The sequence below is a fragment of the Myotis myotis genome, unplaced genomic scaffold (genome assembly GCF_014108235.1).
Source record: "Myotis myotis isolate mMyoMyo1 unplaced genomic scaffold, mMyoMyo1.p scaffold_m19_p_3, whole genome shotgun sequence".
In the NCBI taxonomy this organism is placed as follows: domain Eukaryota; kingdom Metazoa; phylum Chordata; class Mammalia; order Chiroptera; family Vespertilionidae; genus Myotis; species Myotis myotis.
Window position 1 is genome coordinate 69509985 of NW_023416335.1, and position 72089 is coordinate 69582073.

At 39.0% G+C, this 72089-nt stretch overlaps 2 pseudogenes; both read right to left on the reverse strand.

Moving 5' to 3' along the window:
• Positions 1-15834: 15834 nt before the first annotated feature.
• LOC118650440 lies at positions 15835-48561 on the reverse strand (annotated as a pseudogene).
• Positions 48562-55553: 6992 nt separating this feature from the next.
• Positions 55554-57162, reverse strand: LOC118650441 (annotated as a pseudogene).
• Between the last annotated feature and the right edge of the window lie 14927 nt (positions 57163-72089).

Consider the following 72089-nt stretch of genomic DNA (forward strand, 5'->3'; position numbering starts at 1 on the left):
CCTGCCTGGGAGCCCTGAAGACGGCTGGCGCTGGAGCGTCAGGCCCATGCCCTACCATCACTGGCGGTTGGTAAGAGTAGAAGGGGAGCAGTAAAGATGCCTCTGCATCCCTGCAGAACCCCCACACACTCTGGGCCGCAACGAGTAGGAGGGCTACTGAGATGGGCCTTAAAGCCTGGAGCATGGGCTCAGGTGGAGTTGCTACAGGTGAGAGATTCACCTAACTCAGCAGATACTGCAGGCAGGCCTGATGGCAGCTGGATGGCTTGGCTTCCTGGCCCTACGGGGCACATTAAGGTTCAACCATGAAATTCCAGCAAAGGTAGTCAGTTACCATTCTTGTTGTGTTTATGCAAACATCAGGACAGTAAATAAATTAATCTTTATTTGGCTTTTTAATAGCCATGGAGGAATTTTAAGAAGAAAAATCCTATTTCAATAGAAGTTGTTAAAGCTAAAATGGTTTCTTTCCCTTCCACCGGACCATTTGTTAAGTGTATAAAATAGTTCAGTTGATAGTTCTGTGAACTCACTACGGGCCCCTAGCGACAGTGAAATAGAAGTGCAGTCCGTCTCATGATTGAGCCGGAAGTTCCAAGACAAGGGGGGAATGATGGGGCAGAGGCCATTCGCTCAGAAAAGTGCCTTCTTCCCGAGCCCAGGCCCCTGCTGGCCACGCCCAGGATTTAACAAGACCCGACTTGCGCCTGGCCAATCGGCAGGGCCCACAGCCGGCTCCTCTCCCCTCACTATTCTCACGGGGGGGCACTCGGTTTCCGGTTGCTGCGTCGACTGGAGGTCCGGGTCGGGTTAGCTAACTCAATAAAGGACCCTCTGCTTTTGCATCGGACTGACTCCCTGGCATGGTTTCTTGGGGATCTTGAATTCTGGGCATAACAGGGAGAAAGCAAAGGGGAAATCACTGAGTTTGGATAAAAAGTGAAACAAATAGATACATACTTCTTCACATTTATGGGTATAGGATAGATAACAATCAATAATTAACAAGATGACAATAACAATGTGTGGATTTGTGATCTCTGCTCTGGTTCCCTGAGGAGCCCAGAAAAGAAAGGAAATTACCCTGACATTCCAAAGGTAAGTTATCTTAGATGCAAAAAGACAATAGACAGGCTCAGTGAAGGTAAAGATTGACCTTTGTCCTTGACAACCCACCAAGGCCCAACTTTCATTAGGAAGTTTTAATTTCAGACCATCCTATGTGGTTACTTTTAGTCTCTGCATTTGTAAGGCCACCATGTAGGCCTCCCCTGAGCTTGTCATGTTTAAAGTGTAGCCCCTTCTTTTGTACAGAGGGAGAAAGTGCTGGTTGGAACACAGAAGACAAACTTCTTCACGGCCCCTGGCATTTTAGTTCCCCTGACATGACATGAATGACTCGACCTTGGCAACCTCCATTCATATCCTTTACCACCCACTACAGATAGTTTTAAAAGGAACCTGCTGTGACAGCAGACATGTGGATTTCAGGGTCTCAGCACCAGCATCACAAACTAGTTTAAGAAGAGTAGCTTTGGTGATGAAAGAATAGCATAGCAATTGGCAAAGTTCCTAAGTAAACCCTTGGTTATTAATTTACTAAGCACCTGTGCCCACACTTCTACATAATCATTAAAGTCTGTAGTTTCATTAAAAATTATGTACCAATGTTGATTGCCTGGTTTTGACCATTGTACTCTGGTTATATGAGTTGTTAACTTTTTTAAAAAAAATTTGAGGGAAATATATAAAATAAGATTGTTAATGTAAAAAACCATTGAAACCTGTAAAGAATTTTTTTGAGTTTATTTGAGCCAAACTTTCAACATATGCCAGGAAGCAGGACCTTAACAAATTGAGATATTGCTCTGGAGAATGGTGGGTTACATCTGTATTTATACATTGCAATCAAAGGAAAGGGACGTAGGTGTGTTACATGAAATCCATTGGTGATAGACTAGAGAAGCAGGAGAAAGCAAAGCAGGGAAATCCCTGGGACTGGATAAAAAGTAAAATGATGAACACAAACTTAGGTGGGTGCAGGAACAATTAACATGATAATGAAGGAATTTGTGGTATCTGTCCTGGTGCCCAGCACATTAGGTTGTGCTCCAAGGGGTCCAGAAAAAGGGAAATTACAAATTACCCAGACATTTCAAGGGTATGTTATCACAGATGCAAAAAGACAGATAGGCTCAGTTAAGGTAGAGTTTGACCTTGTCAATGAAGATACTGGCCTAGGATTTAACTACCCACCATAACTGCTTTTAGTTAAAGTTTAATTTCATACCGTCCTTTGTGGTTACTTTAGGTCTCTGAGTTTGCAAGACTGCCATGCAGGCCTTCCCTGACATTGTCAGGTTAGCATGTGGCCCCTTTCATCCACAAGATAAATATACAAGTACTGGATAAATTAAAAATAGAAAACATAAATGATGTTTCTTTGAACCAGATTTGTGCTTTGCATCTATCAGGTTGAAGCTTGACATACATTCTTTTCCAGCATGTCAAAGCTACCTTTAAGTTCAATCTATTCAAAAAGCCTCTCCTTCCTTAGAAAACAGTACTCTTTTAATACCTGCGGTGGTGATTTGACACATTACACTTCGCATATATTTTTGTTATTTAAGAAAAAGTATATATTTTCCATTTGTAATATAAATTTTATTTATATTACTTAAATTGTATATGATGTATGAAATGTATATTAATGTCTGCTCAATCTCCAAATAGGAACACTAAAGCAAGAGATTAGGTAAATTACTGGCATCAAATAACTAACTAGCATACATAGGGATTCACCCTAGCCCAGTGTTTGGCAAACCATGGCTCACAAGCCACATGCAGATCTTTGGCCCCTTGAGTGTGGCTCTTCCACAAAATACCACGTGCGTGCGCACACGTACAGTGGGATTGAAACTTCATGGCCCATGCACAGAAGTCAGTTTTCGTCTTGGGCGAGTGTATTTTGAAGAAGTGGAGTTCGAAGAAGTCGGGGATGTCGGTCGGTCAGGCGACTGGAGATGTGGTGCAGGCGGGCCTCGGGATACACAGCGCGGGGGAGGTACATTGTTTTGAGTCACATTCACTGAGGTCGACCCCTTCCAACTCTCCCATCCACACTTGTCTATTGAAACAAGTATACAAGATGAGTGTGGATGGGAGAGTTGGAAGGGGCCAACCTCAGCGAAAGTACCTCAATCAGATTGAGGATGTTTTTAGCAAAGGCCAGATTAGGAGTACTCTAACTAAGTTAATAACAATGTACCTACCTATATAGTTTAAGTTTAAAAAATTTGGCTCTCAAAAGAAATTTCATTCGTAGTACTGTTAATATTTGGCTCTGTTGACTAATGAGTTTGTCGACCACTGGGCTAGCCCATTATTATCTGTTGTTTCCACTCTAATACAGTAACCTCATTTTTTTTAAATAGATGTATCCTTATATAACTCAGATAGGAGTTTAAAACTAATTCTCAGAATATCTTCAATAGCTACCACAATACTTAACATGGATAAATGTCTACAATTATGTCTATACCCTGAACTCTATGAATGTTATTTTTTGATACGATGCAATGGTTTCAAATGTTATCATGGTTTCCAAATAATCTCTAGGCTCTATTTTTTCTGAACTTTTCATGCTCATACACACAGACAAGCAATTCATTAGCAAAATTGCACCTTCAGTTTGAAGTATATTCAGAATCTGACCACATCTCACTAGCTGTGTCCTTCCCCTCAAATCCAAACCATTCAATGGTTTCCTTCCTGGTATATCTCCATCAACCTTGCTCTTATACCAGGTTATTCTCAACAAGTCATCCAGAGTGATTTATTTAAATGACAAATTTGATGACACCACTCCTATACTCAGAAGCACAAATATCTTTACATTTCAGAATAAATCCAAAGTTCTTTCAGGGGCCTACAAAGTACTACATGATCCTTCTCACACTCTCTCTCTGACCTTTTCCTTTCTTAGCAATATTAAAATAAAATATTAATGACCCTCTTTTTGCTTCTTAAAAATTCAAAATATGTTCCAGACAGGATCTTTCCCCTTTACACCTGCCAGATGTCTACACACTTGCTACTTAACTTCATTTATGTTTTGCTCAAATGTCACCATATTAGAGATGAACCACTATAAATAACCTCTTTTTAATTATTATTTAAAGACCATCTACTATATTTTCAGTGTATTGTTAAAATTTATCTGTCTCTCCACAATCCTATCTAATAAAAGAGAAACATGGTAATTGGCGTACGACCGCTACCCTTCCCATTGGCTAATCAGGGTGATATGCAAATTAACTGCCAGCCAAGAGGGCGGCTGGCAGCCAGGCAGCTTGAAACTAACATGAGGCTTGCTTGCTTCAGTGATGGAGGAAGCCAACGTTCCCCGCCTGCCGCTGCAGGCCTCTGAGCTGCAAGCAACTATGTAATAAACATAGAAGCTAAACAAAACCCCAGAAACCTGCTGGGCTTCAGCCAGCAGGATCGCAACATTGTAAGCAAAGGCCAGAAACCTACTTTCAGCAGTGGAGGCCTAAGAGCTAGAGCCAAGCCTCAAAGCTAAAGCTGGCCCAGAATAAAAAAAAAAAAAAGAAAAAAAGGAGCGGTTGGGAGCTTCAGTCACCCCCAGCCTGAAAACAGCCCTCAGCTCTCACCCAGACTGGCCAGGCACCCCAGTGGGGACCCCCACCCTGAAGGGTGTGTGACCAGCTGCAAACAGCCATCATCCCCTCACCCAGGCTGGCCAGGCACCCCAGTGGGGATCCCCACCCTGATCCAGGACGCCCTTCAGGGCAAACGAGCTGGCACCCACCCATGCACCAGGCCTCTACCCTATATAGTAAAAGGGTAATATGCCTCCCAGCACCGGGATCAGTGGAGCCGAGAGGCCTCCCGGCACCGGGATCAGCATGACAAGGGGCAGCGCCCAAACCCCTTGATCGCCCTGTGGCTCAGTGTGTGACAGGGTGTGGCGCCCCAACACCCTGATCGGCCCTGCTCTGTGTGTGACGGGGTAGAGCCATTACCTCCCCATCAGCCCTGCCCTGAGTGTGAGAGTGGCGGCACCCCAACCCCCTGATCGGCCCTGCTCTGTGGGTGATAGAGGGCAGCGCCCCAACCCCCTGATGGGCCCTGCTCTGTGTGTGACAGGGTATAGAGCCCCAACCCCCTGATTGGCCTTCTCTGTGCATGACAGGGGGTGGCGCCGCAACCTCCCCATCGACCCTGCCTTGAGTATGACAGGGGATGGTGCCCCAACCCCCCAACTGGCCCTACCCTGAGTGTGACTGAGGGTGGAATCACAACCTCCCAATCGCCCTGCTCTGGGTATGATAGGGGGCGGCGCCCCAACTCCCCATTCGGCCCTGCTTTGAGCCCGACCAGGGGCTGCACCTAGGGATTGGGCCTGCCTTCTGCCACCCGGGAGCAGGCCTAAACCAGCAGGTCGTTATCTCTCGAGGGGTCCCATACTGCGAGAGGGTACAGGCCGGACTGAGGGACCCCCTGCTCCCCGAGTGCACAAATTTTTGTGCACCGGGCCTCTAGTAGTCTATAACAGGGGTGGGCAAACTGTTTGACTCGAGGGCCACAATGGATTCTTAAACTGGACCGGAGGGCCGGAACAAAAGCATGGATGGAGTGTTTGTGTGAACTAATATAAATTCAAAGTAAACATCATTACATAAAAGGGTACGGTCTTTTTTTTCAATAGTTTTATTCATTCAAATGGGCCGGATCTGGCCCGCGGGCCGTAGTTTGCCCAGGGCTGGTCTATAAGTTGCATTTCAACAGAAGCCTTGTGGTTTTGCTAATCACTGTAACCATGGATCTCAGTGCTTGTCTATAGTTGGCCATAGCTGGTTGCTGGAGGCTAGGAACAGTAGTTAGTATAGTAAATGCAGGAGATCCATCAAAAGGTTATGGGCACCTTCAGCAGGACTGAAAATCGGCATGTTATTACCTGCTGCTGGAACAGCTGAAGGCAGTTCCCCCAACCAGATCATCTTTTTATTGTTTACCAGGCCTTACCTTTGATATGTATATCTGCTTTGCTAGAGGGCAAAATGTGTGAGTAAAAAGCCCTGGGTGTGGAGATTGGAGGAGCTTAGTCATTAGAACTAACTTTCCGTCTGGCTCGCAAAAATGCCTTCCAAATTCATATTTCTTTTTTTATTTTTTTAAATTTTTTTATATATATATATTTTATTGATTTTTTTACAGAGAGGAAGGGAGAGAGATAGAGAGTTAGAAACATCGATGAGAGAGAAACATCAATCAGCTGCCTCCTGCACATCTCCTACTGGGGATGTGCCCACAACCCAGACACATGCCCTTGACCGGAATCGAACCTGGGACCTTTCAGCCCGCAGGCCGACGCTCTATCCACTGAGCCAAACCGGTTTCGGCCCATATTTCTTGTCTAGTCTCTTTAATCCATTTATGCACAGCTCCTTTTCCAGATTCCTGAACCCTTCTCGATGCTGAGAATGATCCTGGCATTTATGGCATCCAAGAGAAGGACATCTGGAGAAGGAGATTATTTGCCTGAGTGGAGAAAAGGAGTTTTCCACCAGTAAAGGTGGGGGTCACCGGTAATAGGTGAGGGGTCACCGGTAAATTTCATAGGGAGATTCACTGTGCGTAAAGCCTGCACCAGCTCTGGAAGTCAGGAATCCAGACTGGGAGGGAACATCTTTTTCTAGCCAGACTATAATGGGGAAGAATTCGGTTTAAAGGCAAAAATATCATTGTAAATTTTTAGCTTCCATGCTAAAGTGAAGTATGGTACCTATTTGCTTTGTTTAATAATAGACAGGTCATTTTGATTTTCTAAATTGTATAAAGCATCCCATTCGATTGAATGACTATCCCATTGATTGTTACCTTACTGGTTTTAGAGAGCACATTCTTCTGTACCTGGGAAACAGGACAGCACAATTATCCTAAATTGTTTTAGTGGCCACAGATAATGTGTTCCAGTTGACTCAGTGGTATCAAGACCAGGACAGCGCAATTACTCTAAATTACCTCGATGGCTCTAGATAATGAGTTCCTGGCAACTCAGTGGTATCAAGACCGGAGGGCTCTAGATAAGGTGTTTCTGTCAATTCCGTGACCCCGAGACCCAAAGTTATAACATGCTTAATTCTGCTTCTGTAAACTGCTTTTTTGCAAACCAGGTTCCTCATTCCAAACCCTGGGATATAATCAATACTTTTGTAATTTTTGCCTATATAAACCTGAAGTTACGACCATCTGATCACTATGAGATTTGGGAATGACCCCTCATAGTCCCGGATTGTAATAAATGTGACTCTTTAATTCGACTTCTTGAAGCATCCTTCTGTGATTCGCGGGGTATTGTTGTAACGTACCCCACGAATCACAGAAGGACGCCTCAAGAAGTCGAATTAAAGAGTCACGTTTATTGCAATCCGGGACTATGAGGGGCCATTCCCAAATCTCATAGCAATAAGATGGTGGCAAAACCAGACTTATATAGGCAAAAATCACAAAGGTATTGATTACATCCCAGGGTTTGGAATGAGGCACCTGGCTCACAAAAAAAGCAGATTACAGAAGCAGAATTAAGCGTGTTAATTACAGTTTTGGATCTCAGGGTCACTGAATTGACAGATATACATTATCTAGAACCCTTGGGTAACCTGGGTTAAACTTAGGCATGTTATCTAAATTACAGTTTTGGGTCTCTGGATCACTGAGTTGATAGAAACACATTATCTAGAGCCCTTGGGTCTCCCGACCACTGAGTTGTCAGGACAATTTAGAGTAATTGTGCTGTCCTATTTCCCAGGTACAGAAGAATGTGCTCTCTAAGACCAGTGTTGTGCCCATATTTCAAGATTCCCAAGGGCCCACCAGGGAGCCAGCCAGTCCAATGCAAAAGCAAAGAGTCCTTCATTTCGAACTAGTTCAGCTCCCCGACCACACTCACCGATGCAACGGTAAGCCCAGTGGCAGAGAGAGAGTGAAGCCTGATGGGATTGTGGGTTTTATAGTAAGGGCAGGGGAGGGGACTGTGGGCCCCACCGATTGGCCAGGTGCAAGTCGGGTCTTGTTACACAGGATGTGGTCATCTCTATGGCGCGCACGTCCCTTTATTGTCATTGGTTAGTTTAAAGAAATCATGGGCATGGACAGCAGGGGCCTGGGATTCCGGGAAGAAGGTACTCTCCTGAGCACATGGCGGCTGCCCCAAAAATGGAGGACCCAGGGCAAGATGGAGGGCGAAGTCCTAGCCCCCCTCAGGGCGAGCTGAGCCCGGGCTCCAGGGGCCAGTCCGGTAGCCGGGGGTCCAGCAGATCGACCAGTTCCAGCCCAGACAGGAAGTCCACGCCCTCCCTCTCTTCCCCGGGGGCGCCGGCGATCGCCTCCTCCTCCATCTCCTCGGGCGAGGGCACGTGCCCTGCCACCGCCGCTGCCACGTGGGTCCGGTCCAGGGGCGTCGGGCAGGTGGCGGCCTGCGCCGGGCTCCCGCCGTGGGCTGGGGAGTCGGTGCCCGAGGCCGCCAGCAGCGTGGTCAGGCTGTGCCTCATGGGGCCCGGCGGCCGGCCCACATAGGCCCCGCGATGACTCGCCCTTTCAACCAGTATTATAACAATCAATGGAATAGTCATTCAATCGATAAGGCATTCAATCAAATGGGATGACTTATACAATTTAGAAAATCAAAGTAACCTGTCCATTGTTAAACAAAGCAAATAGGTACCATACTTCAGTATGTTACAACAAAAGGATAAAGAAATTAAAATGTCGAAAGGTACTCTTTTAAATCAGGCTCAAGGAAAAAGAGTGCCATTGTCATCTTTAACGATGTGGGTTCTTGTTCAAACTGTATTATGCCTAATTCGTATTGGGGATCTAAAGTCCATAATAAGAAAAAAAAACCTGGCTAGATCCTCCGCTTTTGATGTCTAGAGGTTCAAAGGCAGCTAGAGAAATTAAAGCTGTCAGGTCTCTCGCTGAGAGACTCTCTAATGCTTTGTTTAAAAATAACCGTAGGATGCATTGGGACAAGCAAATTTTAGCAAAAATAACTTTAAAAGCTAGTCAATGCCATGGGGAGCAGAATAGGAAAAGATTCAGAATCTGTCATTTTATTTGTTTTAATGTGTTTATTGTTATCTATTAAGCATGCCTTTAATTTAATAAGAAAAGAAACGCAGCCAGGTCAGTTGCTAAAATTCCCAAAGGAAGCAGGATGTGGGGGTGGGGAGACACGTGGTGATCCTGTAAAATGGACGCCCACTCCTGAGTGTGCTAAAAAAAAGTATCATGTTTGCCATGATTTTTATTTCCTGGTTCTTAATTTAAAAGTTTTATAAAATTCAGGTATGCGTCTGGGATTTCTGTACTTGTAAAGAGAGAAAGCTAGCTTAAAAAAAAAGAACACTCCATCCAATGTTGGACAAGGTTTTGAGCTAAGTTTAAATCTCTTTATCAATGCTACTGAATAAAACCCAAAGCTGTTTATTCTCAAAAGAAAGATGGCGGAGATGACCCAAAGATTTCCATAATAAAGGGTAGTTTTTAAATAATAATGGACTGCATTCCAAAGTTAACATTAAGGCCACTAAAAAGTCAGTAAATTATCCCTGTTACAGAATTTGCCAAAGTAAATGCCTTGGATAATAATAATTAGCTTTCAAATCCCAAAATGTTTGAAATATAGATAAATAAATGTAATTAAGATGAAGGACTTGTGGGGGAGCTTTTCAATGATAATTATAGGTAGTCGGGGCCCAGTAGCCCAGTGGTAAACTAGGTTCGCTCTGTAACAGAGAAAAAAGCTGGTCTTATTTCCTGTGGCAGCAACTTAGCAGAAAAAAATATGGTAGTTTTAAATCAAGCGGCTAGGCCAATCCTGTTTTGCCAGCCAAAAACATAGTTTTTCCCCCACAGCAGCAACCCTTATATTGTTATCTCTAAGGAAAGAATGTGGCTATTTTGCTTTTAAATAGCTACAGGCTTCCCTCCAAAATCTTGGCAACTTAAAACTTTGGAGTTTACTGAATTAAATAATAAAAAACTTGTTGAATATATAGGTATTTTGAAAAGACAAAATATTAAAATGTTAATCTGAGTTTGCCTCACATGAAGAATCTAGAGGACAGAATTGAATCTATTAATTAAATATGTCTTGTATTTTTGAAATATATTTTTAAGAAATGTGAAGTTATTACTAATCTTGGAAATGCTACGTATTTAACTTACCAGCTAAAATTTAAACTTTTAAGAGTTTAACGTTCAAATTAAGTTAGGAGAAATTATATAGTTGTGGTAACAAAATGTATAAAGTATAGAAATTTATTTTTGAGAAAATAATTCTTGTATTTTCTCTGGAGAAATTAATAGTTTAAAATATATTGATATACCAAGTGTGGTAAAATGTCAACCTAAAATATAATATTTTATATGGTGTAATTAATAAAGAGGATTAATTCTGTGGTCTCAACTAAATTTTTAATATAAAAACCAGTTTAAATTTAATTGATATATTTTAGAATAATTATAAAAAGTATATAATATAATCTTATATATATATTTGATGATTTTTCCAAGTGAAATTTCAAGACTCTAATTGAGGGATGACTTTTGAAACATTTCATGGGCCCTGGAGTGATTCAAAGAATTTATTCTCTCTTCTTAAAAGAAATACTTTTGAATTAGGCTGATCTAATATACTTGAAATCATGTGGAAAACTTTGTCAAATAAAAATTAATAAATATATTTTATTTATATACATATATTTAAATATTATAAAGTTTTAACCTCTGAGAGCAAGGGAAGGTTGCTAAAATATTTCTTAAGTAAAGCTAAATTTTTCAGCAGCAGAATTAAAAAAAAAAAAAGGCAACGAAATTTTAAGACAAAAAGCTCTGAGACAGACTATACCTCAGAAGGGCTGGGGGTGGAGCAATGCTTGTACCTCATGGATCAGATGTATAAATTTGTTTGCTTTGTTTTTTCAATAAAGATACCTACTTTAATTACTTAATAAATTAGTTTTTTAAATTATAATCAAGGTCTCATATAATTTCAGTTATATGAGAAGCCAATATTTTTATAAGCAATTAGGTTTACCAAAAGCCAAAGTAAAAATTTGCTTTTACCTTACAAGCCAATCCTCAGAAAGTTACTAAGGCTTCCCTTAATCCCTCTGCATATTCAAATGAGCCAAAGGGAATACTGTTTAAAAGTAAATTTTAAGCTTAATAAAAAGGAGAAATTTTAAAATCTCTTCAGCTAATCTTTACAGGGTAAACTAAAGGTTATTATTCAAGCATTAAATCTCATAATAAATAAAGTCAACATAAATTCAAAGAGAGGCACTTAAAATATATAAGCATGGCCATATCAGACAGCATCTGAAAAACAGCCATGTAGGTTGCTTAGTGAAAAAAAGAAAAAGGCTTTTAAAGAAAGCTCTCTAAAAGTGGCCTAGAAATTACTCTGGAAGGATATAAAGAGAGGTTTTCTTCAAGTGTCTGGAAAACTGTAATTAAAAATCAATGTACTAAACCTCAAAAAGTAAAATAAGTAACTTGTGTTTTTGCCTCCTTAAACAAAACTTTTGTCATTATGCTCAAAGACTAATAGTAGAAATTCAATTAGTGTCATTTACTATCCACAGTCAAGAACAAATAAAGTTAGAAAATAAGCCTTATTTCAGACTAATTTAAATTGGCAAATTAAAATAATATTCAGGAGAACCTAGTTGTACTAGGCAGAAAACTATTCCGGGAGCATTAACTAATTTTTTTTACTGATGGTTCATCTCATCATAAAAACTGCTTAACATGCAATGAATCCAGACCAGTCATATTTCTGTGCAAAAAATTGAAATTAAAAGCCATCAAAAAAAAAAGAGCATCTAAAATTTTTTAAAAAAGCTATCAAGACTGCATTACAGGATTTCCAAAAGCCTCTTAATATTATTTAAATCAAAAAGGGGCGGGGGGGAGGTGGTGGAGTAATATCCTGTAAGTAAAGTACATCACATCAAGCCTTAATTACTTAAATTTTTTACATTAAAATTATTTTTCACTTGTAATGCTGATGGCAAAACACACAGGTGTTAGAATAAGCCAAAGGAAAATAGTTTGGGCAAGAATGAAAGAATACCAAGTCTAGTTTATAGAAAGGATTCCTTTATTAACCTTTCGTTGAGATGCTTATATATTTCCAAAAAACTCCTCCAAGCCCATGTCAATTCCTGCAACAACAGATCTGGGAGAGGAACTAACCAGACTACTCCAGCCACAGATAGTGGTGGCCCCAAGCAGCACGCTGATGAGAGAGAAGAAACAGTCCAAAGATGGGGATGGTGAAGACTCCTTGCCATGCTAACAGTCAGCAGCTGTGTGTCGCTGCAGGTTGCCCAGGACAAAGCCAAAGAAGGTTGGACCTGCATTTGCTCACCGTTTGTCCACCATCCAGAACTGGAATGTCATTGCTGTCATGTACCCATAAAAAACTTTTGGACAGTGATTAGGAAGGACTCAAAGAACTGTTGGCCCAGAAAGGAGCTTACTGCAGACTGGTTCCTTTGATGCTTGGCAACAATTTAAAGGGACCTGATAGAACTCTATCCTTTCCATTGAATTTAAAAATCTTAAAAGGACCTGAGTTCTGCAAATGGCATACATTCTTGTTAAATTTATTAAAACAAGAAGGGGGATATGCTGGAGGCTAGGAACAGTAGTTAGCATAATAAGTGCAGGAGGTCCATCAAAATGTTGATGGACACCTTCAGCAGGGCTGCAAATCTGCATGTTATTACCTGCTGCTGCAAAGCTGAAGGCAGTTCCCCCAACCTGATAATCTTTTTATTGTTTACAAGGCCTTACCTTTGATATGTATATGTGCTTTGCTAGAGGGCAAAATGTGTGAATAAAAAGCCCTGGGTGTGGAGATTGGAGGAGCTTAGCCACTACAGCTAAGTTTCTTTCTGGCCCTCCAAAATGCCTTCCAAATTCATATTTCTTGTCGAGTCTCTTTAATCCATTTGTGCACAGCCTCTTTTCCAGATTCCTGAAAGCTTGTAGATGCAGGATAACACAACGGCAGCTGGTTCTTGATAAATATTTGATAAATGACATATTTTTGGGCAAATGCACTATTAATTAAATAAGAACTGAATTAATCTTAAAATATATCACTTTTATAGCACAACAAATAATCTATCCCTAGCTTTTCCTGTATATTGCCCTTAAACTCTATGAGTGTTTTCAAAACTCACAGTTTTTGCTGAAACCGGTTTGGCTCAGTGGATAGAGCATCGGCCTGCGGACTGAAAGGTCCCAGGTTCGATTCAGGTCAAGGGCATGTACCTGGGTTGTGTGAACATCTCCGGTGGGGGATGTGCAGGAGGCGACTGATCGATGGTTCTCTCTCATCGATGTTTCTGACTCTCTATCTCTCTCCCTTCCTCTCTGTAAAAAATCAATAAAATATAAAATAACAAAAAAACCTCACAGTTTTATTTCTATATTAGGTCATATTTTCCCATTTCTGCTACTGTGATTCTATTTTACATTCTGATGACACACGCTCTGTTTAAATTAAGTAGCATCAGTCACCTTTTATATCATTATGATCCTAATTATTTTTCTTATCAGAAAACTACTATATGTATTTATATGTATGTGCATCTCATTCATCTCCATCTATCATCTATTCTATCTATCTATCCATATTCCACTCCCAAATTTACCATTCTCAGTATAATTGTTTTATAACCCTTATGCCATCAGCTGATGTTTTTCATGTTCATAGTTCTTTATTAAATTAACTCTATTTTTAAAATTTTTAAAATATTTTTCTTCTGCGCCCCTCCCCGCTCCACTCAACTCTATCTTTTTAAAAGTATTTTTATGATTTCAGAGAGAGGAAGGGAGAGGGAGAGATTGAAACATCAATGTTGAGAGAGATCATTGATTGGCTGCCTCCTGTATGCCCCCTACTGGGAATTGAGCCCACAACCCAGGCATATGCCCTTGACCAGAATCGAACCCAGGACCCTCAATCCACAGGCTGACGCTCTATCCATTGAGTCAAACCTGACAGGATTAACTCTATTTTTTTTATTGCAACAACTTAACAATAGGAAAAGCACTATAATAAATATATATTATATTTATTTTGCATACTACTTTCAGTAGAGCAACTACTATACAGCTGGCAGCCTCAAAACATCTGCTATTGAAAGAAAGTAGCATATTTTAAAATCTTAATTTGTTTGTACCCAGAGGACAGCTGAAATTAGTCCAATAATAACAGTTAAAACATGATAATTGATCTTTAGTGCTGCAGGGCTCATAATAACATTTGTTATAATGTTGGGTTTAGAACTTAAACCATAAGATAATAGGAAAATAAACCGTGAGTCACAGGGAGCAAAGCCAATTTGTGAGTTAAATAAAAGTCCTAGAGTAATAAGAGATCAATGATAAGATCCAAAAATGCTTAAATTGGTGATAACATCATAATTTCTGGTTCATAGAAGAAAGAATTTTTAATACTTTTGAAGACTTACAAACAAGATTAGTCAGGTTATTATAGAGACTGCTGAATACGATGAGTACAAGAACCTTTCATGTCAATTATACTTGGTTTTGATGCCCACATTCCATGATGGTGACCAGGAAACAGCAGGATAATAAAGCTATGTTGTTTATTTTTATAGTTTTAGTTCTTGAATTCATTGTTAGCTATTGTGAAATATATTATTTGTAAAAATGGCATTACATTATTTAAAACACATATACCTTGAGCATCTATAATACAGTCATATAAGTAAAGGGGAAATACCAGTACACCCGTCATTTTTTTTTTTTAACAATTTGTAACCAAAACTTTAATTCCAGAGATTCTTACAAAACATATTACAAATGACAGCATGGAAAAAAAATTTGGCCCTAACAGGTTTGGCTCAATGAAGAGAGCGTCGGCCTGTGGACTGAAGGGTCCCAGGTTTGATTCTGGTCAAGGGCATGTACCTTGGTTGTGGGCACATCCCCAGTAGGGGCTGTGCAGGAGGCAGCTGTCGATGTTTCTCTCATCAATATTTCTAACTCTATCCCTCTTCCTTCCTCTCTACAAAAAATCAATAAAATATATTTAAAAAATTGGACAGTAACTCAAAGTTCAGCTCTACAATGTACCCTTAAACTGGCAGGACACTGGTATCTTGAAGAGTCTCAATCTTCCAAGTGAAGAATGTTACAAAGAGCTGTGTATTCACATATAGCAATCACAAGAAATTTATGACCTAAAGCAAAGAAAGTAAACTGACTTTCTTAAAACTTCTTAGATGTTATACTAAGTGGGCAATATCAGTTCAGTGTAAAGGCTGGCTGGATTTTTTTTAAAACCCTAATCTAGTTTAAGGGCCCAGCTTTAATTTTTAGCTGCTGGCTTGAGTTCATAGCAGCTTTAGAAGACTGCTTGTTCAGCTACAGCTCCATATTCCATCCCAGCTATGGAAAGGCTTCAATTTTGCCAGTTTTGTTTCCACAATATTCAATATCACACTTTAACTGGACAGAAGTTAAGAAGTTCATTATCAGTCTATGCAAGACTGAAGTTCAAAGCAAATCCAATTTTGCTTAAGGGAACATTATAAAGTAACAATTCTTGATATTACATGCCTCCTATGATCCATTTCAAACCATAGAGAATTATATCTTTATGTGTCACTGTTCCAAGGCAAATGTGAACAGCTAAAACATCTTAAAAATGCACCAAGCTTATGAAGTCTCAAACAAAACTTGAATTTTCTGTGCATCCTTTCAAATGGAGTTGTTTCCTGTACACCATTCGTCTTGCAAACTGGTCTCTTTCCTTTCATTTGACCTAGATTGGCTATGAGACCTAGAGAAGGATCAGGACGGCTTATGATCTCTCTTCTAACTCTAGAAAGGGACCTGCTCCGCTACGGGAGAAGCTTCTCCGTCTTGGAAGCTTCTCCCTCTCCCAAGAGGCGGGTGGGCCTTGATTTCGACTTCTCCTTTCGCCATCTGACAGTTCCACTCTTACTCGGCAGCCACATAGTGTCCTCCCATCCACGGTAGCTCTCAGCTGCATCTCGGGGATCTTCAAATTCAACAAAAACAAAGCCCGGAGGGTTTCTAGCAACCCCTACACTTTGGAGTAGTCCATAATAGCCAAAGGCTCGTTCCAGTTCAGTCTTGTTACCGTTGTTTCCAAGATTGCCTACATAAACCTTACAATCCAACGGACAGGAATCACAATGCACTTCGAGATCTTGAGTTAGGGATGCTGAAGCTGATGTCCACACACACACCCACCTCCGGCTGCACAGGTCCCCTCACCTCCCTGGCGTCCACGAAATGGCCACTATCATTTTTTGACGGAAAAGAGTTGTGACTTGTTTTTGCTCAATGGCTATTCTTCAAATTTGACTTACTAATTTGCATTAAATAAGGCCCTCTACATAGTAAAATACTTTGCATTATACCTAAACAATGTTCAGGATTTTACTAAAAATTAAAAACAAAAGCAGGATACATAAAATGCCATACTAGAGAAGTGACTAGTATAAAAAAAAAATTACAGAAAAAAAAAAAATATCCCAGCCTGTGTGGTTCAGTTGTTCAGTGTCAAACTATGAGCCAGGACAACAGAGTTCCATTGCTGGTCGGAGCACATGCCCAGGTTGCCCGCTGGATCCCCAGTGGGGGACATGCAGGATGCAGCTGATCAATTATTCTCTCTCATCATTGATGTTTCTATCTTCCTCTCCATCTCCCTTTCTCTCTGAAATCAATAAAAGTATATTAAATAATAATAATAACCCTATATATGCAATATACATACTCATCCACAATAAGATATAGTCTATATGTATATATATTCTTATAAAAAATGAGTTATACAATTAGAATTACTAGAATTTTCTCACACAATTATCATGTGAAGTTAAGTATTTCTCCAAAATTTGGTTTTTAAGTAAGTACATTATTCATTTTATTTATTTTTATATTTATTTTTATCATTGGCATTGTTTATGTTAGATTATTCTTTAAGTGAAGGAAGTACAAACATATCAATCTTTTGTGAAAATAGCTAGAATTCTATGACATTTTTGTCCAGAAGCATTTCTAAGAGTCAATATCCAAGTAGTATTGCTTAGAGTGTGTTATTTCTGCTACACTTAACCTTCCTTCTTTCAATATTTCCTTCCTTCCTTCCTTTATTCTTATTTTTTTTAACCCTTTCTCAAGGATATTTTTCCATTGAATTTTAGAGTGGAAGAGAGAGGGAAGGACTGAGAGAAATATTGATGTGAGAGAAATACATCAATTGGTGGCCTCCTACACATGCCCCAACCAGGACCCCGGCAGGGAGGATCCTGCAACCGAGGTATATGCCCTTGACTGGAATCGAACCTCGGACCCTTCAGTCTGCAGGCCAACGCTCTATCCACTGAGCCAAACCAGCTAGGGCTCCTTTATTCTTTCTATCTTTCCTCCCTCCCTCCCTCCCTCCCTCCTTCCCTCCTTTCCTTCCTTCCTTCCTTTCTTCCTTCCTTCCTTCCTTCCTTCCTTCCTTCCTTCCTTCCTTCCTTCCTTCCTTCCTTCCTTCTCCGTTTCTTCCTTTCTTTCTCCTTTCTTTCTTTCTTTCTTTCTTTCTTTCTTTCTTTCTTTCTTTCTTTCTTTCTTTCTTTCTTTCTTTCTTTCTTCTTTCTCTCTCTCTTTCTTTCTTCTTTCTTTCTCTCTCTTTCTTTCTTTTCTTCATTTCTTCTCTGTATTCAATAATCATGTCCATGTATAAGAATCTTTTCTGATAGCACATATGTACATAGCTAAATATAATAAAATTGAGCAATTTTTCAAAATCATGACATAATAATCACAGAATAATTAAATATTTCAGTATAATTTTTTTTTAAATTATATTTTATTGATTTTTCACAGAGAGGAAGGGAGAGAGATAGAGAGAGTTAGAAACATCGATGAGAGAGAAACATTGATCAGCTGCCTCCTGCACATCCCCCACCGGGGATGTGCCCGCAACCCAGGTACATGCCCCTGACCGGAATCGAACCCGGGACCTCGCAGTCCGCAGGCTGACGCTCTATCCACTGAGCCAAACCGGTCTCAGTGATTTCAGTATAATTTTGTTGATGTGTAAAGTGGACCTATGTAATATATTTTTCCCATAAGTTATGGATTGATGCTGGCATTTTCTGTAATTGGCTTAGGTTCTATTGCATTGAAGAAGCAAAATAATTTAAAATAATTTAGGTCATGGAGATTTTTTATAGTGAGATGTGATTTCATTTTTTTGGAGGAAAATAGATTTATCTAAAATAATATTTCTATGAGATACAAAGACCTTTATAATGTGAAAAAGTTATATGAGTTTACTAACTTTATCTATCTATCTATTTATTTAGTTATTTATTTATATTTTAATCCTCACCAGAGGATATGCTTATTGATTTCAGAGAGAGAGAGAGAGAGAGAGAGAGAGAGAGAGAGACATCTATGTAAGAGAGAAACATGAAACATCTATTGGTGGCCTTCCGTACATGCCCTGCCAGCTGGGGATGGAACCCTCAACCTAGTTATGTGTCTTGACTGGGAACTGAACCAGAAATTTTTTTGGTGTACCTGATAACGCTCCAACCAACTGATACACTCAGGCAGGTCAATGAATTCACTAATTTTAGAAGAAAATAGCACATAATCCTATAACAAAATCTATCTTTTGAGTATTGGTGAGTGATGTGAAGACTCGTTGCTGATCATTTATATTGTTCTGTTGTTTATTTAACACCTGAGGGAATTTATAAATGAGAAACTCTTGAAGAAATTAAGTTTTCAGGATGTGCACTTCAAATTAAGTGATGTTTGACAAATACTTGTGCACTTTATTAGATATGGCTGCAGTGAATCAACAAAAGCAATCTGTTGATGATATATGAGAAATATTTTCAGTACTTTTTATGAAAAGTACCTTCTCTAAAAATTACATATTTAAGTTAAGCTGTCCTGCTGTGCTATCCTTTTGAAGAATTGAATTGATACAATAACCTGAAGACTAATGTTAGAAACTCTACAATTATTTGTACAGGGAATTAAAGAATGTAAAATAAAGGCTTCTAAGAATCACTTCTAATCATATTGATACAATTATTCTTAGTCCCATACATTTTTGTCCTTCTAAATTGTACTGGAAAGGAGTAGTAAAGCTCATATGGGTCACGAAGTTCAGAATGTCACAATATGAAAAATGCACACATGTATGTAAAGAAAAATTATGAGGGAGAGATAGCTTTGAAAAAAGGTAGACCATTTTTTTTAAATTAAATGTATTGGAGTTACATTGGTTAATGGGATAGACCATTAAATTTTGATGTAAGACTAAAATGTAAATTTGGAATACAAGAGAAAATATTTCATTTGTGCTAAATACTAGTACAATTTCAGCCTTGCATCAGAGCAATCCTATCTAATAAAAGAGTAATATGCAAATTAACCATCACTCCCTCACTCCCTCACTCCTTCGCAAAGATTGTGCCGGCCACAGAGCTGGAGTGAGCAGGAGGCTTGGGTTGCCCCTGGCGATGGAGGAAGCCAAGCTTCCCGCCTGCCCTGGCTGGCCCTGAGCTCCATTCAAGGCTACAAAGTTTCAATTATTAAAGATAAATAAATTCCAGATACCTGCTTCCAGCCCGCAGACGTGGCCAACATGAAAACGGCCATCAGCCCCTCACCCAGGCTGGTCAGGTACCCCAGTGGGGACCCCCACCCTGAAGGGGGTGTGACCAGCATGCAAACAACCATCAGCCCCTCACCCAGGCTGGCCACACCCCCATGGGGTGAGGGTCCCCACTGGGGGGCTTGCCAAGCCTGCAAACCGCCATCAGCCTCTCACCTAGGCTGGCCAAGCACCCCAGCGGGACCCCTACCCTGATCCAGGACACACTTCAGGGCAAACCAGCCAGCCCCGACCCGTGCACCAGGCCTCTGTCCTATATAATAAAAGGGTAATATGCAAATTGACCCTAACAGCAGAATGACTGGGAATGACTGGTCACTATGACACACACTGACCACCAGGTGGCAGATGCTCAATGCAGGAGATGCCCCCTGGTGGTCAGTGCACTCCCACAGCAGGAGCTCTGCTTAACCCCAAGCCAGGCTAACAGCTGCAAACACAGCAGTGGTGGTGGGAACCTCCTCAGCAGCGCTCAGGATGTCCGACTGCAGCTTAGGCCTGCTCCCAGCTGGCAAGTGGACAACTTCTGAGGGCTCCCGGGCTGCCAGAGGGATGTCTGACTGCCAGTTTAAGCCTGATCCCCTGGGGAGCGGGCCCAAGCCAGCAGGTGGACATCCCCCGAAAGGTCCCAGACTGCGAGAGGGCACAGGCCGAGCTGAGGGACTCCCCCCAACCTGAGTGCACAAATTTTTGTGCACTGGAACTCTAGTTAATAATAAACAAAATTGGTCACACAGTTGCAACACACTACTTTTATAAAGAGGTGGGTTACAGGTAAACTGAGAGGATGAGCAGAAGGCCTTTCAATCCAGTTAGGTCATTTTTATTAGATTCTAAAAATAATGGAAATTAGTAAAATGAACAGAAGAATAATATTAATAAATTGTCATTTGGAAAGATAAATCATGCAGCAAAGTATGCGCCATGTAAGGGCAATAATAGAAACTGAGAGACTAGGTAATAAGAGGTAATGTTAATTTCAGATAGAATATACATTCAAATAATGTATTAAAAATGACAAAGAATGCATATATATATATATATATAGAGAGAGAGAGAGAGAGAGAGAGAGAGAGAGAGAGAGAAAGAGAGAGAAATAATTTCATATTTTGTTTAAATAAGATAAAAGGTGGATTTAAAATGTTTTACATAGTCATGGCTAAGGGCATTAGGTAGAATAAAAATATGAAACATTGTTTTAGTTAACATAGAAGAGATATATATGAAGCAGGTAAATAAAAACACTAAATTATCAACAAATTATAGTTGTGATATCTGTGGTATATTCAAATGAGCTGTAGTATATCTGGGTTTTAAGCTTTAAAAAAGACTGTACTGGGGATAGTAGTTTAAAATTCTATTATCCTAATATGTTTTATGAAAGTTAATATCTTTAATATATAAATTACTCATACAAATTGAAGATAAAATTATTAAGGTCAATTAGGCAAAAATCCCAAAAAGTATGCAGATAATCATCAGAAAAATACAAATAATAAACAATGATATGAACAAATGCTTATATAGCACTTCCTATATGCCAGGCCCTTTTTAAAAACAGTTTTAAAAACAGGGGCCGTCACATCCAAAACAACTGAACAGACGACCCAACAGGCTGCATGGGGCGACCAGGCCTGCAGGGGGGTTAGTGAGGGGCAACCAGGCTGGCAGAGGGGGCCAGTGCGGGAAGACCAGGCCAGCAAGGGGTGCAGTTGGAGTGACTAGGCCAGCAGGGGGAGCTGTGAGGGGTGTCCAAGCTGGCAGGGGTGGCAGTTGGGGCAACCAGGCCAGCAGGGGATGCAGTTGGTGGCAACCAGGCTGGCAGGGGGGCAGTAAGGAGTGACCAGGCTGGTGAGGGGGCAGTTAGGGGCAACTAGGTCAGCAGAGGGGGCAGTAAGAGGCTACCTTGCTGGCTGGAAGGAGCAGTTAGGGACAACCAGCCTGGCAGAAGGGGCAGTTGGGGGCGACCAGGCTGGCAGTGGGGGCAGTTAAGGGTGATCAGTTCAGCTGGCAGAGGCAGTTAGGGGTGATCAGGCTGGCAGGGGGAGCAGTTTGGGACAATCAGGCAGGCAGGCAGGTGAGCAGTTAGGAGCCAGTGGTCCTAGATTGTGAGGGGGATGTCCAACCGCCGGTTTAGGCCCGGGCCTAAACTGATGGTCGGACATCTTCCGAGGGGTCCAAGATTGAAGAGGGTGCAACCTGGGCTGAGGGGATCTCCCCCCATGCATGAATTTCATGCGCCAGGACTCTAGTAGAGACACAATTGATATACAAAAAACTACACTTATTTAATTGATTTGGAAATTTACAAACACCCATAATACCCTTACCACAAGCAAAATAGTAGACATATCCAATACCAACCAGAATTTTCTTATGACTCTTTGTTTTTGCTTTTTTTGTTGTTGTTTTACCTTTTTAGTTTGTTGTTGTTTTTTTTTGGGGGGGGGGGCAGCGGGGTTGCTTTTTTATAGCTCTTAACATGAGATCTATCCTCAGCATATTCTGATGTGCACAATGCTGTATTGTTCACTATAGGCACTTATTTATGTTCAGCAGATGTCTATAATTTATTCATCTAGCATAACAGAAACTTAATACCCATTGAAAGACTCTCCATTTCCCCACCCCCATTTACCCACAACCACTATTATGTTCTTTGATTTCAGCTATTTTTAGATGTCTTATAAAAGTGGAATATCATGTAGTCCATCAGTGACTGGCTTTTCACTTAGTCCAGATAGCTCCTTTAATATAAAGTTGCCTGGGGACAAGACACAGGATGTAAAGAAAATGGAACCTTAGAGAAAATCTAGTACTAATGAAAACATACACTTGATGAGGAAGAAAATGAATCATACTTAAGAAAATGAGATTGAACATCCAATAAATAGTTAAGACACAGAATCTGAGAGAGGAAATGACTTTAAAAATGAAGTAGTCAGCGATGTTATAGGCTAAGAACACAAAATGTAAAATTTGAGTAGCATAGCAAGTCAGGATAGCTTTACTGGAGAAGTATAGGAAATTAGTAAGTTCTATGTAGAAGAAGTTGAGTTCCCACAGGGTGACTTTTGGCATTTCTGAGAGTAAAAAAAGCAGCCCTGCATTATTACCATATGAACAAATTATTAAAGGAAAATCACAGGGAGAAACTAAAAATTTCTCAAGAAAACTAGAATTTATGGTGTTCCCAAGAAAAAAATTACCAGATAATATAAAGTATTAGATAACTGACCCTTTCACTACAAATGTTCTGTGGTTTTGATAGAAGTTCACACTTATGTAGAACTTAATCACAGACATTCTTCTGATCATTTAACATATAATAGCTCATCCTGTCCTCATAATATCCAAAGTATAGGTAATATTCTTATGATATTCTTAAAGAGGAAATTAAGACACAGTGTGGTTAAGTAAATGGCCTAAAATCCCATAGCTATAAAGAAGAGTCAGGATTTTGAACTGCTACACTTAGTTACTAAGTGTATATTCTTTTTCTTTTAAAAAAATATATTTTATTAATTTTTTTACAGAGAGGAAGGGAGAGGGATAGAGAGTTAGAAACATCAATCAGCTGCCTCCTACACACCTCTTACTGGGGATATGCCTGCAACCAATGTACATGCCCTTGACTGGAATCGAGTCTGGGACCTTTCAGTCCGCAGGCTGATGCTCTATCCCAGTGATGGTGAACCTATGACAAGCATGTCAGAGGTGACACGCGAACTTATTTTTTTGGTTGATTTTTCTTTGTTAAATGGCATTGAAATATCCTATCTAATAATAGAGAAACATGGTAATTAACCATAACTTCGCTACCTTTCCCATTGACTAATCAGTGAGATATGCAAATTAACTGCCAGCCAAGATGGCGGCTGGCAGCCAGGCAGCTGAAGCGAACATGAGGCTTGCTTGCTCCAGTGAAGGAGGAAGCCAAGGTTCCCCGCCTGCTCCAGCCCAGCTCTGAGCTCCGGATGCAGCAATGTTGCAATTATAGAACCTAAACAAACCCCAGGTACCTGCTTTCAGCCAGTGTGGCCTCAGAGCTTAGAGCGGCCAGTGATGGCAACAAAGTTTCAATTATAGAATCTAAACAAACCCAGATACCTGCTTTCAGCTGGCAACAGCCTCAGAGCTAGAGCCGGCTCTCAGCTCCAGTGACAGCCATAGAAGGTAAATAAATCCCAGAATAAAAAAAAAAAAGAAAAAAGGAGAGGCTGGGAGCTTCAGTCACCCACCAGCCTGAAAACAGCCCTCAGCCCTTCACCCAGACTGGCCAGGCACCCCAGTGGGGACCCCCACCCTGATAGGGTGTGACCAGCTGCAAACAGCCATCAGCCCCTCAGCCAGGCTGGCCAGGTACCCAAGAAGGACCCCCACCCTGATCTGGGACACCCTTCAGGCAAACCAGCCAGCCCCTACCCATACACCAGGCCTCTATCCTATATAGTAAGTGGGTAATATGCAAGCTGACCCTAACAGCAGAAGGACTGGGAATGACTGATCACTATGACCCACACTGACCACCAGGGGGCAGATGCTCAATGCAGAAGCTGCCCTCTGGTGGTCAGGGTGCTCTCACATGGGAGGAGCTCTGCTCAGCCACAAGCCAGGCTGATGGCGGCCAGTATAGTGGTGGTGGTGGGAGCCTCTCCTGCCTCCTCAGCAGAGCTAAGGATGTCTGACTGCAGTTTAGACCTGCTCCCCGCTGGCAAGTGGACATCCCCCGAGGGCTGCCGGGCTGCCAGAGGGATGTCTGATTGCCATCTTAGGCCCAATCCCTTGGGCAGCGGGCCTAAGCCAGCAGGTGGTCATCCCCTGAGGGGTCCCAGACTGCGAGAGGGCACCGAGTGCACAAATTTTTGTGCACCAGGCCTCTAGTATAAAATAAATATCAAAAATATAAGTCTTTGTTTTACTATGGTTGCAAATATCAAAAAATTTCTATATGTGACAAAGCACCAGAGTTAAGTTAGGGTTTTTCAAAATGCTGACACGCCAAGCTCAAAAAGTTCGCCATCACTGCTGAGTCTATCCACTGAGCCAAACTGGTTAGGGGTAAGTGTATATTCTTAACAACTACATAGTACTGTGTTTGGGTGCAATTTGTTACTCTAATACTGGACTTCAACATTATGTTTGGGGTGTGTGTGTGTGTGTGTGTGTGTGTGTGTGTGTGTGTGTGTGAGACCTTTCTTAGTGATCATCAATAATATTAATTAAATGTGAGGAGCTAGCATCAAATAAATTTGAACGGCCTATGTATGAAAAACTGTGGTGAGAATAATGGAAGTGAGGGAAAGATGCTTAGACATTTCTCTTATGCACTTTAATAAAATATTTATCAAAACATAAACAAATGCACACCTACTAAATTGCCTACTATGAAGAGTTCATCTATGACATAGGACAATAGTATCAATTGTATAATTTAGATCATTTTGATATGAAAAATTAAAAAAATAAGCTGTTAGAGATACTGAATAATTTTTTTTTTTAATTTTTTTTACATTAAGTGGGACATCCATTATTGGTTCTATACTTATTGTCTTGAAGTTCCTCAGGATCAGTAAGAGATAACAGGAAACTGGGGAAATTTTGGCCAATAAATCACTGGGTAGCACTGTTTATGCAGTCAATTGTGTTTAAACAGAGAACACAACTTTCTAAGACATTTAATTAGATCTGAGACACATTTTAAAAGAGGCGTAAAGAAAAAAAAAAAAAAAGGCATCCATAGTTGTGAAATGTATTTGACTTGAAGAGTGGCTTCTCCAAAGTAAAGGGCAAACATTATAAATTGCACATGAATGAAAGAAAATTATATAGCAGATGTTAATATAATATCAATATACTTTAACCATATTCATTAAAATAAGCAGGAATGTAATTGGAAAGTGCAAACCCAATTAACCTGCTTAACCTGCTTATTTAGATTATAAGTTTCTAGCATACCTTCCATACAATTCCAGTATCATGGAACTATTTGAATTCAAATGAATTTAAGACAAATTAAAAAGTAAAATATGTAGGTCTGAAGATAAAAATAAAGCAATATTAGATTAAAGTAGACTAAATTCCAAGGTTAATATTCAGTGTTAGAAAATATATTTACTCCATCCCATACTTAAAAGCATTTGTTATACATTAAAAATAGAAAATGTTCACATACTATGAGCTTATAGGCCTGAAGCATGCACTGTGCCATCCTTAATAAACTTCTTTTGCAAACCAAAGTGATATAGTTATATTTAAAGCACTAAAAGCCCCCTGTAAGCATGGTTGCATAAAGAGGCAGTGAGATGGAGAGCAGAGATTTGGGTCTCTTTCCTTTTTGAAGACAAGTATCATTTCATTTTGAAAGAAATTGAGAAACAAGTTTAGTGAAAATTGAAAACATACTCTAAAGGTGTGGATGGAATGAAATATTTATATTTTGCAAATATATTAATAGGGATTGTAATTTTATTTAAATTCAATATTTAACCCATTCTAGTTTGTGTATGACTTCAGCTCTACCTCCTGCTATGGTCAAGGGCAATATGAAAACTCAATGAAAACTAGCCATTTATTCCACTCTGAAACCATTTAATGTTTCTGAAAGAGAAATGATATCCACTTAACATGATATAAAAACTGAGCAACACACACAATAAAACAAAATTATTACTTGGGAGACAGCAGAAAATTGTTAGAAGATCATCTCTTCCTGTTATTACTGGTAATTCATCATTACTCATCTATTTGTTCAAAACATTGAAGACACCTTGAATTTCCTCCTGCTTACCAATCTTGCAAGTGTTTTTATTTAAAATCACAACTGAATTTTTACTAAGATTTTATCTCACAAGAGCATGTAATTTATATATAGAAAAGTGTTTTATATATTTCTTCTTTCCTTTAACTTGCAATCTCAAAAAGTATCATCAATAGAAAACCATTGTAAGAATAACTACAGATAAAATACAAACTTTAGGACTTCTGCCCCCAAATGAAGAGAATTTTAAGGACTCTGCAGTAAGTCTTAAAAACACATTTCCATTATTATTAATGATAACCACATGTTTGATGAAAAGTAAAAGTCCTTTAAAATACATTTCTTTTTCAATTTATTTTCATTTTTTAAAAATATTTTTTGATTGATTTCAGAGAGGAAAGGAGAGGGGAGAGAGATAGAATCATGGGGACCAAACCCTCACCCCAGTCATATGCCCTGACTGGGTATTGAACTGTGACATCCTGGCTCATAGGTAGACGCTCAACCCTAGAGCCACACTGGCTGGGTTAAATACATTTCTTTTATTAGAAATATTAAATATTTTATTCTCTCAGCAGTTTTTATAAGCTTACAACCCTATAAATGGAAGCAATACCAAAGAAGAGTTTATGGCATTTTTTACTTATGCATCTAAATATTAAAATTAGTTAATAGTGTGATAATTAATAATTGCAAGTTATCCCAATTGATTCTTATGGATTAATATTATTTACTCCAGTTATGTCAACAGAATGAACAATATTTTTCTATTATCTGTAATTTTTAAAATGCTGACACTTCTCTTGAAAGAAAAATGAGACTCCTTGGTTTATTTAAGAATGAATTGAGTATTAGTCTCTCGGAATTGAAAATGTTCACCAAAAAACATGGCAGTTCAAATGGATTTAGTTCTATTTGGATAGAACTGTTGTCTATCTTCAGACAATAGTTAAAAATCTCTTAATAGTACTTATTTTTCTATAATACTAAACTTGATTGACCTATTAAATAATACAAACAGAATTTATTTGAAGCATGCAAGGCTCTGTTCAACTAGTGTTATCTTCTCCTTTATTTTCCACCATAGGCAAATAATGTAGCTGTGAATTCCCAGAAAGAAACAAATCCAGTAAATATTTCAGGAATAACACAGCATACAGAATAACCTCTGTCTTTGTAACATAAACCATTTGCTACATATACTCTTCTCTGCACATAGGGGTCAAATGCAATAGTTAAGCCAGAGGCCTTATCTGATTCATACACTATGTGAATGATTTCTGACTACATTATGACCAAATGCAACACTATGAGATATGCTTAAAAGGCAAAGTGGCAGAAACTATCTTCTATATTCAAACATTGTTAATGTGGTTCTTTCAGAAAGCAAAAAAAGCAAACTAAAAATATGCATAAATATAAATTTATAACACAGCATGAATACTGAAATATCTTTCTAATATAATTTTTGTTTCCTTAGTCATTTAAACTTTTACTGTTGAATCAGTAAACCTTAAATATTTACAGAAAGAAGGAGGAGGGGCTCTAACCAGTTTGGCTCAGTGGATAGAGTGTCGGCCTGCGGACTAAAGGGTCCCCGGTTCGATTTTGGTTAAGAGCATGTACCTTGATGGCGGCCACATACCCAGTAGGGAGTGTGCATGAGGCAGCTGATCAGTGTTTCTCTCTCATCGATGTTTCTAACTCTCTATCCCTCTCCCTTCCTCTCTGTAAAAAAAATCAATAAAAGATATTGAAAGAAAGAAAGAAAGAAAGAAAGAAAGAAAGAAAGAAAGAAAGAGGGGCAAAATAAAGGAGTTGACATTGTCACCTTCATTATTGTTATTGTTAGTGCCTGAGAAAAATAATTGAAAATGAATTTCTCATGAGACTAACACTTATTTTTACTTTTAAAGATTAAAAACACAGACTTGAATATTCAACCTTTGGATGAAACAAAATTTCAAAACTTAGGCAACAAGAACAAAAAATAAATATTGTCAGGCTTTTGATAGATACTCTAATTTGATTCTGTGTTTAGAAAATAGGTGATCAATTTTAATAAAACATTTTAAAATATTGTAACATATATGATAGTAAATGCTTAGGTATTTATTCAACTAATATTTATTTAAAATAATCTACTTAAAAACACTTTTAACACAAGAGGCCAAGCTGCCAGTGTTACCTCCAAATGTTTTTGTTAAAGTAAAAAATTGGAGAAAAAACCAAGATGGCGGCATAGGTTAATGCCGGAGATTGCTGCCTCAAACAACCAATTCAAGGGTACACCTAAAAGACGGAACAAACATCATCCAGAACCACAGGAAGGCTGGCTGAGTGAAAATTCTGCAACTAGAAGGAAAGAGAATATCATACCCAGACTCAGAGGAGGCGCAGTGCTGAAGTGAAATACTCACGTGCGGAGTGCGCGTGCGGAGTGGGCTGGCGGTGGAGGGCGCGGTTGTTGTTTTCAATCGGGAGGGAGTCTCAGGCTCTGAGTTCCAGATCCGGGCGAGTCTCTAGGGACCCAGACTCAAACAGGAGAAGCGGGACTGTCTGGCTTCAGTCGGAACTCGAAGGCAGCTTTCTCTCCGAGGTTTGCAGCGGTTGCTGGGACTCTGTGAGGCAGAGCACCTAGGGACGGAACTGAGAGCAGCCATAACTGCTCACTCCGCCCGCCCTGTTGATCCCATGCGACCCGCGCCGCCCAAGCCCTGCACAGAGCCATTTGCCAGATAGCCTCAGGAAAAGGCTAGATTAGCACCTCCCCAGAGGACAGAAGTTTTCCCACTGCAGACACAGCTGACTCTCATAGCCAGTTGGCCTGGAGGTCAAATCCCCCCAGTATTAACTATAACAATCAAGGCTTAACTACAACAAGACTGCGCACAAAGACCACTAGGGGGTGCACCAAGAAAGCATAAAAAAAAATGGGGAGACAAAGAAACAGGACAAAATTGTCAATGGAAGATATAGAGTTCAGAACCACACTTTTAAGGTCTCTCAAGAACTGTCTAGAAGCTGCCGATAAACTTAATGAGATCTACAAGAAATCTAATGAGACCCTCGATGTTATGATAAAGAACCAACTAGAAATTAAGCATACACAGACTGAAATAAAGAATACTATACAGACTCCCAACAGGAGACCAGAGGAGCGCAAGAATCAAGTCAAAGATTTGAAATGCGAAGAAGCAAAAAACACCCAACCGGAAAAGCAAAATGAAAAAAGAATCCGAAAATAGGAAGATAGTGTAAGGAGCCTCTGGGACAGCTTCAAGCGTACCAACATCAGAATTATAGGGGTGCCAGAAGATGAGAGAGAGCAAGATATTGAAAACCTATTTGAAGAAATAATGACAGAAAACTTCCCCTACCTGGTGAAAGAAATAGACTTACAGGTCCAGGAAGCGCAGAGAACCCCAAACAAAAGGAATCCAAAGAGGACCACACCAAGACACATCATAATTAAAATGCCAAGAGCAAAAGACAAAGAGAAAATCCTAAAAGCAGCAAGAGAAAGAAACTCAGTTATCTACAAGGGAATACCCATACGACTGTCAGCTGATTTCTCAACAGAAACTTTGCAGGCCAGAAGGGAATGGCAAGAAATATTCAAAGTGATGGATACCAAGAACCTACAACCAAGATTACTTTATCCAGCAAAGCTATCATTCAGAACTGAAGGTCAGATAAAGAGCTTCACAGATAAGGAAAAGCTAAAGGAGTTCATCACCACCAAACCAGGATTATATGAAATGCTGAAAGGTATCCTTTAAGAAGAGGAAGAAGAAAAAGGTAAAAATACAAATTATGAACAACAAACATGCATCTATCAACAAGTGAATCTAAGAATCAAGTGAACAAATAATCTGGTGATCATAATAGAATCAGGGACATAGAAAGGGAATGGACTGACTATTCTTGGGGGGGAAAGGGGTGTGGGAGATGCGGGAAGAGACTGGACAAAAATCGTGCACCTATGGATGAGGACAGTGGGTGGGGAGTGAGGGCGGAGGGTGGGGTGGGAACTGGGAGGAGGGGAGTTATGGGGGGAAAAAAGAGGAACAAATGTAATAATCTGAACAATAAATATTTAATTTTAAAAAAAAGTAAAAAATTGGAAAATGCGAACTTTAATGACAGATATAAACAATAATCTCCAAATCACAGACAAAAGACATCAATACTTAAACTTTACAATGTGAGTCTATAATTGAATTTTAAACAGTTTCAATAACATAATGATAATACCTTGTTTTATTATATAAGTGACAGCAAAAACCAATGAAAATGATAAATATTATATAATCTTTATAGTGGACCTCATGCTTCATGTAAATTGATATCGAAACTGCTTTCCAATGCAAAGGAAATGTTCTTTCAGACCACTAAATGAGAGGATAATAAAAGTTTTTGTATAACTCATTATTTTAGAGAAAAAGAAAGCTACACATGTACCTTAACAGATAAAAAATAGTGCATAACTAGAAATGTGTGTCCTCTGGAATATTAGAAATAGTTTATAAGTGCCTAATTGTATGTAAATAATCTAAATGCTAGACATCTAATTATTTATTTGTGCTTTTTTCCCCAGATTTTATGCTCAGTAAGTATTATTTGTTTAATATAGGGTCCAAGTTAAGTTATAAAGGCATTGAGAATCTAGGGTAAGAACTACTATATTTGTTTTCCTCCCCTACTAATATATTTTTTTAAAATTTCTCTATTGATTAAGTTATTACATATGTGTCCTTATCCCCACATTACCCCCCCATCCCCTCCACTAATGCCCTCACCCCCCTGGTGTCTGTGTCCGTTGGTTAGGCTTATATGCATGCATACAAGTCCTTTGGTTGATCTTTCCTCCTTACCCCCACCCTCCCTTACCTTCCCTCTGAGGTTTGATGGTCTGATCGATGTTTTTCCCTACTAATATATTCTTAATCTCTAATCCACTAAAAAAGAAATGTGTGTGTGTGTGTCTGTGTGTGTGTGTGTGTGTGTGTGTGTTTAGAAGCATTTATTCTATAGGGGGTATTATAATCAACCAGCTATTTCAGATCAACAGTAAAGTAAATATTTTTGTAAGTGTCAGTGCTTTCATATATTTTTCTAGTAAATAAAGGAACTTCTTAAAGGTCAAACTGTATATCATACCCTGAAGTAGATAGTTATCCAACCTTTAAGATATATCATAAGAAACTGATAATGAAAACTATGGATTTTAAAAATATTTTAAATAGACAATATAATTAGAAAAGTGTATTTGGTAAAGTATCTCTAACTTTAGAAAGTATGATTCTCTGGATTCTTAGTGGAAGTATGGCTACATTCCGTAATACATAAAGATCTTAAATCCCATGCCATGTAGACAATACTATGCTACATTATCATCAATATCTGCTTATCTTCTCCTATACACTGGCTTAAGGGTACACTACACAAAAATTGGAACTGATTTCTCATGATGTCATATATTCAGAAATTTAAAGTGCATAACAAATTTAGCCCTAGCCTTGATTATACCCACTTAAGTCATACTTACTGAGATATAATACTCATTTAATAAGCTTTTCCTTTTATAATATACTTCTATTCATTGTAACAAATGCTTAGTCATTTAATACCCACTTTAATCAGATATAAAACATTCCCACCATAGCAAATAGCTTTCTTGAGTTCTTTTGCAGTCAAACCCATCCCCCCATCCCTGGTCCCTGGCAAATACTGATCTGATGTCTATTCCTACACTTTTGTTTTTAGGAATAATATGCCTTTGCAATATTTTTGCTGAAGATAAGTTCAAAAAAATCTTAAAGCTACCATGACAAAAGAGTATACAATTTCTCAGATTAGACATTGAGATTCAAAATTCATTTATTATACCCTGAACTTATGGAGAGCCACGACACAGAAAGCTATGAAGAGATAGAAGATTGTAAATGTACTTTGTTATAATGCGTACATCTCTTCTCTGTGGTGATGGCTTTCAAATGTATTATTCAAGTCACTAAACATCTCTATAACTTCCCTTTTATTTTATACAGATAAATTATTTTTTTCCTATTTAAAAATTTGAGTACCAATTTTTTAAGTTGTGTACATTGAAGGTTTCATGGGTTATCTTTCCACACTCTAGTATGACAAGGCTGGAGCATCATATTCTAGGCTCCAAATTCATAGAAATTGTTATCTAATTGGTACATCCTTCTCACATATGATTTAATTGAAAATCATCACTTCTAACAATCCTTAATCATGAAACCTCTGCTCTATCTTGTAGAATAGCTATTTGTGTACTTGTCTCTTTTGCTCACTGCTTTGTAAGCTATTTGATAGCCACAGTAAGAGTTCATCTTTATTTATTCTGCTTTGCTTACAGTAGACAATCATACAGGTTGCATACAGTAGATAATTAGAGCGATTTGTTAATAAAACATAATTATTAGAAATCCTCTTACTTTATTTCCTGTGTTAAAAAGTGTTGTGTTGTTTTTAATTAAAGAAAATAGTAAAAATACTTATTTTTGAGTAAAAATATTTACTTTTATTACTCAAGCTCACTTTCCAAGTAGACTTACTATTTTTGTCTACACTCAATTTTTTAGCTCTGTATAGGAAGTTTCAAATGATTGATGTGATTTAAAGCAATATTAAAAAAGAAAATACATTTTTTAAATGACTGGGCTATAATACTCCTCAAGTTAACAATACCTAAGATACAGCTGTAACCTAAATGTCCAGTAACAGATGAATGAATAAAGAATATGTGGTGTGCACATAAAATGAAATATCATTCAGTCACAAAAAAGAAGGAAATCCAAGCATTTGTAACAATATGGAGGAACCTGGAGGACGTTATACTAAGTGACATGACCCAGACACGGAGGACAAGTACTACATGATACCATCTAGATGAGACATATAAAATAGTAAAACTCCTAAAACCAGAGAGTGGAATAGTGGCTGTCAGGGGCCAGGAGGAGAGAAAACAGGGAAATATTAGGCAAAGGATGCACGATTTTGGTTATGCAAGATGAAAGAGTCCTAGAACTTTATTGTAAAGTATATTACCTATAGTAACAGTATGTTATTACATACCTAAATTTTTCTAAGAGGGGAGGGGGGTCCATATGTTAAATGTTATCACAAAATTATAATAGTAAAATAAATAAGGCAGGAGGAAACATATATTTAGGGGATATATAGTTGTGCTGGTTTCAAAGATACATATTTATCTCCAAACTTATGAAGTTGTATACATGAGTTTATATAGATTTTTGTATGTTAAAAAAAGTGCTAATTATAATTTTATGGCAAAGATTTAGTATCATTTTCTTATTATTAATTTTTAAAAGAAAAATTAAAACAATAATACTCAACTATTATTAGAAATGCCATAATGGTATCAATTAATGTAATTATATATTTACTAAAATGTTTAGCGTATCCTAAATTTTAGCTTCCTGGAAAAACTATTTTACAAAAATTAAAGAATATACATATTCATACATATCACTGTTGTTGCTTTTCTTTAACATTTTGCACCTTATTTTATTATCAATAGGAAACTACAGTGAAATTTCTCTACTTATTAAAGCAGACATTTATGTGGGGAAAATAAAACCTCTAAGTGTGTTAGTGAACTTTATCTTGGAGAGTTACTGATTTAATTGATATAAGTTGCCCTTGCCATTAGTCTAGCTAGCTGAAAGCAAGCTATTTCTGTCTGTATTACTTTTCATTATTGCTTCCTTATAGGAATTCAGTACCTGCTACTCCATATAAATGTGACAAAGTTAAAAAACACAGTATAAAAAGTCGTTCAATTTTCATCTGCTATTTTCCTATCAATGTTAACACATGATGGTATTCTTCCTAACCTTCATAGTTCAAAGACTGCTGTTTCAACTGAAATTTTGAAAAACTACATTTAGATTCTGACTTCAGAAATAGAAGAACATTAATATTGCTTATTTATTTATCTAATGTCCAAGCATCATCACACATACTATAAATCACTTGAATTCCCCTTGCAGTTATTTTTTTGCAGTATACCTAAGTTTATTCATAATTTACTCTGTTCTTCCCAGATGCAGAGTGAAGGAGATGACCAAGCCATTTATCACATAAACAATTAAAACTATCCTTTGGCTGTAAGCTTTTTGAAATCATAAACTGCTGGGACAGAGTGCACTGTCCTTGAATTACTTTCATTGGTAAGTATTAGACAGTATGATGAATTTTTTATAAACCAGACATTTGGAATAGTATCTTCAAAGCTGTTTCAGCTGCTTATTTATCTTTATTATGGCCTAGAAACAGATAGAAAAAATACAATATTAGTACATGTATTACATTAACAACAATTATGGGCATCATTTTTTTCCTTAAAGATGAATGTAATAAAAGTTGGACTTTTACAACAATGCCATCGCTTTCTCCTTGCCCCAATGTGAAAAAGTAATTGCAATGTAAATATGTAACAATGTTAAAAAAGTAATAGTAATATTTTATGTACAAAGGTGAATCCTTATAGGACTAAATGCAATTTTATAATTTGCTTTATCTAGAATAAGTGACTTCCTAAGTATTTCAGAAGACAGATATGGTTAACATCTATAATAATAAAAGTGTAATATGCTAATTAGACCAGACAGATGAACGACTTTCCAGATGTCATTCAGGATGTGGACAAAGTTGCTGTGGCAGGGGCTGACGCAGAGGCGGTTGGGGGTGATCAGGCAGGCAGGTGAGTGGTTAGGGGTAATCAGGCAGGCAGGCAGAGTGGTTAAAGGCGAACAGGCAGGCAGACGAGCGGTTAGGAGCCAGTGGTTCCAGATTGCGAGAGGGTGCAGGCCGAGCTGCGGGACCTAACCCTCCCTCCCTCGGTCACAAATTTCCTGTACCAGGCCTCTAGTCTTATCTAATAAAAGAGAAACATGGTAATTGGCATACGACTGCTACCCTTCCCATTGGCTAATCAGAGAGATATGCAAATTAACTGCCAGCCAAGATGGCGGCCGGCAGCCAGGCAGCTTGAAACTAACATGAGGCTTGCTTGCTTCAGTGACGGAGAAAACCAACGTTCCCCGCCTGCCTTGCTGGCCTCTGAACCTACAGTTTCAAACATTGTAACAAATATAGAAGCTAAACAAAACCCCAGAAACCTACTTTCAGAGAGCCGGGATCTCAGAGCTGGAGTTATACATTGTTTCAATTATAGAACCGAAACAAACCAGATACCTGCTTTCAGCAGCTGAGGCCTAAGAGCTGGAGCCTCAGAGCTAAAGCTGGCCCAGAATAAAAAAAAAAAGAAAAAAAGGAGCACTTGGGAGCTTCCGTCACCTGCCAGCTTGAAAACAGCACTCAGCCCCTCACCCAGACTGGCCAGGCACCCCAGTGGGGACCCCCACCCTGAAGGGTGTGTGACCAGTTGCAAACAGTCCTCATCCCCTCACCCAGGCTGGCCAGGCACCCCAGTGGGGACCCCCACCCTGATCCAGGACACCCTTCAGGGCAAACCAACTGGTCCCCACCCGTGCACCAGGCCTCTATTCTATATAGTAAAAGGGTAATATGCCTCCCAGCACCGGGATCAGCGGAGCCGTGAGGCCTCCCGGCACCGGGATCAGCGTGACAGGGGGCAGCGCCCAAACCCCCTGATCGCCCTGCGGCTCTGTGTGTGACAGGGGGTGGGGCCACAACCTCCCTATCCACCCTGCTCTGTTCGTGACAGGGAAAGGCGCCCCAACCCCCTGATTGGCCCTGTTCTGTGCCTGATGGGGGGAGCTCCCCAACCCCCTGATCGCCCTGCGGCTGTGTGTGTGACAGGGTGTGGCACCCCAACCCTCCCCACCCCCCACGGGCCCTGCTCTGTGTGTGACAGGGTAGAGCCATAACCTCCCCGTCGGCCCTGCCCTGAGTGTGACAGTGGCGCCGCCCCAACCCCCTGAGCAGCCCTGCTCTGTGGGTGATAGAGGGCAGCGCCCCAACCCCCCCCCCCCACGGGCCCTGCTCTGTGTGTGACGGGGTGGAGCTGTAACCTCCCCATCGACCCTGCCCTGAGTGTGACAGGGTGCGGCGCCCCAAACCCCTGATCGACCCTGCTCTGTGTGTGACAGGGTATGGATCCCCAACCCCTGATGGGCCCTGCTCTGTGCATGACAGGGGGCAGCGCCACAATCCCCTGATTGGCCCTGCTCTGTGCGTGACAGGGGGTGGCGCCGCAACCTCCCCATCGACCCTGTCTTGAGTGGGACAGGGGGCGGTGCCCCAAACCTCCAATCGGCCCTACCCTGAGCGTGACTGAGGGTGGCATCGCAACCTCCCTATCTGCCCTGCTCTGTGCATGACAGGGGCAGCGCCCCAAATCCCCAATCAGCCCTGCTCTGAGCCCGACCAGGGGCTGCACCTAGGGATTGGGCCTGCCCTCTGCCACCCGGGAGCAGGCCTAAGCCAGCAGGTCCTTATCTCCCGAGGGGTCCCTGACTATGAGAGGGCACAGGCCCGGCTGAGGAACACCCCACTTCCCCCCGAGTGCACAAATTTTTGTGCACCGGGCCTCTAGTCCTATATAATAAGACCCTAATATGCAAATAGACCGAACAGCGGAACAACCAGCTACTATGATGCAAACTGACCACCAGGGGGCAGACATTCAACGCAGGAGCTGCCCCAGGTTGGGGCCAGCTAGCGGGCAGTCAGTGGGGGCCCCAAGATCGCCCTGCCAGTAGCCCCACAGATTGGCCCTGATTGCCAGCCAGGCCTAGGAACCCTACCCTATATATTGGGAATAGTCTCTTAGATTTAAAAATTAAAACCTGGTAAGGCTACTCTAACACTGAAAAAATAGGATGATGCAGCGATGATACACATATACTCTGGCTTGCACATTTTGTAATCAGCCCTAATTCTGACACTTATAACTGTGACAAGGCCAATTACTTAACTTTTCTCTGCTTCAGTTTTTCCACCCATAAGATGGGGGAAATAGTACTCCTGCCTCAGAAGGATCATGTTATGTACTACTTTTTAAAATCAGGGCAAAACAAATGTAGCTGCCCATACAACAGCAAGACGCCTTTCACCTGTATGAAAAGTATGGTCACTGGTGCATGTAGCATCCCGGATTGCGAGAGGGTTCAGGTTGGGCTGAGGGACCCCCCTATGCACTGGGCCTCTGGCTTTATATAAAAAGACTAGAGGCCCAGTGCATGAAATTCGTGCACTGGTGGGTGGGGTTCCCCTCAGCCCAGCCTGCACCCTCTCCAATCTGGGACCCCTCAGGGGATGTCCGACTGCCCGTTTAGGCCCGATCCCTGTGGATATCCCCCTTACAATCCGGGACTGCTGGCTCCCTACCGCTAACCTGCCTGCCTGCCTGATTGCCCCTAACCGCTTCTGCCTGCCAGCCTGATCAGCCCCTAACCATTCCCCTGCCAGCTTGATCAACACCTAACTGCTCCCCTGATGGCCTGATTGCCCTTAACTGCCTCTGCTTTGGCCCCTGCCACCATGGCTTTGTCCGGCAGGACGTCCGGTCTATCCTGTCTAATTAGCATGTTACCCTTTTATTAGTATAGATATGAACATGAAAATAGCTTAGAAGCAGTCAACCAAATTTGGAACCATCTGTGTTCACTGTGTACAAAATAAAACTGAAAATTTAAACTGTGAATAAAATAAACAGAGTCATGGCTTTTCATATATGAGTCTACACACAACTATTTGATATTTAAGGAACACTAAAGGTTAGATCCTCATAATTATTAACAGATTAAATTTTATATTTGTCCTTCCTGCAAATTATTTTTTGTTTTACTTTGCTCATCTGTCTTATTTAAAATAATATTATATGGTTAGCCTAGCATAAATATATTCCTAAAGACAAATTAGGAGCAGGTCTGATTTCAATAAGACTTCTATAATGACATAGTTTTTTTTATCTACTATGTACAAATCACCCCATATTAGACCCATTTGTCTCAAACTCTCTTTGCTTATTTATCTTTTGCTTGTCTCTTTGCTACTCATCACCTTATAGTGTATACTCTGAATCACTATTTCTACGTCTTCTCCATCATTTACAAGCTGAGGCAATTCAAATAATCACTTAACTTTTTTGAAAAAATGCATAAATCATATTGAGGCCATTATGATGAGATGTATTTGTATAAAAGATGTCTGTAAAATAAGCTCTAGCTATATGAAATGCTTTAAGTAATATTATATTAATATTGAAATTGATGCTACATATACTAACCCCATCTATTATCTGTCTTTTTATTCTTAAATATCTAGCACTCATTCTATCAAACTTTAAGAATTGAAAACTATATCTGATTTATATTATCTACATTTGAAGAAATGTAACTAGACATGATAGACAGACATATTGCTTTAGACAATGAAAGTATTAAGATTATTGTTTGAAAATCCACTCCAATTCTTAGGCAAAATTGAAGTTACAATATTTAATTAAAATACTTGATTAAAATATAGTCATAAATTTTAGAGATGCAGTGGGTGTGTGACCAGTTGCACCCAGGCAAATTACGAGTTTAATTTGTTCCGTGACGGAGCTTGTAACTCAAATTACTCATATGTCAAATCAAAAAGTGAACGAGTGAGACACGTGATGCTGGGCTGATGTTGTGGCATTTACTGTGACGTTCGCTGTGCCAACTAGAGGTGGAGTATCTGAAGCTGGCTCGTAACCCGAATTTTAGCTCGCAACTCAAAGCAAAACTCAGCCAAGAGACAGCTCGCATCTCGAAAAACTCGTTAGTCGGGACACTCGTAAGTCAAGGCCCCACTGTATAGAAATGAGAAATCTGGTAATTATTAGAAGGGATTAGTATGATGCCATTTGTATAATTAAAAACAAAATAGTTTCCTAGTCAAATTGAAGAGCAGCATCAAAATTAACTTATGCAACACGGTGACTTAATTTGATAAGAATATAACTTGTGAAAAAAAATAAAATTTGTATAACTTTTCAGAGTTCATAGTCATTGACACTTCTACACTTTTTTTTGGCTATTGAATAAAAGCTTTTCTAGCTAAACTCCAAGTTCAGGTTTGGTCTCCATTTTGATATATTTGCAGGGATATTTTAGTGAGAAGCATCAAGAATATCTAGCTTACCACTTTTTTAACCATATAATTAGTATTCATATTACATTCCTTAATTTAGCTCCTAAATATATAACTTTCTATATTTCATATTCCAAAATCTCCATGTAGCAAACCCTGGAAATTCCTCAATATATAATTATCTCTGTCAATCTACACCCAACTTCAAGACAATTGCTCTTGTATGTTCTGTGTTTCCAAACATATTATTCATATATCTGTTGTGAAATTTATCATATTAATTATAAGTTTTAATTTATTAGCTTGCAAGCTACTTGTTATTGAAAACATTATAACATGTTTGTATATCTAACATTTAAGGGAGTATTTAAAATATACAGATATTTCAGAAATATATTAGATAGTAGAATGAAGGGGAGTGATGTAACATGAAAAAGGGACTAAAGGAAAGAAGAAAGAAATAAAGAAAAAAGGTAGAAGGAAGGAAGTAAGGAGGAAAGGAAAGAAAGAAGAAAATAAGAAAAAAAAGAAGAATAAAAAAAATGCTTATAGTTGGCAGAGCTGTGTAAATGCAGTCCCTCTAGGGTTACCTCCTCATTTCTACTTTTTAATGTATCAATCTCCTATTTATACAAGTATTGTTAACTATAATCACTTCAATAGCATGTGATGTTTATGAAAATAATTATTATCTGTCAAATATGACATTGTTTTTGTATGTACATCTGTCAGATTTGTGGTGTTGGTAACCACTCCTCACCACTACCCAAATCTCTTCTAAAATGGTTTGTGAAATGCAGGGGATGACCCGTAGACCCTGAATGAGGGATGAATGGATTACTCTGACACACATTCCTGTGAAAGAGAGGGCTAAGGGGCTGCTTGGCAGGAGGCACCAAAACAGCCCTATTGCCTGCCTCCTTAGGCTTTTATTGTAACAACAGCTTGAATTAAAATTAACCTCTAGATACAATCAGCAAGGTAAGTATCCTTGAGAAAGCACATGCTTCTGCAAGGTCGGGTCTTAAAGCCTAAACACAGAGATTCCAGCAAAACAACCTGGGGGGCTTGGACTTGTTTGGAAAAGTCAAGGCAGGAGCTGCTGCCTTCGGCAAGGTCACTGCAGAGGCCCCCGATCTTTCAGAGAATCCTCCTTACAGACTTTCTACCCAAGTCCTGTGCTTCCCCACATCTTTCCCCTTTTTGTTTTGCTGGCTGCAGAAGACAGAGGGAGATGACGAGTTTTCTGCTTTGAAATGTTCGAGTCTGAAGCACGTTCACTGCTTGAGTTCTGATTTTGCAGACTATAAGAAAAACAAAGAGAATTACAATGACAGCAATGGTTAATCCAATCAGGTACCAATTGATTTTAGGAAACCATGTGGTGGTGTTTATCCACTCCAAATGCTCCTTTACCATATTCCAAGCAGTAGTCTATTTTTCATGTTGATAGCAAGTAGGACTCTAATTTGCCTTTGCAACATGTTTGCTTCTTTAGTAAGTTTATCATGAAAGATTCCCCATAGATGCTTTTTAACATCAATTTACTAATGGTGACTACTGTTCCATTTTAAAGGGATTATACATAGGTGCTTATGCTCCTAATTGCAATTAAGCACTTGTCTGTATGCTATGGTGTACTGTATTTCCCCCAGATATTCAATGGCTGCCTCTATTGCCTGTAGTGTAGCTAATATATTTTGATCTATGTGCTGTTATATAGTGAATTCCCTAGTTATGTTATAGGCCATATTGTCTATAAATGTGGCCATCTGCACAGACTCAGAAGGGCTGCCACAGCAAAGCTGGCAGTAGTAAGAATAACAACAGCTGAGATGATGGCTACAATGAGCATTCCCAAAAATCTTTTGGGCAGTAATTGGCTCAATGCTCTTTCTAAGACTTTGATAGTTGATGAGCCTTGCCATTTCCTGGTGAGATTAACAGGTAGGATTTCTGCTTGTCTCCTAACTACCATAATAGTGCTGATGTTTAATGAAGTCATATTTTGGGTGGTAATACAGGATGCAAAATAAGATCCTTCTCCAACCTGTACTAGAAAAGATGAACTATGGTTTATTAGTAGACTAGAGGCCCAGTACACGAATTCGTGTACAGGTGGGGTCTGGCTGGCCCAGCCCCAATTGGTGCGGATCGAGGCAGGGCCTGTTTAGGGGAGGAGACTGTGGGAGGTTGGCAGCCAGCCCCACCCCTGATTGGTGTGGTGTGGCCCATTGTGGGCAGACCTGGCTGGGGGGAGAGGCTGTGGGCCTATTTGGGTGGTGGTGGCTACTCAGTGGTGGGGCCGGTCCTGGGGAGGGACTGTGGGTGGTGGGCTGAGGGAGGGGTGGTTGTCAGCAGCCTGGGGTGGGGGCTATGAGTGGTTGGCCGGTTGGTCCTGATCCTGATTGGAGTGGGAGAGGGTGATTGGAGGTGGAGCTGACTGGGGGGAAGGACCACAGGCTGATTGGGGTGGTGGGAGTCCATTGGGGGAGAGGCCAGCTGGGGGAGGGGCTGCAGGTGGTTGGCTGGTGGCCTTGCCCCTGATTTGGGTTGGGGGAACAAATTGGGGTGGGTCGGGGCGAGATGAGGGGATGCAGGAGGTTTGACATCTGGCCCCACCCCCTATTAGGGTGGGGGCAATGAGGGGTGGGGCCAGCCAGGGGGAGGGACTGTGGGGAGGGTTGGCCAGCTGCTTTGCCCTGGATGCAGTGGGAGGCTGATCAGGGGCAGGGCAAGCGGGGGGGAGGGGCTGCAGGAGGTTGGCCAGAGGCCCCACCTTCCCCATGAGGCCGGTTTGCTGGCTGCAGTGGGCATCATAGCAACCGGTCATTCTGGTCATTACGGCATTCTTGTTGCTGGCTATATATATATATATTAGAGGCCCAGCACACGAAATCATGCTCAAGTAGGGTCCCTAAGCCTAGCCTGCGGTCAGGGCCATGTCTGATGCTCCGTGATGCCCCGTGCCACCCCATGAGGCTCCACGACACTCTGTGATGCTCCCTGCTCTACGAACAGTCAAGTTGCCAGCAGGATTTGTGGGCATTGACATTTAATTACAAAATTTGCATGGAAAAACAAATGAACAAGGAAAATGTAAATAATTTTGTGTTGGAAAGGTCATCAGAAGACATAACAGTTTGACCTGTTAATTGAATTCAAGCAATTGTTTGCTCCAATAGGCTAGAAGTTGCCCACAGACACAGCCTCAAGATAGAAATTACAGTGATGAGACCATCTAGATTGGGTATGAGACTAAGTCCCTGTGTGATAGTTGAACCCAGTTAAGTCCCCATGTGTACATGACCTCTATATAAAGCCTCTACATGCCTGTGAGATTTGGCATGTGGGTGCAGACAACTATTCATCTTGTGGTTGCCAAGACAAGTCTTCTAAGTAAATCTCCTTGCTTATTAAATTGCCACCTACAAATCTGAAATGATCTGCCTTTTTATTTGATCTCACCCTGCCCTCAGCATGTAGGGGCCAGTTTTGGATTATACTGCAAAGCTCCTGAGGAGGTTGTGACCTAACATTTTAAAAATAAGGGAAAATTGAGAGATTTAATCTCAATCTGCAGAAATCAATATAGTGTGTTATTGTTGAAAGGGTACACAAATCATTCAAAGTAATTGAATAGACACTTCAGAAATAGACTCACACATATATGGTCAATTGATTTTTGACAAAAATGTCAGGGCAATTCAATGTAGAAAGGATAGGGCCAAAACCAGCTCTCCGATATCCCCCGAGGGGTTCCAGATTGCGAGAGGGTGCAGCCAGGCCAAGGGACTCCACCGGTGCACAATTGGGACAAAGGAGGGACACGGGAGATTGGCCATCCAGGAAGGGACTGAGGAAGGGGTCCAGGACATATCTGGCTCATCTCGCTCAGTTCCAATTGGCAGCAAGCTAACCTACCAGTCAGAGCACCTGCCCCCTCGTGGTCAGTTCATGCCATAGTGATTGGTTGGTCAACTTTCTGCACACTGGTGGTCAGTGAACCTCATAGTGAGTGGCTGAGCAGCCTTAGCATATCATTAGCATATTATGCTTTGGTTGAACGGCCAACTGGTCAACCAGACACTTAGCATATTAGGCTTTATTGTATAGGATTAACAACCAATATTTACTTACACTGTTGATTATATAAACAATACAAAAAAAAATGTCCTTGATGTTCACTACCATCTCATATTTTCTTTTGTGAAAAAACTTATAAAAATTGCCCAACACCTACAACCAATAGTAATGTGGAAAGACAATGTTTACCTTCCAGTTACTCTGACTTCAAAACCTTTCTAAGTACCAATGCTTGCTTCTTTTTTAAACTATGAAGAGTCTGGTTTTCATTGTTCTCTACTGTTTTCATCCCCATTGATAGAATATGTGTAATCTTAAATCATGGTTGAGGCAAGATTAAAAAAAAATAGCAAATTAAATCAATTAAATATTAAATTTAGGAAGTAAATCTATTTGATATTTTAGACATTTTTTGTGTATTTTGACATATTTTGGAGACTTCGTACTTTGCAATATCATCTGTCTTGTCTAATTTTTCTTTGATTCTATAGACATAACATTTCACACAGAAATGTTTAATTAGTTTCAGTTTGATCAACAGCTGAGTGTTATTTCCCATAGGCAACGGAGGAAATAATAAGTAGTATTCAGATGGTAGGAGAATGGGGCTCATAAGGGAAAAATACCATGAACAAGTCTATCAAAATGTACTTTGGCTTCCCCTTTAAAGTATTTGGAGTTAATTATGCATTTCTGAAAACCTCAGCCATGATCCCACCTGGGAGGAAAGCCTTTGCTTCACACAGCAGGAAAACATTTCAGAACTGTATTTCTCATTATTTGCCAAGAGAGAAAATATATTAAGATTCATCATTTACTTTCTAGTTTTGAAATATTAGATTTTTGGCAAGTTAAAAATTCCATGAGCATAAACATTTAGTTTTTCCTCCAAAAATTTGTTAAACCTTTTCATTCATATACAAGAGCAAATAACAATTGTGAAGAACAGATTTGAATACATAAAAGTAAATTTAAGTCCATCTTAAATGCAAAATCATAGTATCAGTCCACACATTGAAACTTTATCTTAAAAAAATAGAACTTCTTGGCATTCTCTGCTGAACTACATGGCATTTGGGGACAAATAAGCATTACATTGTATCCCCAGTATTCATACTTTGTCTGGGTTGTGGTAGGCATTTAATGCAGATAAACTTAAAATGAATTCCATAAAAGATATTCACTTTTAGATTATATTGCCTCTAAAATAACATTTAAAATTGCATCTTCACCATATTTTTATCTTCCAAGGAAGTAAATTTACTTAAAAATTTTTTAAAATAATTTTTTATTGATTTCAGAGAAGAAAGGAGAGGGAGAGAGATAGAAACATCTGTGATGAAAGAGAATCATAGATCAGGTGCTTCTTGCTTCCTGAATGCCCCCTATGGGGATGGGAATGGAGCCATGAATGACCTCCACAGTGGCCAGCCAATTTCTAAACAAAGCTGAGGAATCCCCAATGCTTCTCACAAATCTGCACTAGTAACTCTTGATATTAAATATGTATTTGGGATATACATATCACATATTTGCCTAATTTTTTAATCTTCATTTTTATAGCTTTTACTGGCCCCTTGCCTTTTTCTCACAAATATGCCCTGTGTACACTATTATATATATATATATATATATATATATATATATATATATATATATATATATATATCTATATATATATATATATTAAAATTGGGACTAAAACAAGTGTAAAAGGAAATGTATATTCTATTTGCATACAAATCATCTCAAACTGCTTTGTCTTTTCCCTTTTGTATTATCGAACACACATGTACATAGGAACTCAATTTAGTCACTCATTTTCTCTTGCTTTTTCAATTTACTCACCCATTTATAGAACTATTGTCTCAAAAGTCACCAACAACTGCCCTGGCTGGTGTGGCTCAAGTGTTTGGAGTGTCATCTTGTACACAGTAAAGGTTGTGGGCTTGATTTCAGTGGGAACACATACCTAGGTTGTGGGATCCAGCCCTAGCCCAGACATGTGAGGAAGGTAATCAATGTTTCACTCTCACATCTATGTCTTTTCCTCTCTCTCTCCATCTCCCTTCCTCTTTCTCTAAAATCTATAAAAATCATGCCCTCAGGTGAGGATTAAAAAAAATGTCACCAACAACTTTCTATATACCAAAGTCAATCCCCCAACTTATTTTGTCATCATTTTAAATTTCCTTGTAGAATTTGCCAATTACCTCTGTAGCAAGTGACAACCATGCTCCATAAATTCTGATTGTTCCTTAAGTATGTTTACTTCCTCCTCCACCTCCCACTACACAAATGCAGAATCCTCCAAATCATGTTTCTTACCATTTCTCTTCTCTCATTTTATGTTTTCCACTGAAGAAAATATTATCTCTTATTGTTAAATCTTTAACACCATTTGGCTTCACAAGATTACCAAATTTACATTAATCATATAAACATTACAAGCAAATTTCTAACTGTCTAATGGTACCATCCACTAAAATATCTTACTAGCAAGTAAGACAATATAACTTACTTCAGATTAATCAATTAATTCCTCAAATAATTTATCACATTTCTACCTTTCAACTAATAACACTGTCATTCACTCTGATATAGATGCATAAGACACTGAAATGAATCATTTTCCATGTAAACATAGCAGCTTTTGAATGACTATATATATCATTATTTTTATTCAAAAGCTGTTATTACATGGAAAATGACTATACGAAAACAAAATAAAAATTGAAATATACAAAAACTATAAAAAATTCTTTACAAGAATCACTAAAACTATTATATTATTTTTATAACTTTCCATTACAAAAACCATAATGAAAAATAATTGCACTACCCCAAATCATAGTAACCTCTTAGGAATTGGGCATTTAAAAAAAAATAAGATATATATATATTTTTTTATCCTCCACTAACTGTGTGACATTTGTGGGCAGCAACATATATAGCATCAAATCCCCAATATTTTCTTTTTTAAGCGTTTCCCCCAGACTATAAGAATTAGGATCACTATTTCTTCCACTATGAAGTTTTCAAAAAATTAGTGGACAAAAGCCATTTGATTAAGCTTACAGGTTCAAAAGTCATCATCTTCATAATAAAGAAATTCAAAAGTCAGTTGACTCTGCTGAAACATGTTTTCCAGATGGTTATCAAAAATAGACCATAGTGTAGCAGGAATTTTGGGATAACATAGGCAGGCTTAGAGGTTTTGTAGAACTGGGGTCCATGGAAAAGCACGGGGCTGCAGACTGGGAGGAGGTACATTTCCATAACACAAGGAAGCCAGGTGCAGTTACATCTTCATAAAACAAGGGAGCAGCAATAGGCATATTTCCATAAAACAAGGGAACTGAAGTAGACAAGAAAGGTCTATATTTACAAAATGAAGAGAAGGAAGACAGCCCAGAAAGAATTAGGAGAACAATGAGGGAGGAGAGCCTCACATGTCCCAAGTGAGGTTTGAACTTTGAGCTCAGGGGTTGCTATAGTGACCAATTTGAAGGGGAATATTGACCAATCAGAGGGGATATCAGGACACAGAAACTGCAGCCTTTATAAGCTGTAGAGAAAAGGGACTCAGTTAGACCCTTTTCCCCCTCTCTACGTGGGAGTCTGTACTTGTTCTTCAATAAATTTTCACCTTTGCTATACCACTTTCTGTCCGTGGACTCATTCTTCTATTCCGGCGGACAAAGAATCCAGGTTCCAGTCCAAAAATTCAGTATCAATAGGGAAGTGCTTCTTAATCTTGACCACATTGTCACTTGGGGAGCTTTAAAATATCCTAAGGCCCAGAATGACTACATTCTCCAGGCGAACTACCTCAGAATGCCTGGAGGGGGGACTAAGGCATCAGCATTGTCATACCCACCCAGGTGATCCAAAGAAACAAAGTTAAAAATCCCCCATTTCAGTAAAAATTGTGTCGCAGTTGGTATGTTTTACCTTACCACTTCCAATGAGTTGAGAAGGTTGTGTTGTTGTTTTGTTTGTTTGTTTTTGTCTGGAGTGGTAGAAACAACAATCTCACATATGTGACCTATGACCTACACCTCAAGGTCTGAATGATTACCTGGGACAGGCTTGCTGAGAAGTTTCCTGCCAGGGTTTCTCCAGCTTGGCATTATTGGCATTTGAGAACAGATAATTTGGGACACCATATTGACCAACAAAATGCCTCCAGACATTGACAAACAACTCTGGGGAGCACAAGCACTTCCAGGATGAGAAGCACGGACAGGAATACCTAAAACAGGAAATAAAGGAGAATTGTTCTTGAGTTAGAAAAAGTGACTAGATATTGTTTTGCTATCAGGTGGAAATGGGAAAATTCTGATTGAGAATAATATTTTATGAGATCCATTGACTTAAAAAAAGAAAAATTCTGTCTATTAAACTATGATACACTATCTATTATTAAACTTACCTTGACATTAGGAATGGCAAAATGTAAGAAAATGTAGAGCTCAAAAATCAACAAAATACTATACATTAAATATTTTACATATCACAGTATGCAAGGCTTTTGAAGACGTTAATAATTATACATAGCACACATAAATTTTAATTATATTTTTAAAAATATCATATTGCATGAAATGTTTTATAATTTACCTACATTTAATATTACATTGTGCAACATATAGTGGCCATTTATATTTTATTTGAATGTGCCTCAATATATTAAAATAAATAAAACAGATTTTAGCATTTTTTTTATTATAAGGTTTTATTATGGGGCTTTTTAAAACTTTGGCAAGTGTTATGTTTCAGAATTTATATCATTACCATCCTGGAGATTTAACTTCATAGTTCTCACAGCTAATTTAGAAAAACTTTCTCATATTTAAAAAACATGATATTAACATAAAGTTAATAATGTGCACTGACTCCTCTTGTTAGCTTTTCTACAGTAAAGAATTTTAGCAATGCCAGGTTCCTATATTCTCTAAATTCTCCATTTACCTCCATCCACCACAGATATAGGAATACAACAGCATAGAGGATCTTCCAAATAAAAGCATACTGTTAATTATTAGAATGCTTTATCCCTAAACCTTGAAATGAAAACTCAAGTGTAGTCAATTCTAATTCTGACCTTGGTGTTCTAAGCATTTAGTTAGTCCTAGATCAGTGAAGGCGAACCTTTTGAGCTCGGCGTGTCAGCATTTTGAAAAACCCTAACTTAACTCTGGTGTCGTGTCACATATAGAAATTTTTTGATATTTTCAACCATAGTAAAATAAAGATTTATATTTTTGATATTTATTTTATATATTTAAATGCCATTTAACAAAGAAAAATCAACCAAAAAAATGAGTTCACGTGTCACCTCTGACACGTGCGTCATAGGTTCGCCATCACTGTCCTAGATCTTAATATTGGCCCTTGAAGTTTTACAACTATATGGACAGAAAAAGAATGGAGGGCAGCATAACGAACCTCAGGAATACAGCACCAAGATAATTTTTTGTCCAAATACCAGCACACAGCTGGCCTAAATTCCCCACCATTACTTAAGAGAGCCCTCCTGAGTTAAAGAATACTTTATTTCCAATTTACCATGCCAGTCGAATGGGAGGAAGCACTCCAGAAGAAAGGTGAAGTCAAGATAGCGTGAACAGAATGTAATTTTATTAAACGTATTCTTTAAAAAATCTCACTTTACAAAATGTAATAAGAAACACAAGATTTAACATATCTGATCATCAAACTAGTATCTCCAACTCTAGTTAGTTGTGCTAGGGTCCCTGTTCTTAGTCCCATGATGTTAAGCAGGGAATAAAGAAGATAGGAGCCTGGAATGCCTGAAAAAAAGGTGGATCACTCTTTGTAGAAACAAGAGTAGATGGCCCACACGCCTGCTTTTTTCACTGATTCCTAAACCTTGTCTTCTGTACCTCCTTCCTGTGTTGCCTGCGATAGAGGGTTTTTCATACTCTCAAGGCAATGGGCTAAGAAACTCTCCGTAGAGTGAGATAATTTTGTTCTCTCTTTGTAACTCCTAAAAATGGTTTAATATTTTCTTGAAAGAGAACTTTTCATGTAGCTATAGGGAAAACTAGACTCTCCACTTACACATTTTAAAGAAAAGAAGCCATATTATTTTAAGTGATAAAGCATTAAGTAGAATTTTTCATACAACTCACTGAAAAGAATTAAATTGAAAAAAGGATTTCGCACATTCTTAATGTATTTTTTAAGAGTGTGTTTTCCAACTTACTCTGAACTTTAGAGTTGTCATATTGATTCCAATATTCAGCAAGAAAATTTTAGTTTCTGTGAAATTTTGAATTATTCTGATTCATTATATTTATTCAAAGATAGCATTAATTCAAAACAGCAGTAAGTAAAAGGGCAAAAGGATCCTTATTAAGCTATATAAGTGCAGGCAAAAATCAAATTCATTTACTGCAGTCCAATGTGCATGTACCAGAGGAGTTGTTCTTTCTCTACTTCCTGCTCTAGTTGTCATCGTTAAAAGAAAGAAAAGAAGATTTAACGTAAAAAGATTCCTCTGTTGCTGTACCATAAACCATTCAGTTAATATTTATATCCTACTTTGAGCCTAAGAAGATAATGTAGATCCATCAGAGTATTATAAATTTTGTTTTCATATTTAAAAATACACTTTTATTTATATTAAAGATATCATTTAGTTAGACTTCCTTATACTGTTAAGGCCAAATAGGACAGTGTTCAAAAGCTTTTTGTCCTAATGAGTGCCCTGGTGTTGGGTGGTGGGAAGCTTGTTGAAAAGATTTAAAAGTATAAGTTCTTCAAGGCATAAATTTATCTGCATGTTAACCTTTCTGAGACATGATTTCCATTGACATCACTTTATGAATCATAAATAATAATGGCAGAGAAAGTTCTATTAAAGATTTTAGTGTCTTTGTAGGTGAATCAAATTACCACGTATAAATTAAAGTCACCACTCATGTAACCTATAACATTTCATACTAGTGCATTTCTTAAATGTATGAAAGTGTTCTTTCTCCTTGAGTATATTTTTTTCCTCAGTGATATTATATAATACAATTTATATAATATCACTGAGGAAAAAATGAAACAGAGGGTTTAGTTCATTACAGTACTATTATTGTATTTGTTCATTTGGGAAAGTGTAAAAATTTAGATATTGGAAAAATAAATTGCAATAGAATTGTAATAATTATCTACTTGCTAATTTTGTAATATGTGTAATAATAGTCATAATTAATCTCACTGCCTTAAGTTTCTTTTAGATCTTTTTAAAATTTTTATTTTTATTGTTTGCACTATTACAGATGTCCTAATTTTCCTTAAATCAAGCAATTAAAGTCTTTTAGAGACATCTGCTTCCAGCTATGAAAGAGTAACAGGTATTGGCCCACTATGATGGACTAGATAATATTGGACTAGTACCACAAACTAAAAAAACATAAAACTGAACAAAATATTTGATATAACTGCTTTGAATCAACAGTAACTATAAAATTGTGATTCATAAGAAGGAAAACTCATGAAAATAACCCCATTACTACCCTGGCTCTCCAACTGCAGAAATTTTAGATCTTTAGATTCGAAATTACAAGCTCAAAAGAATAGTCTCACTAAATAAAGGAGGCACAGATCAGAGCTGGGGATGGAGACACATCTGTAATCTAAGGGACAGAGACTAGACTAGAAGGAACTATGAAAGAGAGGGAGGGGTTCAAAAGAAAAAAGTATTTACGTATTCTCTGTGAGTTCTTAGTAGAGCATTGCTACACATTGGCAGGGTGAGACTACATAATACTTACCAAAAAGTGCCTGCTACAAAGTGAAGTATAGAACAGAGATAATAAAGGTCAGATTTTAATTTATGCTCTGTTAGGAAAGCTGTGAAAGGACAAGGTATCTCCTTCACTTAAAAAAAAAGCACACAACATTTTTATTGTTGAGAGCATTAAAGATGCCACCCATTTCCCCTCGCTTTACCCTACTCCACTCAGCTTCTGCCCCATCCCAGGCCTTCACCTCACTTTTGCCCGGCCTCCTCAAGTTATTTGCAGGAAATGAGTCCTTTATATGCCCTACCCCTTTATAACCTCCCCATCTAAGGTAAACAGGATATAGATAAAGCAACACTTAGTGGAGAAATTATATCCGTAACTATCTTGGGAAAGTAGAAAGGTTTAAAGTTCATAATGTAATGGATTGCTAATAATAAGAAAAAGAAAAGTGAATTAAAACCAAAATAAGTAAAAGCAATATTTTAAAGCAAAAATTGAGTTATTGGAAAAAATCCCATAAAACAGATAAACTAGAAATATATATATATATAATATATATATATATATAATATATATATATTTATATATATTTCTATTATCTCTTTTTATTTTTATATATATATATATATATATATATATAAATAAAAACAGGTAATATGCAAATTAGCCAGGACACCATAGCAGTCATGACCGGCTCAGGAGGAGGGTGGTGGCCTGGAGTGGAGACACAACATGAAGAGGGGCCGGCCCCCAGCCCCAGTGGCTGTGGCACTGGGCTGCTGGGGCCGGAGTGGAGACAAAACACGAAGGGGGGCCAGAGCAATGACACAACATGCAGGGGGACCAGCCACCAACCCCAGCATCTGCGGCATTGCAGCAGTACTGCCTCTGCGTGGGAGCTGCAGAGGAAACACCTTTTCTGACCGACCATTGGCTAAGCTCCCTATATGCCACTTGCAGTATTCTTGGTAACTCAGGTAATAAGAATCCAAGAAGGTTATCTAGGGTTTTTCCACCTCACTCCAGGAGGAAAAAATGAAGGTTCACTGCTAGAGGGGCTAAGAAATGTCATATCCTGCCCTAGCCGGTTTGGCTCAGTGGATTGAGCCTCAGCCTGCCGACCGCAGGGTCCGGGTTCAATTCTGATCAAGGGCATATACCTAGGTTGCAGGCTTCTCCCTGGCTGGGGCCCAGGTCAGGGCTCATGTAGGAAGCAACCAATTGAAGTGGGCCTCTCACATTGATGTTTCTATCTTTCCCTCTCTCTTCCATGCTCTCTAAAAGTCAATGGAAAAATATTCTCAGGTGAGAAATGTCATATCCTATGAAAGAGACATGTTGAAAATGCCTAAAGAAAGTTTTCATTTCTTCATGGTGAGAGGACTGGAGTTCGTGCTGATGAAAACACCTTGGTGGCTATGGCAGCCAGCAGTGGCAGCAGCATCAGGGTGATGGGGATGGCGTCTTCCCCTAATCAGCCAGTCACCTCCCCCAGAGGGAGGTCAGACTATGGCTTAGGCTCACTTACCAGGGGGAGTGGGCCTAAGCCATCAGTAGGACATCTCCTGAGGGCTCCTGGATTGTGAGAGGGGGCAGGCTGGGCTGAGGGGCGTCCCCCCGCCTCCACGGCACAAATTTTGTGCACTAGGCCTCTAGTAAATAAAGAAAAAGAGAAGCACACATATGCATGTGCACACATCCATCAAGTGCTATTATCAGTAATGGAAGAGGTTACCACTAAAAACCCTACAGACATTAAAACACAAAAAAGAAATACTATGATCAAAACCATATTAAAAATATTGCCATCATAAAGGAAATGAATAAGTCCTTAAAAAACACAACAAAACTAGATGAAGAAGAAAGAAAATATAAATATCCCTATAGCCAATAAATTTATTAAGTCAAGTATATTCTCATAAAGAAAATTCAATGCCTATATAGTGTCACTGGTGACTTCTAGCAAACATTTTGGGTTAATAAACAATATTGATAACATAGAAATTCTTTCAGATAATAAAAATAAAATTAGATTCTTTTCAATTCATTTTTTTAAAAAAATATATATTTTTAAAAAATTCATTCTTTTAAAAAAAAATATATTTTTATTGATTTCAGAGAGAAAGGGAGAGGGAGAGATAGAAACATTAATGATGAGAGAGAACCATTAATTGGCTGCCTCCTGCACGCCCCCCACTGGGGATGGAGCCCGCAATCCGGGCATGTGCCCTTGACCTGAATCGAACCTGGGACCCTTCATTCCACAGGCTGACACCCTATCCATTGAGCCAAACCATCAAAGGCTCATTGTTTTTTGTTTGTTTGTTTGTTTTTGTACAAATGAAATGTTATAATGCTTTCTTGCATTTTGCTTTATTTTTTGCACTCATATTTAGAAACAAAATTTTGAATACATATTTAAGTAAAGCAAAATTATATGTTCATTTACCCTTTGATTCAGCAAATCCCACTTCTAAATCTATTGGCAAAAGTACAAAATATTTTATGTAGCTTATTCACAAAGCATTTCCAAAGGAAAGAATGAAATGTCCACCAATAGCTGAAAATAAAATGAAACAAAATTAACTGTGTGTAGATTTAGGGTAATAACTAGAGGACCTATGCCAAGTGACTTTAAAACACAATCCCTGTGGCAGGATGTCTCAACCTCAGCACTGTTGACCTTCCAGGGCAGATAACTCTTTGTTGTGGAAGGTTGGATGCCTTGTGCATCATAGGGTATTAGCACCCAAAGCTCAGGTGAGCTTCCCTGATTGACAACAGTTTGAACGTACTGTTACACTTTGTTGTTGGGAGAATTTACTGCTGGGTGCATGTGACTCCACTGGGAGAGTTTTAAAATTGAGGAGAGGGGGTGGGGGCGGCAATGGGGGGGATAAAGACACATATGTAATACCTTAATCAATAAAGAAAAAAATTAAAAATAAATAAAATGTAGGAGGAGGCAGCATGCTGTGGCACAAGAAGCAACATGGGGAGGCACCGGGAGGCAGAGGGAGTGAGAAGGAAGTGTGGGCAAGAGTCATTATGTGATGGGGAGAGATGGGGCAGGACACAGAAGCAGGCTTGGGGGTGGCTAGTTTGACTAATTTCAGTGTATGCTGAGGCACAGAGGCTGTCCCTACCTTTCTGGTACCTGGCCCGGGGGGGGGGGGGGGTTAGGGCAGGTAGAAGGTGGCCCAGAGTGTGAGACCCCAGCTGGTTTGAGTGTGAGCTCTGGATTGGTTGGTTTGTATATAAAAGATAGACTCACAGATGAGTCTTACTATCTGTAGGAACAGGCTAGTCCTGGGAGGAGCAGTCTCTCCGGGATCAGCTAGGCCTACTCAAAACAATAGGAATTTATCTCACATAACTGAAGTCCACGGTGGGCACTAGCTTCAGGCATCCAAACAAGGTCACCAGAGCTTTGATTCTCTTGGCTGTTTCATTCTTTGTTGCCTTAATTCTCAAGCTGGCTGACTTTATGTGGAGGGCAAGTTCCAAGATTATGTGGCCCTTACAGCTCCTGATACAAGAGGAGAGAGAATCTTTCCTGATAGCTCTGGCAATAGTTCCAGGACTGTCCAGGGCTAACTCACATTCCTGGAGCCAGGAATAAGGTTTGCTTCAACCAAGTCTCATGGTTGCATAGAGTTTCCCACTGAGCAGGAAAGGGTGGCTCTCTGAAGGAAGAAAGGCTGGGTATATGAAATATACGTCCACTATGCGAGGCAAAGCTCTAGAACTCGCAGAGATTAAAACATCATCTCAGCCCCAATACATTTGCTGAATTAATGTAGGAATACAAAGCAGAGCATCACTTTTAAAGTGTTGTAGTATTTCAAATTCTTAGTCCATATTTTAGAGAAGCAACAAAAACAAGCCAGGACAGAGAGATGCGAAGGTCATTAGTGAGATTCCATTTTAGCAGACAGCTGCTTCAGTCAAGTATAGATTGTTCCATGTTCCGGAGTTCCATCCCTCTTGCACAGAAGAGAGATGTTGCTCTGGTAGAAGGCAGACTTTTTGTCCTCATTCAGCCTCAAGAAAAGCTAAGGCTTATCCAGCACAAAGGGAAAAATATGGTCCAGCATGAAGGGCTGGAAAATATCTTGCTACCAGTAAGCTCTTTGCAGACTTTCTCTTCTCCTTTAAACTGGTGGTAATCCGGGGGGTTTCTGATCCAGGATCCAAATGCCTGCTTCCGGAGTGCACTCCAGGCTTCCTGGTAAGCAGATACAGCCTCCTTGTACTCCTGGTATGTTTCTAGCTTCCGCACCCTGAGGGAATCTGGCCACTTGTCCTCTGAAATACTGCTTAGCAGCTCCTGGAATAATCTAGAGTTCCACTTTGCTGATTCGAGATCTGGCCTGAAGGCTTCTGATTCCCTTCTTTGTTGTTCCCTGAGGAAAGCCATTGGCAGAAACACCCAATGGCTGCTCAGGAACTGCACTCCAGCTGATGGCTGCTCCACAAGGAACAGGTGGCCCTGGACTGTCAGCCCTTTTTGCCTGCACTGCACAGCAGCTCTGCTCAAACAGTCAATCCGACTGCTGTATTTTTACTTCTTGAACTCCAAAACCTTTGGGTAAAGAGGAGACATTCTGACACCTCCTAACTAGTGCTCTCTGCATGGCTTCCTGGCTGTATGGGCACTTTCTGATGACCACAGCTGACAGGTAGACAGGCTCTTCTAGGAAGTGCATCAACAGTGACCCCTGGCATCTGTGGACATTCCACCGTGTCAACTTGTCGCTGCAGGACATGGAGCAAGTCCTGTCTCCCCGCCTGGCTTCTCTCGGAGCAGCCCTACCCGGTCATACGCAGCACCAGGCTTCCCCGAGTCTCCAACTTGGCCAAGCACACACTTGGCTCCTGTCCTATAAACAAACATGCACCACTTTGGCACCACTGGGGGCCATCCCAGTGACAGTGGCCAGTTCCTCTGAGGTGACATTAGAGCTGCTGACACTTGGGGGGACGGGGCCACTTCCCTGATTGCCAAAACTCTGATGGTGAGCCACACCGTTGGTGACTTTTCTGTCAGGAGTTCCGGGTTCAAGCCTCATTTTTTTGGTCACGGGACTGTCCGGGTCTTCACATTTCCTTTCATCTTCAGTAGCTTCCAGGTTACCACTGGCTTCCATTGATAGGTTATGGGCCCAATCTCTACTGACAGGATAGCAAGGCTGATCTTCAAACTCGAGCATTGGGCTGATGGAGGCATCCCCACAGGGCGTATGGCTGGAGACAATTAAAAACAAAAGGTCTGGTCTGAGTTTCCACAGTCTTCTCTGAGTTCCTGGGATAAAGATGCTTTCCACCTTCAGGGTGGCTGCCAAGTGAAGTTGATGGAGAAGGTACCTTTGGAAACTCCTTCTAGCTATGACCTCAGCTATCATTGAGGATCTCTCTGCTTTTCCTCATTTTGGACTGGCCTATGCATTTTGCTCCTGTTCCCATTGAGACAACTTCCTTTGTCACTTGCACCTGTTTGTCAGGGCAGTCACAGGCTTGGCCAGCTATAGGCTGTACCTTCACCACGGTGCTAGGAACGTCCATTCCCGGTTGGGCTCAGGCTTCCCCGGCTTGGGCAGCCTGCTCCCACAGTGCTTGTAACACAGGCGCACAATCTCATCCGGGGTCCACATGGTTGAGCTGGTGCTGAGATCCTCCGCCAGTTATGCGGATGCGGGTTATGCGGGAGGCGGGTTATGCGGGAGGCGGGTTATGCGGGATGCGGGTTATGTGGGATGCGGCTGCGAGGGCACATACCCCCGTGCTCGCCTGCAGCTGGAGCTCTCTCACACGGTGACACTGGCACGGCTGAGCAAGGGGCAGCACTTTGCCATGTAGCGTGCAACGGAGGTGGTGCGGTCCTCATATCGTCCCACACAATTTGGCCTCGGAAAAGTCAGACCGAGGACACCTCACCGGAGTCTCAGAGCCCCAGCTCGCTTGACCGAGTAAACACACCGTCTCATGGACGCTCCCTCCCACCTTCAAGACCCTTTTCAATTCATTTTATAAAAAGAAAGACAGTATTACCTGGACACCAAAAGCTGACAGAAATCATGTGAGCAAATGTTATTCTTCAAGAACATAGGCAACAAATTCTCAAAAAATATTAACAAAAATATTAATAAATCAAATCTAACAATAGTTATAAATTTATATTAACTACAATTATAAGCCAAATAAATACAATAAAAATTCTTAATGTCATTTGTCATGAGGTCAAAGAAAATTAAAAGCACATTGAGAAAATATTTTAAGAGTCATAACTAAAAGAGTCATAATACCAAAATTTGGCTAGGTTTTAGAATAATTGGATCTCTCAAACATTGCTGTTATAACCCCTAAATTATAACAACAACTTTGGAAAAAACAGTTTGATACTTTCTTTAGTTAAATATACAGCCATCATATAATCCAAAAATTGTATACCCCAGGCATTCACCAAAGAGAAATGAAAACAGATACATAGAGGAAACAACAATAACACAACAAACTTTTATACAAACTGTCATGACAACTTTATTTATAATAGCCCGGGCTGGAAATAACTGAGATATCCACCAACAGATGAATAGATAAACAAACTGGTATCTATACCATGGAACACTACTCAGCAGTTAAAAAATAAAAACAACAACAGTAAATTGCAATAGCATGAATGGATTTCATGCCATTAGACTGAGAAGAACACACACACACAAAACGTATATATTGTATGACTTCATTTTCACAGTGAGGGAAAACAGGTCATGGTTTACGCAGGTTGTACAGCATATAAGGGGAACAAAAGTCAGAGTGTTCAAACTGTTATTCTTCAGTCCCAGAAAGCTCTTAACCTGAGGTAAACATTTAATTACTTGCTCAGATAAAATATATAAATTAATTACAAAATACATTTGACTGTGCATTGAGAAATTTGTTAAAAATGAGTAAATTTAATACAATACTAAGATAACTGTAAGTAGAATTATGAACAAAATATGATGTTTATATATTTATATCTATTCTCTTGAGTACTGTGCAGTCTTTGTTAGCATGCACATCACTGAATATATATATATATATATAATATATATATATATACACACACACATACATACATATGGAATATTAAATAAAATCTATTATGCAACTATATGCAAAACATGTTTATAATCGTGTAATATGTACATAAAATAATGATTTAAAGGACATACAAAATAAAACATTTTATAATTGTCATAGAGCATCATATGTGATTTTTCTTTTGTTCATTTCATATTTGGGTCTTAATTTTACTCACTTGTTTATGTTCACACTAGTGCATTTTATGTTTTTTTATATTGCAAAAGTCTGCAAGGTATATGAAGCCACAGGCAACTTTAGTAATTTGGGAAAGAATAACTATCTCCTGGATGGTACAAATGGTATAATATATAAACAGTCAACCTGAATTGAAAATTTAGGTGACTATTTTAAAAAAGATGAGCTGATGGCTCATTTTTATATTTAACTCTAATATTTATAATGTATTCTTTCCATACTTTATAAGAAAATCAAGTAAGGACCAATAAGTAAACAATATATACATTAAATTTTAAATGTTAATTTTGTAAGGATAATTATATACCCAAAGCTCTAACTTTTCAGTGAGGAAAAAGTTACTTCCAAATAATATCCAAGTCTTTTTGAGGGAACACATTCAAAATGTTGTCATTCATTGGATTGGGGCACTTACTAGCAAGAACAGCTTTGTACATGTTGAATGCATAGGCTACCTGAGACCCTATTTTTTCCACCTTCTGTTCAAAGGAGTCCCATGGTCCAGTAGACTAACACCTATTTTTTTTCATTTTCTTTGGGAAAATATAAGAAAGAATTAACAGGTTAGGTATGTGGTATGTTTCAACTCCAGAGAATCTAAGATTTAGTAGTAGCCACTTACACAACTGCTGTTGATTGCAGCCACCAACAACTGAAAACCCTAAGGAAGATTTTATTATGTTCATACTTAGCTGTTGGAATATCTTGGGAGCTTCTGGTACTATCACAAGTTCAGCTACAAAGCACCCACTTAGGGGAATGAGAATCCCTTGTCCCAGACAGTGTATCAAGAGTCAACCCATGTCCTGGCCAGTGTGGTTCAGTTGGTTGAGCATCATCCTATACACCAAGAGGTTGCCTGTTCAATTCTCAGTTAAGGCACATGCCCGTGCTGTGGGCTTGATCCCCCATAGGGAGAATGCAAGAGGCAGAAGATCCATGGTTCTCTTTCCTTCTTCCTTCCTCTCTCTCTCTCTCTCTCTCTCTCTCTCTCTCTCTCTCTCTCAAATCATTAAAAACATTTTTTTTTTTTTAAAGAGTCCTGGCCCAGGGGACTAAGTTAGTCAGAGCGTCATCCTATACAGTATACACCAAGGGTGCAGGGTCGATTCCAAGTCAGGGCACATACCTAGATTGTGGATTCCATTGATTTTCAGTTGGGGTACACATGGAAAGCAGCTGATTGATGTTTCTCTGTCACATCGATGTTTCTCTCCCTTCTTCTCTCTCTAAAAATCAATAAAAACATATCCTCAGCTGAGGATTGAAAAAAAACAAAACAAAACAAAAAAACTTATAAAAAAGAGTCAACCCAAACAAAGAGATTGTCTCACAATTTAGTTTTTGTCCTCATTTTGTTTCTCCACATCATGAGGCAGCAAAGTTTTTGACCCCCAGGCCAAATCTGAAGATTCTGAATCTGGGTTTGCTATCAAACTCATTTGACCTTAAATGCAGGAATGATGTGATTACCTTTGGGAAATTGGGCATCCGTCAGACTGTTGAAACAAGCAGGTTAATTCAAAATACAAATCTAGAAAAGAATATGCATATGACATATTTCTTGTTAATTAATATTATTCCTTTTATTTTTCACGTTTCATTTTAGCTTTTTCTGTTTAGTGCTACTTTGGCTACAAGTATATGAATCTTCAACCAAAAAGAGCACATAGACACTGAATCATTAGAGTTTTATGCATGTGGGTTTTCTATATGTGTATCTAACTACTGTGCCTAATCTTTTTAAACATCTGTTACCTGACAGTGAATTATTTAATTTAGTTTTCACTTCACCAAGTATTCAATAAGCCTTTTCAAGAAAGCAGAATTTGCTGAGCAAAACAATTCTTCTTTCCTGTCTGCACATTCTATTCTGGAGTTGTCTTATCACAATCTTAAATCTAAATAATGCAAATATACTCATAGAAAATATTCTACTGCTTCTAAATAAATGTAAATAATATGGAAGTCATGATACGATTTTGTACATGGCAAAAATAAATGAAAGCAAAAATTGCATTACTTAAAATTATACAAAAATTGGATGTTATTTGTAATAAATTTGACATAATGATTTAATGGATTTTACATACAAATTTAGTATTATCTCCATTTTGTGTGATATGTTATGTATATTTTTCCGTGTTGATATTTGATATTACTACATATGTAAAAATAAACATGAAACAAAAATAATAAAATTAAGAATTATATAAAAAATGAATTTGAAGAAGCCATGATGAAAACTTGAACAAAGACTACTCATAGTTCTCATATACTCCGCTCATCCTCAGTTTCTCTCATTTTTAATATCTTGCATTTATGTGTAATGTTTTTATAATTGAGAAACTAATAGATGCACTATTAATAACTTCATTATTTGTATTAGTGTTCACTCTTTATTGTACAGATTTATGGTTTTGCCAACTGCATAATATCCTGTACCGACCATTGAAGTATCACGCAGAATAGTTTCACTGCCATAAAAAAGTGGTGCTCTACCCCTTCATCCCTCTTCCCAACCCTTAGAGTGTCTTTTCAAAAACTGTGTAAGTGATTTAGTTATCTAGTGGACTCATTTTAACAAATAAATAAGATCTATTAAGGGAGAAGAAATTAGATATAGAAGCTGCATAGACAAACACCATTGTCTACTATAAGAGGAATGGAAAAATGATGAACTAAAGACTATGTGAATTAACTAACTGGGAGTTAAAATAGTTTAAGTACATACATGTGTACAAACATTCACAAACACATTACAAACTCTTTATTTATTGTCTGTGTTCATTTGAGGTTAAGATTCAAACATTTCTAAACAAACTGGCATTGCTCAGAAAGATTCTTTACAATGCATGTTCCACAACTGTAAAGATGAGCAGGTTAGTATATAATATTTTTTTGTACTCCAGAAAAGAAGAGGCACATGATACTCCTCATAAATTGGATATATTTCTTTCATGTTTCCCAATGATTTGTTTTATATCTTTTCAAAATTTCACATTTCCTAAAAATTAAATTAAAAGCTATATTAACTAATATCACAATTTTAAATTAGGTAAACTTTAAAATGCATATACATTTGAAATTCATTCTAAGGTTATACAATTTATTGTGTTTTATTGAAAGGTAGTTAAAATAAAAATATATCACATTAAACCTATGGCAGAGTGATTAATTTTAAAAATGAGAATGAAGACATAAATTCTTTGGAAAAAAGGGCCTTCTGTATGTTGATGGATTTTAAAAATGTTTTTACTGATTTTTAGAGAAGAAGGGTGAGGGATAGGAAGATAAAAACATCAATGGATCAGCAGTCTTCTGAATGTCCCCTACTGGGCATTGAGCCTGCATGTGCCCTGACATAGAATCAAACCATGCATGCTCAACCACTGAGCATCAGCCGCTGGGCAGGGGATTTTTGTTTGCTTGTTTGTTTCCTTGTTTGCTTTGACTTAGATAATTAATTCATTTAAATTATTTTTTATTTCAATGAAAATTCTGTAATATATTTATCTCTTTACCACTTTCTCTTTTTATCTTCCTAGGTTTGTAATAGATTATCTGAATTGCATAGGAAGCTACAGTCATTAGAAAAATAATCTCAGTGGTTCTCAATCTTCTGGCCCTTTAAATATAGTTCCTCATGTTGTGACCCAACCATAAAATTATTTTTGTTGCTACTTCATAACTGTAATGTTGCTACTGTTATGAATCATAATGTAAATATCTGATATGCAGGATGGTCTTAGGTGACCTCTGTGAAAGAGTCGTTCGACCGCCAAAGGGGTTGCGACCCACAGGTTGAGAACCGCTAAAGTGTTTAAGGAAACAGACTAGCCAGGTTGCTCAGTTGGTTGGAGCATTGTCCTGTATACCAAAAAGGTTGCAGGTTCAATTCCTGGTTAGGGAACATACCTAAACTGTAGTTCAATCCCCGGACAGGGTGCATATGGAAGGCAATTGATTGATGTTTCTATTTCACATCAACGCCTGTTTCTCTCTCACTCTCTCTCACTCTCTCTCCTCTCCTCTCCTCTCCTCTCCTCTCCTCTCCTCTCCTCTCCTCTCCTCTCCTCTCCTCTCCTCTCCTCTCCTCTCCTCTCCTCTCTCTCTCTCTCTCTCTCTCTCTCTCTCTCTCTCTCTCTCCCCTCCTTCTCTCTAAAAAAAATCAATAAAAAAGTATTCAGGTGAGGATTTATAAAGAAAAAGTGTCTAAGGAAACCAACACCAGAATCTGTTAGCTTTTGCTCTGGTATCCTCATGTATGACCTTTATTTACAAAACAAACAGATGCATAGGTGTGTTGGAACTACTTATTCTGATGAGGAAATATTCTCAGCATCCTGAATAAAGATTCCATAGAATATAAAATAGGGTTTTGTATTTTAGATTTGGGAATTTGGAAGAGCTAGAACACAGATTGAGCATGAGTACATGGCAATCATATTTTTCACTGTGTCTTTCTACCTTCCTAGTTATTTTATGATTTTAGGAGGTAAGACCTCCAGGATGAGAGTGAAAGAGATTCTATGCCTAGAATTTAAGGAGAGATTGAGATCTCTGGAGTTTCCCAAAGTAATACATTCGAGATCAATTAATAGAACTAGGAATGACTATGGATGAATTAAAGGATAGAGTGTCTGATAAAAGTGTCATGATTTCATATTTCACAGGAATAAGCCAAAGACAAGTATCACATGATCTCACTCATATGTGGAATCTAATGAACAAAATAAACTGATGAACAAAATAGATCCAGAGACATAGAAGCCCAGAACAGACTGGTGAATCTCAGAGGGAAGGCAGGGTGGGTGGGTAGGAAGAGAGAACTTGTGTGCAGATATGCATAACTCACGGACACAGACAATAGTGTGGGGAAGCCTGGAGTGAGGGGGCGTGGGAAGTGCTAGAAGAGGCCAATGGGGAAAAAGGGGGATGTATGTAATACTTTCAACAATAAAAAATGGAATGCCTGTATAGGACACTTACCATAAGCAGAGCTTGAAAGATTGGAAGTTGCTCTGGGTGAGTCCTTGAGTGAGTGGTGTGTAAATGTGAATGATTAGACATTATTATTGTACCATAATATGTTACACTATGATGCTATGATGCCTAAGACATCAGGATTTTTTCACTCCATTATGATCTTATGGGACCACCTCATACATGTGATCTGTCATTACCAAAACACCATTGTATGGCACTATCCTGTACTGCAGATGCCTAGGATATTTAAAAAACTTAGTAAGGACTTAATATCTACTTGTTGAATAACTAAAACAAAGGAAGGAAAGTTGCAAGAAATATGTGATTGGCAAAGTGCCAACACTTATGAGCAATCGATTAAAATCTGGATTAGCTTTTGAATTAGTCTTGGCTTCTTAAAAAAGAAAAACAAAGATGATGAAGACAAAAAAGGAAGATGAAAAAGAATATAAAAAATGATGAAGATGAAGAAGGAGGAAGAGCAGCAGCAGCAAAAAGAGGTTCTTATGAGAAGGAAGAAATGCAATACAGGACTTAGAGGCTTACAGAAATATTGGGAATTCTTAAAAAAATCAAATAGTCGGGGTGCAGAAATACCAGCCCTAGCCAGTTTGGCTCGGTGGATAGAGGGTGGGCTCCTGAGTTATATTCCAGACAAGGGCACGTACCTCAGTTGCAGGCTCCTCCATGGCTTGGGCCATGGTCCAGTTGTGTGTAGGAGGCAACCAATTGATGTGTTTCTCTCACATCGATATTTCTCTCTGTCTTTCCCTCACTCTTTGACTCTCTCAGGTGAGGAATAAATAAATAAATAAATAAATAAATAAATAAATAAATAGACTTAAAAAGAAGAAATATCGAACGATCATATAAAGTGTCTGTGCCATTTCCCGCCATCATCCAGGAAGGAGAGTTTCTGTCATCTTGCATCCACACCAACAATTGATCCTGTCAGGTCTATGGGTCTTAGCCATTCAGATATTTCTGTGGTGGGATCTCTTTCTAGATGGACCTAAGGAAAGTAACTCATTTACGTTTTTCTTTGTATTTTTTTGTTGGAAGAATGGCAGTGACAATTTCCAAACCCTTTACATGTCAGACTGGAACCAGAAGTCCTCACAGAGGCACTTTTGATCACGCCTGCTTGCTGCCACCTAACCAGGCATTTCCTGTAGTCAGGATTTCACTTTTAAACTTTAAAGAAAAGAAGTACAGTCACCCACTCGTTTCACTCAGCAGTTCTTTTTCAGTGACCGGGCTTCCTCAACACCTGCACTCGTAGTTCTGAATGATTTGCTACTGATTTCTTTATTGTGTGTCTTGGCCCTTTGGTATCAAAGTTACATAAGTGTGCACTGGCATTGTCAGAACTTAAAAGATTTTCTCTATTAGCCTTTAAAACTGCCTCCAACTTCTGTCTTCCGCAGGCTTGTGCCACCCTTCTCCACTCTTACCTTAAATAAATGCACAGCAGTTCTACAGTGTCTACTACCTCTCCAGATTCTCCCGCATTTATTACGGTAATGTATTTTCATTAAAGTACTTTGAAATCGCTTCCATAGACAATAGTGTGCGATGTTTGTATATGTATATGTTTGTGGGTTTTTCAATAAATTGAATTATAATTCACATTGGCTAGTCATATATTCTTTTTTACAATTGTTTTTATTTTGTTTTATTTTCCCATCACTATGTATCTCCTCTATGTCTACTTCCACCTTCCCACCTCACTGTCCTCACCACACTAGTCATGTATTCATTAATACCCAGTACAGGGATGGTCAACTATTATTTTATGAGAAGGTTCAAATTCCAGATATAACTCATTCAACTATTTCAGCTACCTTAATCTCTGATTAAGGCCAGAGATGCTGTTAATTAGCAAAGTAAAAGTCATAAATGGGTTTTTATTGGTGGAATTAATGGTTGATTAATAATCATTATGAACATTGGCTATGTGTTCCCATTAGCAAAATTAAAAATATTCATGTGATGAAGAATTGGCTAAAACATTTTAGACACCTCATATATGTAAGAATGCTTGTAATTTATATTTTTAGGGACTGCACCTGGGGCTTAATCCCCAAATGACCTCTAGTCCAGTTATTGATATGGAGGATTTTCTGTCTCCTCATGCTAATCATATTAGTAAGTGAAACCTGCCTCCGAAAATGAATATACATTGAAACCTTTCCTGCAGGTCAGTGGTTAAAATAGCTTAAGGAACAGTAAGCTACTACTTTGTCAGGCTGTGTAGAACAAGTCTCATAAACGTTCTGTGTGTGTGTGTGTGTGTGTGTGTGTGTGCTTATACCAAAATATTGCTTGATAAATGTTTGTGATGATGACAATATTTGTTCTGTATCTCTTTCATTATAGACTATTAGAAGACTAAATCCATCTTGAGTAATCTCATTATTCATTCAACATCCTTTTGTTACAACATTGATGAGAAGAAAGTATTGAATCTCTGCCCAGCCGCTGTTGCTCGGTGGTTGAGCTTGGAACCACACACCAGGAGATCGCTGGTTTCCATCAGAGCACATGCCCAGGTTGAGGGCTCAATCCCCAGGGAGCAGGCAGGAGGCAGCCCTAAGATGTTTTTCATTGATGATTCTATTTATCTCTCCCTTCCTCTTTCTCTATAGTCAATAAAAACCAATTAAAAAAAATCAATTCCCAGGCAGAGCCACCATCTGTGTGAAGTTTGCCCATTCTCCCCGTGTCCACGTGGATTTCCCCCCACATCCTGAAGACGTGCATGTTAGTTGCATTGGCATGTCTATATTGCCTCAGTCTGAGTGAGTGTGCGGGTGTCCATGAATGTGCCCTGCAATGTGAGTTCTTGTCCTGTGTGCACCCTGAGCTGCCAGGACAAGGCTCCTGCCACCTGCAACCCTGAACTGGAATAAGCAGGGTGTCAAATAATTATTTTACTTGTCGCATTAATCTTTCTTAAATGTATAAAAAGCTCACATTTACTTACTATTTAATATTAGAAGTGCTTTGGGTGTTCATGTAGAAATTTGGTGATGATTTTGTGACCAGATATATGTTGTGGAAACTTAACCTTTATTTGTATCAATCAGCCTATGGTAAAAATTGCTTTCATTATGTGTTATTTCATTTAAAGTCACAGTTTCTAAGAACCTATCAAGGATATTAAGTGAGAACTTATTGAACCATTACTTATGGAAAATAACTAAGAACTGTCCAACCAAAATAGTTAAGGATAACCGCAACACTTCCTGAAATTTACAATCACTTTTACATCTACAGTTCCACAGGACTGATTTTGAGGCAAGGGAACCAAAGGCCAGAGATAGTTTTCTGTTTGCAGTAGCCAGAAACATTGTTATTTCTCTGCGATAGAAAATTATGTATTTTTATTTCAATATAAGTGTTACATGCTTTCTGCCAAGCCAAATGATATATTTAGGTGACTTAGCTTTTATCTTTGGCTAAATGAAGCATTTGATTCTAGATTATTACTTAATGAACACTAGAATTTATCATCAGTAGTGATATATAATGTTTGTTCTTACTCTTCCCGGTAAGATTTTTCATTCCTGTAACATGAAATTTTATTTTATATAATTCTCTCTTATAATACTACTTATTAAAATTGCATGTAATGTATGCTTCAGAGAAATATTTCTCCTTTATTTCCAAAAATAAAACTTATAAACACTTTATTTTTTTATACTTATCAATATTCAAATAGTAATATGGTCTCTTTTTTCCAGTTTTGATATGTATATCACATGACTATCCAAAAAACAAACATTTATTTTCAGTATATACGAAATGATTGGGAAATATAAAGTGAAAATAATTACTTATAATTACATGGATCACAAATTTCAACATTATGGAGCATGCTATTGATAAGGAAAGTAAGTAGTGGAGAAAATAAAGTATCTAGTGATGAAGTATAGTTACTGTTTTGTCCATCTAAAGCCATGGTGAGTCCCAGTGCTTTTATTCTAAGACTATTTTTGCTGATGATAAAAGTTACCTCCTTACTTCCACAAACAATGCATGAAGCAATTGATCTTAGATGTATCAATAAATTATGTCTAGCAGTTTTGAAATTCATCAAGAATCTTTCCCAACTTAATTTAATTTTTTTTAGGATAGAATAGCTTTGGAATTGAGGTGACTTTAACTTAATGATTCTGTGGAAACTTTATTTATGAACCAGTGAATTTCAATATCAAATCTTTATTTCTATTTTCAAATAAATTTGTCTTCAAAGACTGGGACTGACAATGTTAAATTGCATTAAATAAAACATCACCGACAAACCAGAGTTCCCCCTTGTGCATCACCATCTTTTCTAAGGGCATCCCTGTTGTAATTTCTAACACTACAAACATAATTTACCCGAATCTCAGATTAATAAAAACAGTGACCTCTATTCTTTTGATATGTATTTTATACAAAATTATATTTGAGAGACTCATCATTATAACACATAGTTTATTCTCAATACTCTATAATACTCAATTATATGAATATATTATTTTTTTCAAGTTTTTTTAAGAAACATTTTTTATTTAAAATTTTGTTTTTCAGTTACAGTTTACAATGAATATTACTTTGTATTAATTTTAGGTGTACAGCATAGTGGTTAGACATTTATATAACTTATATAACATATGAAGTGATCCCTTGATTAAGTCTAGTACCCATCTGACACCATTGTTATTACAATACTATTTCTTTTGTTCCCCCCAGCCTCCACTACCCCCCAGTGTCTTGTGTCCATTGGTTATGCTTATATGCATGCATACAAGTCCTTTGGTTGATCTCTTACCCACCCCCCCAACCCTTCCTGCTATAGTTTGACAGTCTGTTTAATGCTGCTCTGTCTCTGTATCTATTTTTGTTCATCAGTTTAGAATGGTCTTTATTATCCATAAATGAGTGAGATCATGTGGTAATTTTCTTTCACTAACTGGCTTATTTCACTTAGCATAATGCTCTCCAGTTCCATCCATGCTGTTGCAAATGGTAAGAGTTCCTTCTTTTTTACAGCAGCATAGTATTCCATCGTGTAGATGTACCACAGTTTTCTAATCCATTCATCTACAGATGGGCACTTAGGCTGTTTCCAGATCTTAGCTATGGTAAATTGTGCTGCTATGAACATAGGGGTGCATATATCCTTTCTGATTGGTGTTTCTGATTTCTTGGGATATATTTCTAGAAGTGGGATCAATGGGTCAAATGGGAGTTCCATTTTTAACTTTTTGAGAAAACTCCATATTGTCTTCCATAGTGGCTGCACCAGTCTGCATTCTCACCAGCAGTGCACGAGTGTTCCTTTTTCTTCTCATCCTCTCCAGCACTTGTCGTTTGTTGATTTGTTGATGATAGCCATTCTGACAGGTGTGAGATGGTACCTCATTGTTGTTTTGATTTGCATCTCTCGGGTGATTAGTGACTTTGAGCATGTTTTCATATGTCTCTTGGCTTTCTGAATGTCCTCTTTTGAAAAGTGTATATTTAGGTCCTTTACCCATTTTTTGATTGGATTGTTTATCTTCCTTTTGTTAAGTTGTATGAGTTCCCTATAAATGTTGGATATTAAACCCTTACCGGTGATAACATTGGCAAATATGTTCTCCCATGCAGTGGGCTTTCTTGTTGTTTTGTTGAAGGTTTCTTTTGCTGTGCAGAAGCTTTTTATTTTGATGTAGTCCCATTTGTTTATTTTCTCTTTAGTTTCCAATGCCCTAGGACAGTGATGGTGAACCTATGACACCTGTGTAAGAGGTGACACACGAACTCATTTTTTTGGTTGATTTTTCTTTGTTAAATGGCATTTAAATATATAAAATAAATATCAAAAATATAAATCTTTATTTTACTATGGTTGAAAATATCAAAAAATTTCTATATGTGTCACGGCACCATAGTGAAGTTAGGGTTTTTCAAAATGCTGACATGCCGAGTTCAAAAGGTTTGCCATCACTGCCCTAGGAGATGTATCAGTGAAGAAATTGCTTCGGCATATGTCTGAGATTTTGTTGCCTTTGGATTCCTCTAGTATTTTTATGGTTTCCTTTCTTACATTTAAGTCCTTTATCCATCTTGAGTTTATTTTTTTGTATGGTGTAAGTTGGTGGTCTAGTTTCACTTTTTTGCATGTATCTGTCCAATTTTCCCAGCACCATTTATTGAAGAGACTGTCTTGACTCCATTGTATGTTCTTGCCTCCTTTGTCAAATATTAATTGAGCATATTTTTTCGGGTTGAGAGACTAAAAAAGCAATCCTATTTACCATCACACCAAAAAAAAAAAAATAAGATACCTAGGAATAAACTTAACTAAAGAGGTAAAAGACCTCTACTCAGAAAACTATAGGACGTTGAAAAAAGAGATAGAGGAAGACATAAACAGATGGAAGAACATATCATGTTCATGGATTGGTAGAATCAACATTATTAAAATGTCCATACTACCCAAAGCAATCTATAAATTCAACGCACTTCCCATTAAAATACCAACGACATATTTCACAGACCTAGAACGAACTCTCCAAAAATTCATCTGGAATAAAAAAAGACCCCAAATAGCTGCAGTGATCCTGAGAAAGAAGAACAAAGTAGGTGGGATCTCAATACCAGATATCAAGCTGTATTACAAAGCCACTGTTCTCAAAACTGCCTGATACTGGCACAAGAACAGACATATAGATCAATGGAATAGAATAGAGAACCCAGAAATTGACCTGAACGAATATATTATATTTTATTTAGCTATTTAATTGTTGATGAACATTCAAATTATTTTAAGGTTTTGGCTACCAGAAATTATGACAACATAAACCTATTGGTTATGTCTTTCTATGCATAAGAGTATATGTTTTGAGAGTATGTATCCTGGAATAAAATTGCTGGCATTATATATATATATTAGTGGCCCGGTGCACAAAAATTTGTGCACTCGGGGGCTGGGAGGAGTGTCCCTCAGCCAGGCCTGCACCCTCTCCAATTTGGGACCCCTGGAAGATGTCCTACTGCTGGTTTACAGGGATCGGGCCTAAACTGGCAGTCGGACATCCCTCTCACAAGCTGGGACTGCTGGCTCCTAACCACTCACCTGCCTGCCTGCCTGATTGCCCCTAACCACTCTGCATGCCAGCCTGCTTGCCCCCAACTTCCTCCTGCCGCCAGCCTACTCACCCCCAAAACCCCCCCCCCCCCCGCCAGCCTGATCAGCCCCAACTGCCCCCTGTACCAGTGTGCTCACCCCAACTACCCCCCCTACTGGCCTGCTTGCCTCTAACTGCCCCCACCCCCTGCTGGCCTGCTTGCCCCCAACTGTCCCCCTGCTGGCCTGCTCACTCCAAGTGGTTCCATGTTCTATTCCATTTGTGTCCTTTCCACCCCTAAGTTAATGCCGTGTCCTTAATATGTGGTTATGAGATGTCTCTGTGACTGAGCTGGGAAACCTTTCATGTTTCTCTTTCCTTTCCTTTCATCTCAGGATAACTGAGCTCTGCGGTTTGTGTGGGACCAAAGGCCCTTGGAATACAATGCTGAGCCCCCTGAACTCATTTTATTCTTTATTGTATTATTTGATTCCTGGGGCTGAATTAAACATGAAAACAAGAAAATATACCCTTAGATACAGAATCTGAGTCATTACCCAGAGATTTCTGTGGGAGTTGACACTGAGGCATGAGATACATGTGTTTATTGGTCAGTTTTTTCAACTATGGAACGAAGGTTGATCCTGCCCCTCGGATCCTTTGGAGGTTGGATATGATGCATCCAGAGGGATTAACTCTCAGCTCTGAGAATAAGATCAGAAGTCAACAGACACTTTGTTTCTTTTACCCAGACAGAGTTAGAAAAACACAACTCCTTTTATCATAACAGCAGCAAGGGCCATGCCTGTGGGAGGAGGAGCAGGGAACCAGGGCATCCCCCTTGCTATTTCCGCGCCCTCCCTCCCTCCATCCCTGCACTGGTCCAGCTGCTATGCTATGGTGGAACCTCTCAACTCAGGCTCTGGCCCCGCCCATGGCACAGGGAGGAGCATGCGCACTTCTTGCAGACATAGAAGCAGCTGTGGAGTAGGGCAGTGGTGGTTATTCCCCTGAGCAGGTGCTGAAGTCCTTGTTGAAGTCTCCACTCCAGAGCCTGTGAGTCTGAGTCCTGGGAGGCTGCCCAGTGGAGGCGCCACATTCCTTTCAGTAGAAACTGAAGATTGATAGGAGCCTGCTGGCTGAGGGGAAGGACCAGGAAGTCTGCC